Source organism: Panulirus ornatus, chromosome 14 (genome assembly GCF_036320965.1).
Source record: "Panulirus ornatus isolate Po-2019 chromosome 14, ASM3632096v1, whole genome shotgun sequence".
In the NCBI taxonomy this organism is placed as follows: Eukaryota; Metazoa; Arthropoda; class Malacostraca; order Decapoda; family Palinuridae; genus Panulirus; species Panulirus ornatus.
In genome coordinates, this window is record NC_092237.1 from 22,979,514 (window position 1) to 23,051,602 (window position 72,089).

The window sequence follows — 72,089 nt, forward strand, 5'->3', positions numbered from 1 at the left end:
CTAGTGACGTCATAAGCACGGTCCGAACCAGTTTACTTCTGTCATCGATACCTTGTAAACCTCTGGTGGTGTTACGATTGTCTGTAGTTCATTGTTGTCTCTGAATTCCGGTCACGGACGAATATACTCCTCCCGGCTTCGTCCTAAGTAGGATGTATAAAAAAGATAAAGAGCACAGAGGGAAAAGGAAAGATAATTATATAATGTAAGGGCTTGGGAGGTTGGGAGAAAGCAAATTGTTAACAAAAAAAGTGTCGCAGTTGTTAGGAACGACACGAGATGGTAAGATTTCAATGCTTTGGTTTGTAAGACAGAGCCAGATGATACAATGGCTCAATATTGAGTTGCCACACAGTAATCTTGCGTTGCGGGAGCTTGCCGAGTGTTACATGGTGTAGTTAATGGCAGGGGGCGCCCAACCTGCCGGTCTACGAAAGGAAAGAGTAACACTCGTAGTTGAAGCGAAGATACTGTGGCAGAAGGCAAGTAGATCAGGTTCTGAGGTCAGACTGGGAGATGTTGGTAAGTCGGATTGCTTCAGATTCAACTTTGTGAATTCAGTCAGTCTGTATAGCTAGGAACTCGCCAGATGTGAGAGCATTACTCCATACTTGGATGACTTAGTCCTTCGTATAGCTGTAGCAACTGTGTAGAGAAGAATTTGTGGCATATGGACAGTACTCTCTGTTTCATAAAAAAGGATGTTGCAATTGGTATAAGGTGGAGTATCCAAAGCAGGATAGATTTTGCGATGATACTACGTACGTTTATTGTTTATTGATGAATCAACATAAGCATAAGAGGAAACAGGAATGTTGTGTGGTGTTCGAAAGAAGGAAAATATGAACAAACTGTGTTTTAAAGGCGTCAATCATAATCACTGTGGGTTTCGACTGCCCCATTCCGTAATCCTGTCCAAGTCTGCCTTAATAAGAACCGTTGTGACAAGACGTGACGACGGAGGCAGGATGGAACGGAGTTGAAAGAAGGGTTGTCAGGATATGAATGTGTTCTGTTATCTGCTGAAGAAAGTTGTTGATGTAAAAGAGCGAAGGACGAAACCCAGGAAGGCACCGCTGATGAACGGAAACGAGATGTTGATCCATCAACAAGGACGAAGACAGACTAGCCAGATATATATATATATATATATATATATATATATATATATATATATATATATATATATATATATATATATATATATATATATATATATATGGGTAAATAAAGTGCGTAAGACAAGGGAGCAAATGGGAACTTCAGTGAAGGACGCAAATGGGGAGGTGATAACAAGTAGTGGTGATGTGAGAAGGAGATGGAGTGAGTATTTTGAAGGTTTGTTGAATGTGTTTGATGATAGAGTGGCAGATATAGGATGTTTTGGTAGAGGTGGTGTGCAAAGTGAGAGGGTTAGGGAAAATGATTTGGTAAACAGAGAAGAGGTAGTAAAAGCTTTGCGGAAATGAAAGCCGGCAAGGCAGCAGGTTTGGATGGTATTGCAGTGGAATTTATTAAAAAAGGGGGTGACTGTATTATTGACTGGTTGGTAAGGTTATTTAATGTATGTATGACTCATGGTGAGGTGCCTGAGGATTGGCGGAATGCGTGCATAGTGCCATTATACAAAGGCAAAGGGGATAAGAGTGAGTGCTCAAATTTCAGAGGTATAAGTTTGTTGAGTGTTCCTGGTAAATTATATGGGAGGGCATTGATTGAGAGGGTGAAGGCTTGTAGAGAGCATGAGGTTGGGGAAGAGCAGTTTGGTTTCAGAAGTGGTAGAGGATGTGTGGATCAGGTGTTTGCTTTGAAGAATGTATGTGAGAAATACTTAGAAAAGCAAATGGATTTGTATGTAGCATTTATGGATCTGGAGAAGACATATGATAGAGTTGATAGAGATGCTCTGTGGAAGGTATTAAGAATATATGGTGTGGGAGGCAAGTTGTTAGAAGAAGTGAAAAGTTTTTATCGAGGATGTAAGGCATGTGTACGTGTAGGAAGAGAGGAAAGTGATTGGTTCTCAGTGAATGTAGGTTTGCGGCAGGGGTGTGTGATGTCTCCATGGTTGTTTAATTTGTTTATGGATGGGGTTGTTAGGGAGGGGAATGCAAGAGTTTTGGAAAGAGGGGCAAGTATGAAGTCTGTTGGGGATGATAGAGCTTGGGAAGTGAGTCAGTTGTTGTTCGCTGATGATACAGCGCTGGTGGCTGATTCATGTGAGAAACTGCAGAAGCTGGTGACTGAGTTTGGTAAAGTGTGTGAAAGAAGAAAGTTAAGAGTAAATGTGAATAAGAACAAGGTTATTAGGTACAGTAGGGTTGAAGGTCAAGTCAATTGGGAGGTAAGTTTGAATGGAGAAAAACTGGAGGAAGTAAAGTGTTTTAGATATCTGGGAGTGGATCTGGCAGCGGATGGAACCATGGAAGCGGAAGTGAATCATAGGGTGGGGGAGGGGGGCGAAGATCCTGGGAGCCTTGAAGAATGTGTGGAAGTCGAGAACATTATCTCGGAAAGCAAAAATGGGTATGTTTGAAGGAATAGTGGTTCCAACAATGTTGTATGGTTGCGAGGCGTGGGCTATGGATAGAGTTGTGCGCAGGAGGGTGGATGTGCTGGAAATGAGATGTTTGAGGACAATGTGTGGTGTGAGGTGGTTTGATCGAGTAAGTAACGTAAGGGTAAGAGAGATGTGTGAAAATAAAAAGAGTGTGGTTGAGAGAGCAGAAGAGGGTGTTTTGAAATGGTTTGGGCACATGGAGAGAATGAGTGAGGAAAGATTGACCATGAGGATATATGTGTCGTAGGTGGAGGGAACGAGGAGAAGTGGGAGACCAAATTGGAGGTGGAAAGATGGAGTGAAAGAGATTTTGTGTGATCGGGGCCTGAACATGCAGGAGGGTGAAAGGAGGGCAAGGAATAGAGTGAATTGGATTGATGTGGTATACCGGGGTTGACGGCATGTGAAGCGTCTGGGGTAAACCATGGAAAGCTGTGTAGGTATGTATATTTGCGTGTGTGGACGTGTATGTATATACATGTGTATGGGGGTGGGTGGGCCATTTCATTCGTCTGTTTCATTGCGCTACCTCGCAAACGCGGGAGACAGCGACAAAGCAAAAAAAAAAAGAAATATATATATATATATATATATATATATATATATATATATATATATATATATATATATATATATATATATATATATATATATATTTTTTTTTTTTTTTTTTTTTTAAACTATTCGCCAATTCCCGCGTTAGCGAGGTAGCGTTAAGGAAAGAGAACTGGGCCTTTTTTGGAATATCCTCTACTCACCTGGCCCCCTCTATTCCTTCTTTTGGAAAATTAAAAAAAAACGAGAGGGGAGGATTTCCAGCCCCCAGCTTCCTCCCCTTTTAGTCGCCTTCTACTACACGCAGGGAATACGTGGGAAGAATTCTTAATCCTCTATCCCCAGCGATATATATATATATATATATATATATATATATATATATATATATATATATATATATATATATATATATATATATATATATATATATATATACATATATATATATATATATATATATTCTATTTTATTTTGTTTATTGATTTTATTTTGCTTTGACGCTGTCTCCCGCGTTTGCGAGGTAGCGCAAGGAAACAGACGAAAGAAATTGCCCAACCCATCCCATACACAATGTATATACATACATGTCCACATACGCAAATATACATACCTATACATCTCAGTGTACACATATATATACACACACAGACACATACATATATATCCATGCACACAATTCACACTGTCTGCCTTTATTCATTCCCATCGCCACCTCGCCACACATGGAATACCATCCCCCTAACCCCTCATGTGTGCGAGGTAGCACTAGGAAAAGACAACAAAGTCCACATTCGTTCACACTCAGTCTCTAGCTGTCATGCAATAATGCCCGAAACCACAGCTCCCTTACCACATCCAGGCCCCACACAACTTTCTATGGTTTACCCGATACGCTTCATATGCCCTGATTCAATCCACTGACAGCACGTCAACCCAGGTATACCACATCGTTCCAATTCACTCTATTCCTTGCCCTCCTTTCACCCTCCTGCATGTTCAGGCCCCGATCACACAAAATCTTTTTCACTCCATCTTTCCACCTCGAATTTGGTCTCCCACTTCTCCTCGTTCCCTCCACCTCTGACACATATATCCTCTTGGTCAATCTCTCCTCACTCATTCTCTCCATGTGACCAAACCATTTCAAAACACCCTCTTCTACTCTCTCAACCACACTCTTTTTATTTCCACACACCTCTCTTACACTTACATTACTTACTCGATCAAACCACCTCACCAGAAATTGTCCTGAAACATCTTATTTCCAGCACATCCACCCTCATGCGCACAATTCTATCCATAGCCCACGCCTCGGAACCCTACAACATTGTTGGAACCACTATTCCTTCAAACATACCCATTTTTGCTTTCCGAGATAATGTTCTCGACTTCCAAACATTCTTCAAGGCTCCCAGAATTTTCGCCCCCTCCCCCAACCTATGATTTACTTCCGCTTCCATGCTTCCATCCGCTGCCAAATCCACTCCCAGATATCTAAAACACTTTACTTCCTCCAGTTTTTCTCCATTCAAACTTACCTCGCAATTGACTTGACCCTCAACCCTACTGTACCTAATAACCTTGCTCTTATTCACATTTACTCTTAACTTTCTTCTTACACACACTTTACCAAACTCAGTCACCAACTTGTGCAGTTTCTTACATGAATCAGCCACCAGCGATGTATCATCAGCGAACAACAACTGACTCACTTCCCAAGCTCTCTCATCCATAACAGACTGAATACTTGCCCCTCTTTCCAAAACTCTTGCATTCACCTCCCTAACAACCACATCCATAAACAAATTAAACAACCATTTAGATATCACACACCCCTGCCGCAAACCTATATTCACTGAGAACCAATCACTTTCCTCTCTTCCTATACGTACACATGCCTTACAATACTCGATAAAAACTTTTCACTGCTTCTAACAACTTGCCTCCCACACCATATATTCTTAAAGCCTTCCACAGAGCATCTCTATCAACTCTATCATATGCCTTCTCCAGATCCATAAATGCTACATACAAATCCATTTGTTTTTCTAAGTATTTCTCACATACATTCTTCAAAGCAAACACCTGAGCCACACATCCTCTACCACTTCTGAAACCACACTGCTCTTCCTCAATCTGATGCTCTGTACATGCCTTCACCTTCTTAATCAATACCCTCCCATATATTTTACCAGGAATACTCAGCAAACTTATACCTCTGGAATTTGAGCACTCACTCTTATCCCCTTTGCCTTTTTAGAATGGCACTATGCAAGCATTCCGCCAATCCTCAGGCACCGCACCATGAATCATACATACATTAAATAACCTTACCAACCAGTCAACAATACAGTCACCCCTTTTTTTAATAAATTCCACTGCAATACCATCCAAACATGCTGCCTTGCCGGCTTTCATGTTCCGTAAAGCTTTTACTACCTCTTCTCTATTTACCAAATCGATTTCCCTAACCCTCGCACTTTGCACACCATCTCGACCAAAACACCCTATATCTGCCACTCTATCATCAAACATATTGAACAAATCTTCAAAATACTCACTCCATCTCCTTCTCACATCACCACTACTTGTTATCTCCTCACCATTAGCCCCCTTCACCGAAGTTCCCATTTGCTCCCTTGTCTTACGCACTTTATTTACCTCCTTCCAAAGCATCTTTTTATTCTCCTTGAAATTTAATGATACTCTCTCACCCCAACTCTCATTTGCCCTCTTTTTCACCCCTTGGAAGTTTCCCTTGACCTCCTACCTCTTTCTTTTATACCTCTCCCACTCATTTGCATTTTTTCCCTGCAAAAATCGTCCAAATGCCTCTCTCTTCTATTTTACTAATAATCTTACTTCTTCATCCCACCACTCTATACCTTTTCTAATCAACCCACCTCCCACGCTTCTCTTGCCACAAGCATCTGTTCCGGAAGCCATCACTGCTTCCCTAAATACATCCCATTCCTCCCCCACTCAACTTACGTCCTTGTTCTCACCTTTTTCCATTCTGTACTCAGTCTCTCCTGGTACTTCCTCACACAAGTCTCCTTCCCAAGCTCACTTACTCTCACCACTCTCTTCTCACCAACATTCTCTCTTCTATTCTGAAAACCCATACAAATCTTCACCTTCGCCTCCACAAGATAATGATCAGACATCTCTCCACTTGCACCTCTCAGCACATTAACATCCAAAAGCCTCTCTTTTGTGCGACTATCACTTAACACGTAATCTAATTCGCTCTCTGGCCATCTCTCCTACTTACATACGTATACTTATGTATATCTCGCTTTTTAAACCAGGTATTCCCAATCACCAGTCCTTTTTCAGGACATAAATCTACAAGCTCTTCACCATTTCCATTTACAACACTGAACACTCCATGTATACCAATTATTCCCTCAACTGCCACATTACTCACCTTTGCATTCAAATCACCCATCACTATAACCCGGTCTTGTGCATCAAAACCACTAACACGCTCATTCAGCTGCTCCCAAAACACTTGCCTCTCATGATCTTTCTTCTCATGCCTGGATGCATATGCACCAATAATCAACCATCTCTCTCCATCAACTTTCAGTTTTACCCATATCAATCTAGAATTTACTTTCTTACACTCTATCACATACTCCCACAACTCGTGATTCAGGAGTAGTGCTACTCCTTCCCTTGCTCTTGTCCTCTCACCAACCACTGACTTTACTCCCAAGACATTCCCAAACCACTCTTCTCCTTTACCCTTGAGCTTCGTTTCACTCACAGCCAAACATCCAGATTCCTTTCCTCAAAGATACTACGTATCTCTCCTTTTTTTTCATCTTGGTTACATCAACACAGATTTAGACACCCCAATCTGAGCCTTCGAGGAGGATGAGAACTCCTCGCGTGACTCCTTCTTCTGTTTCCCCTTTTAGAAAGTTAAAATACAAGGAGGGGAGGGTTTCTGGCCCCCCGCTCCCGGAACCTTTAGTCGCCTTCTACGACACGTGAGGAATGCGTGGGAAGTATTATTTCTACCCTATCCCCAGGGATATATATATATATATATATATATATATATATATATATATATATATATATATATATATATATATATATATATATATATATATATATATATATATATATATATTTTTTTTTTTTTTTTTTTTTTTTTTTCGCTGTCTCCCGCGTTTGCGAGGTAGCGCAAGGAAACAGACGAAAGAAATGGCACAACCCACCCCCATACACATGTATATACATACGTCCACACACGCAAATATACATACCTACACAACTTTCCATGGTTTACCCCAGACGCTTCACATGCCTTGATTCAATCCACTGACAGCACGTCAACCCGGTATACCACATCGATCCAATTCACTCTATTCCTTGCCCTCATTTCACCCTCCTGCATGTTCAGGCCCCGATCACACAAAATCTTTTTCACTCCATCTTTCCACCTCCAATTTGGTCTCGCTCTTCTCCTCGTTCCCTCCACCTCCGACACATATATTCTCTTGGTCAATCTTTCCTCACTCATTCTCTCCATGTGCCCGAACCATTTCAAAACACCCTCTTCTGCTCTCTCAACCACGCTCTTTTTATTTCCACACATTTCTCTTACCCTTTCGTTACTTACTCGATCAAACCACCTCATACCACACATTGTCCTCAAACATCTCATTTCCAGCACATCCATCCTCCTGCGCACAACTCTATCCATAGCCCACTCCTCGCAACCATACAACATTGTTGGCACCACTATTCCTTCAAACATACCCATTTTTGCTTTCCGAGATAATGTTCTCGACTTCCACACATTCTTCAAGGCTCCCAGAATTTTCGCCACCTCCCCCACCCTATGATCCACTTCCGCTTCCATGGTTCCATCTGCTGCCAGGTCCACTCCCAGATATCTAAAACACTTCACTTCCTCCAGTTTTTCTCCATTCAAACACACCTCCCAATTGACTTGACCCTCAACCCTACTGTACCTAATAACCTTGTTCTTATTCACATTTACTCTTAACTTTCTTCTTTCACTCACTTTACCAAACTCAGTCACCTGCTTCTGCAGTTTCTCACATGAATCAGCCACCAGCGCTGTATCATCAGCGAACAACAACTGACTCACTTCCCAAGCTCTCTCATCCCCAACAGACTTCATACTTGCCCCTCTTTCCAAAACTCTTGCATTCACCTCCCTAACAACCCCATCCATAAACAAATTAAACAACCATGGAGACATCACACACCCCTGCCGCAAACCTACATTCACTGAGAACCAATCACTTTCCTCTCTTCCTACACGTACACATGCCTTACATCCTCGATAAAAACTTTTCACTGCTTCTAACAACTTGCCTCCCACACCATATATTCTTAATACCTTCCACAGAGCATCTCTATCAACTCTATCATATGCCTTCTCCAGATCCATAAATGCTACATACAAATCCATTTGCTTTTCTAAGTATTTCTCACATACATTCTTCAAAGCAAACACCTGATCTACACATCCTCTACCACTTCTGAAACCACACTGCTCTTCCCCAATCTGATGCTCTGTACATGCCTTCACCCTCTCAATCAATATCCTCCCATATAATTTACCAGGAATACTCAACAAACTTATACCTCTGTAATTTGAGCACTCACTCTTATCCCCTTTGCCTTTGTACAATGGCACTATGCACGCATTCCTCCAATCCTCAGGCACCTCACCCTGAGTCATACATACATTAAATAATCTTACCAACCAGTCAACAATACAGTCACCCCCTTTTTTAATAAATTCCACTGCAATACCATCCAAACCTGCTGCCTTGCCGGCTTTCATCTTATGCAAAGGTTTTACTACCTCTTCTCTGTTTACCAAATCAATTTCCCTAACCCTCGCACTTTGCACACCACCTCGACCAAAACACCCTATATCTGCCACTCTATCATCAAACTCATTCAACAAACCTTCAAAATACTCACTCCATCTCCTTCTCACATCACCACTACTTGTTATCACCTCCCCATTTGCGTCCTTCACTGAAGTTCCCATTTGCTCCCTTGTCTTACGCACTTTATTTACCTCCTTCCAGAGCATCTTTTTATTCTCCCTAAAATTTAATGATACTCTCTCACCCCAACTCTCATTTGCCCTTTTTTTCACCTCTTGCACCTTTCTCTTGACCTCCTGTCTCTTTCTTTTATACGTCTCCCACTCAATTGCATTTTTTCCCTGCAAAAATCGTCCAAATGCCTCTCTCTTCTCTTTCACTAATACTCTTACTTCTTCATCCCACCACTCACTACCCTTTCTAATCAACCCACCTCCCACTCTTCTCATGCCACAAGCATCTTTTGCGCAATCCGTCACTGATTCCCTAAATACATCCCATTCCTCCCCCACTCCCCTTACTTCCATTGTTCTCACCTTTTTCCATTCTGTACTCAGTCTCTCCTAGTACTTCCTCACACAAGTCTCCTTCCCAAGCTCACTTACTCTCACCACCCTCTTCACCCCAACAATCAATCTTCTTTTCTGAAAACCCATACAAATCTTCACCTTAGCCTCCACAAGATAATGATCAGACATCCCTCCAGTTGCACCTCTCAGCACATTAACATATATATATATATATATATATATATATATATATATATATATATATATATATATATATATATATGTTAAAACTATATATATATATATGTTTATGTATTTTGATTTGACGCTGTCTCACGCGTTTGCCAGGTAGCGCAAGGAAACAGACGAAATAAATGGCCCAACCCACCCCCATACACAATGTATATACATACACGTCCACACACGCAAATATACCTACCTATACATATCAATGTACACATATATATACACACACAGACACATACATATATACCCATGCACACAATTCACACTGTCTGCCTTTATTCATTCCCATCGCCATCCCCCTCCCCCCTCATGTGTGCGAGGTTGCGCTTGGAAAAGATAACGAAGGCCCCATTCGTTCACACTCAGTCTCTAGCTGTCATGCAATAATGCCCGAAAACACAGCTCCCTTTCCACGTCCAGGCCCCACACAACTTTCCAGACGCTTCACATGCCCTGATTCAATCCACTGACAGCACCTCAACCCCGGTATACCACATCGATCCAATTCACTCTATTCCTTGCCCTCCTTTCACACTCCTGCATGTTCAGGCCCCGATCACACAAAATCTTTTTCACTCCATCTTTCCACCTCAAATTTGGTCTCCCACTTCTCCTCGTTCCCTCCACCTCTGATATATATATCCCCATGGTCAATCTTTCCCCACTTATTCTCTCCATGTGACCAAACCATTTGAAAACACACTCTTCTTCTCTCTCAACCACACTCTTTTTATTTCCACACATCTCTCTCACCCTTACACTACTTACTTGATCAAACCACCTCACACCACATATTGTCCTCAAACATCTCGTTTCCAGCACATCCACCCTCCTGCGCACAACTCTATCCATAGCCCACGCCTCGCAAACATACAACATTGTTGGAACCACTATTCCCTTAAACATACCCATTTTTGCTTTCCTTCAATGCTCCCAGAATTTTCGTCCCCCCCCCCCCCCTTATGATTCACTTCCGCTTCCATGGTTCCATCCGCTGCCAGATCCACTCCCAGTTATCTAAAACACTTTACTTCCTCCAGTTTTACTCCATTCAAACTTACCTCCCAATTGACATGACCCTCAACCCTACTGTACCTAATAACCTTGCTCTTATTCACATTTACTCTTAACTCTCTTCTTTCACACACTTTACCAAACTCAGTCACCAGCTTCTGCAGTTTTTCACATGAATCAGCCACCAGCGCTGTATCATCACAATATATATATATATATATATATATATATATATATATATATATATATATATATATATATATATATATATATATATATATATATATATATATATATATATATATATATATATATATATATATATATATATATATATATATATATACAACTGTGACTTCAAAGAAAAATTCTTGATGCTTACAATAATATCAATAATTGAGGAGGAGAAGTTCCCAGATTCCAGTCCCGCCTATCCTGGACGTCCTGGACGACATACATTGGACACGTGTGTTTACCTACAAAACTCTATACAACACACAGATGGTACAAATGGAAATTGATAAAGCTTTGTGTATATCAAGACTTTTTGGAGGAGATAAGAAGTTCTCGTACTGCAATCGTCACGCAGGAAGTAAATATCTGGAACAAGAGAGAAGGATAAATATAAAAGGTGAACAAGATAGTTGAGTAAAAGAGAAAGTAGACGAAGCGCCTCCCGCGTTACTGAGTATATTTACGAAGTGGTTGATATTATGAACTTTAGCTCCCACAAGTAATGAAGAAAATTTGGAATGAAAAGGTTAATAGTTTCACGGAAAAGTTTTCGTCTTTCTCCTATAAACTTTGAAGGCGAAACAATTTCCTTTTATCTCGACTTCTCCCGTAACGACAAAACAGAGACTTTTAAAAGGAGTGACAGCAAGTGTCAAACTTGTGTGGTAACGTCGGGAATTATCAGCCACTTTTATGGACACCTCATAAGACATTCTTTCTCTAAAGGACGAACTTGGTGAATTTTTCTTTTCCCCATGCTTATAGAGTCAAACTGGAGATGATTAAGGTAAAGGCGATGTTTATGTAATGATGTAGTGAGTAGGCGGTGGAAAGTGTTGGTTGTGGTCAAATGAAATTGACAACAAAGGAAGACCATGGTCATCAGGAAGGTTATGACCAGAGAGAAATGTCAGTACCAGCAAGAAGGACTCTGGTCAGCAAGGGTTGAGGAGATAAAGGCATGGAATGGGGAGTCAAGTGACAGTGGGGGTTGAATCGTCTGTTGCAGACACACGGTATTCAGTGATTTGGTTAAACAACATCAGACAGTATTCCAGAACGGTTCAAGCCATGTTCTATAGCCCATCAAGATAAGCGGATTTAACAAGTTTTTTTTTAAGGTACGAACCTTGACCCTGAGTGGATAGTGTCCGTCCATTTCCAGCGATGATTGCTGAAGTTGATCGGCTATCTAGCTCCCCCCTAGGTCAGTAATGTTTTCTCATTGAAGAGCATTGTGGCGTTAACTTTTTGAGCATCTCTTCATATATTCTCTGATCTTATCTTTATTACTATCACATTCCTTCCACCTGACATATAGATATCCTCACTAGAGCTCACCGTCAACCTTTTTAACTTAGCTTTTTGTTGTCCACGTCAACATCCCGTTTCTTAATCATTTCAGTCGTTAGGTAGACTTTCCTATTTTGTCTGCCAAGCTTTGCAGCTCCTTTCTTGGGGAACCATTTGACCTGGTTACTGTGAACTTGGTATTCAGGGAACATCCACTTACGTCTTACATTCCTGGCTCTGCATAGCCCCATTATAAACCATTCCACTCTTGTTTCCTTACAGTCTTCTCCCCGGCAGGAACTCTCGTGAATACGTAATTCGCCTTCCTCTCACCAACAACATTACGCTTGTCTGACTCTTGTTATTTCTCTTGTTAGTCAAATCTTGTTGCTTTACAGCTTATGTCTACAGGGCAGAGCACCAGAGGAGTCAGTAATAAATGATAATGTGCTAAAGACAGGAAGAGGAAAAAGATCAGATGCCAGAAGTTTTTCTAAAGAACACAGGTCAGTCAACAAACCTGGATACATAACCATCTCATGAAAGAAACATAAACACAGATCTTACCATAGCTCAACACAGACGTGTACACAATTACCAGTGCTGTATCAGACGTACTCACACGCAGAAAGATAGGCACAAATAACCTGTGTGAAAAATGCCTGTGACCATGTCAGCGAGGAAACACTATAATAAGAATTGGGTTGTTACTGAGGACATGAATGAAAAGATTAATATGATAAGTATCATGCATGTTACTTGATCATCACTAACTTGTTTGTGTAGCATAAGATTGGAGTAAACATTCTAAACACATCCAAGTTAAGTATATGAAATAAATCTGGCTATATGTATTTGGCTTTGGTAGAATTAACTAACAAAAAAAGTCTGCATAACTGTTGGGATGAAACCTTTTGTGGAACAGATAACATCCTGTAGATTGTGTAGAGGATGCTGCGGGAGATAGCTTAGCCTTTTAAAGGGAAAGGGTCAATTGCAATGTACCTAAAGCCTGAAATATATGCCAGCAGAACTGAATGGCCGTCGGGTCTCTCCCTAAGTTCAGGGAGAGGGTACACATACTGATGGAATGGAAAAGGTATCGAGGGATTATTGTGGGGAATATTGCAGGATAAAATATCTGGGGCATGTAGCTGGGAGGAAGAGGTAATCAAGCTATGAACGAGATTTTTGTACCGTCAGAGTTTATACTTATAGACACAATATATGTCCCGCAAAGAGACAGAAAAAGTGGGGCACTGTTGTGAATTTTATAAAAGAATAGAGAAGCATCATCATATTGATCCCTTATAACTTCCAACTTAAAGTATAGATATCCACTTCAAGGAATGAGAATATGAATCAAATGAAAACTATTTTCGAGTATGATATTGACCAGTGATTCAGGCTAGAAGCGAGTACAACAAAGACATAGAACATCAAAGTACACAAAAAAATAAGGCTTTTTTTAAATTGAATTAAACAGAATAGATAACGAAAAAAGAAATGTATTTTCACTGAAGATTAGCGGCCTCGACATTAAAAAAAAAATTTCAGTGATAGTTAGGACAAAAGCCAGATGGGAAGGTTTGTGCAGGAAACCCAAGTCAGAAACGTAACCATGTTGAAGACTATATAATGATGGTCACTGAAAGTTTTGTATAATTATGATAATCTTGAAAACTTGTATCTCGATGAAAATTTCGTGTCTGCAAAATATGGTTGATATACATATATATATATATATATATATATATATATATATATATATATATATATATATATATATATATATATATATATATATATTTTTTTTTTATACTTTGGCGCTGTCTCCCGCGTTAGCGAGGTAGCGCAAGGAAACAGACGAAAGAAATGGCCCAACTCCCCCCCCCCCATACACATGTATATACATACGTCCACACACGCAAATATACATACCTACGCAGCTTTCCATGGTTTACCCCAGACGCTTCACATGCCCTGATTCAATCCACCGACAGCACGTCAACCCCGGTATACCACATCGATCCAATTCACTCTATTCCTTGCCCTCCTTTCACCCTCCTGCATGTTCAGGCCCCGATCACACAAAACCTCTTTCACTCCATCCCTCCACCTCCAATTTGGTCTCCCTCTTCTCCTTGCTCCCTCCACCTCCGACACATATATCCTCTTGGTCAATCTTTCCTCACTCATCCTCTCTATGTGCCCAAACCACTTCAAAACACCCTCTTCTGCTCTCTCAACCACGCTCTTTTTATTTCCACATATCTCTCTTACCCTTACGTTACTCACTCGATCAAACCACCTCACACCACACATTGTCCTCAAACATCTCATTTCCAGCACATCCATCCTCCTGCGCACAACTCTATCCATAGCCCACGCCTCGCAACCATACAACATTGTTGGAACCACTATTCCTTCAAACATACCCATTTTTGCTTTCCGAGATAATGTTCTCGACTTCCACACATTCTTCAAGGCCCCCAGAATTTTCGCCCCCTCCCCCACCCTATGATCCACTTCCGCTTCCATGGTTCCATCCGCTGCCAGATCCACTCCCAGATATCTAAAACACTTCACTTCCTCCAGTTTTTCTCCGTTCAAACTCACCTCCCAATTGACTTGACCCTCAACCCTACTGTACCTAATAACCTTGCTCTTATTCACATTTACTCTTAACTTTCTTCTTCCACACACTTTACCAAACTCAGTCACCAGCTTCTGCAGTTTCTCACATGAATCAGCCACCAGCGCTGTATCATCAGCGAACAACAACTGACTCACTTCCCAAGCTCTCTCATCCCCAACAGACTTCATACTTGCCCCTCTTTCCAAAACTCTTGCATTTACCTCCCTAACAACCCCATCCATAAACAAATTAAACAACCAAGGAGACATCACACACCCCTGCCGCAAACCTACATTCACTGAGAAGCAATCACTTTCCTCTCTTCCTACACGTACACATGCCTTACATCTTCGATAAAAACTTTTCACTGCTTCTAACAACTTTCCTCCCACCCCATATATTCTTAATACCTTCCACAGAGCATCTCTATCAACTCTATCGTATGCCTTCTCCAGATCCATAAATGCTACATACAAATCCATTTGCTTTTCTAAGTATTTCTCACATACATTCTTCAAAGCAAACACCTGATCCACACATCCTCTACCACTTCTGAAACCACACTGCTCTTCCCCAATCTGATGCTCTGTACATGCCTTCACCCTCTCAATCAATACCCTCCCATATAATTTACCAGGAATACTCAACAAACTTATACCTCTGTAATTTGAGCACTCACTCTTATCCCCTTTGCCTTTGTACAATGGCACTATTCACGCATTCCGCCAATCCTCAGGCACCTCACCATGAGTCATACATACATTAAATAACCTTACCAACCAGTCAACAATACAGTCACCCCCTTTTTTAATAAATTCCACTGCAATTCCATCCAAACCTGCTGCCTTGCCGGCTTTCATCTTCCGCAAAGCTTTCACTACCTCTTCTCTGTTTACCAAATCATTTTCCCTAACCCTCTCACTTTGCACACCACCTCGACCAAAATACCCTATATCTGCCACTCTATCATCAAACACATTCAACAAACCTTCAAAATACTCACTCCATCTCCTTCTCACATCACCACTACTTGTTATCACCTCCCCATTTGCGCCCTTCACTGAAGTTCCCATTTGCTCCCTTGTCTTACGCACTTTATTTACCTCCTTCCAGAACATCTTTTTATTCTCCCTAAAATTTAATGATACTCTCTCACCCCATATATATATATATATATATATATATATATATATATATATATATATATATATATATATATATATATATATATATATATATATATATATATATATATATATTGAGGAAGTAAAGTGTTTTAGATATCTGGGAGTGGATCTGGCAGCGGATGGAACCATGGAAGCGGAAGTGGATCATAGGGTGGGGGAGGGGGCGAAAATTCTGGGAGCCTTGAAGAATGTGTGGAAGTCGAGAACATTATCTCGGAAAGCAAAAATGGGTATGTTTGAAGGAATAGTGGTTCCAACAATGTTGTATGGTTGCGAGGCGTGGGCTATGGATAGAGTTGTGCGCAGGAGGATGGATGTGCTGGAAATGAGATGTTTGAGGACAATGTGTGGTGTGAGGTGGTTTGATCGAGTAAGTAACGTAAGGGTGAGAGAGATGTGTGGAAATAAAAAGAGCGTGGTTAAGAGAGCAGAAGAGGGTGTTTTGAAGTGGTTTGGGCACATGAAGAGAATGAGTGAGGAAAGATTGACCAAGAGGATATATGTGTCGGAGGTGGAGGGAATGAGAAGTGGGAGACCAAATTGGAGGTGGAAAGATGGAGTGAAAAAGATTTTCTGTGATTGGAACCTGAACATGCAGGAGGGTGAAAGGAGGGCAAGGAATAGAGTGAATTGGATCGATGTGGTATACCGGGGTTGACGTGCTGTCAGTGGATTGAATCAGGGCATGTGAAGAGTCTGGGGTAAACCATGGAAAGCTGTGTAGGTATGTATATTTGCGTGTGTGGACGTATGTATATACATGTGTATGGGGGTGGGTTGGGCCATTTCTTTCGTCTGTTTCCTTGCGCTACCTCGCAAACGCGGGAGACAGCGACAAAGCAAAAAAACAAATATATATATATATATATATATATATATATATATATATATATATATATATATATATATATATATATATATATATATATTTATTTATTTTTCAATTTCTTTTGATCATACTTTGACGCTGTCCTTCGCGTTAGCGAGGTAGCGCAAGGAAGCAGAAGAAAGAATGGCCCTACCCACCCACATGCACATATATATACATAAATGACCACACACTCACACATACATGCCTATACATTTCAACGTATACATACATATACATACACAGACATATACATATATACACAAGTACATATTCATACATGCTGCTTTCATCCATTTCTGCCGCTACCCCACCACACATGAAATGATACCATCCTCCCCCCTTGTGCGCGAGGTAGCGCTAGGAAACGACTCAGTCTCTAGCTATCATGTGTAATGCACCGAAACCACAGCTCCCTTTCCATATCCAGGCCCCAAAAAACTTTCCATGGTTTACCCCAAACGCTTCACATGCCCTGTTTCAATCCAATGACAGCACGTCAACCCCGGTATACCACATCATTCCAATTCACTCTATTCCTTGAACGCCTTTCACGCTCCTGTATGTTCAAGCCCCGATCGCTCAAAATCTTTTCCACTCCATCCTTCCACCTCCAATTTGGTCTCCCACTTCTCCTCGTTCCCTCCACCTCTGACACTCACTCATTCTCTCCATGTGACCAAACCATTTCAATATAGCCTCTTCTGCTCTCTCAACCACACCCCTTTTATTACCACACATCTCTCTTACACTTTTATTACTTACTCGATCAAACCACCTCACAGCACATATTGTCCTCAAACATCTCATTTCCAACACATTCACCCTCCTCCGCACAACCCTATCTATATCCCATGCCGCACAACCATATAACATTGTTAGAACCATTATTTATTCAAACATACTCATTTCTGCTCTCCGAGATAACGTTGTCGCCTTCCACACATTCTTCAACGCTCTCAGAACCTTTGCTCCCTCCCCCACCCTGTGACTCCCTTTCGCTTCCATGGTTCCATCCGCTACCAAATCTACTCCCAGATATCTAAAACACTTTACTTCCTCCAGTTTTCCTCCATTCAAACTTTCCTTCCAATTTACTTGACCCTCAACCCTACTGTACCTAACAACCTTGCTCTTATTCACATCTACTCTCACCTTTCTTCTTTCACAAACTTTACTAAACTCAGCCACCAACTTCTGCAGTTTCTCACCCGAATCAGCCACCAGCGCTGTCTCATCGGCGAACAACAACTGACTCACTTCCAAAACCCTCTCATCCACAAAAGACTGCATAATTGCCCCTCTCTCCTAAACTCTTGCACTCATCTCCCTAACAGTCCCATCCATAAACAAATTAAACAACCATGGAGGCATCACATACCCCTGCCGTAAACAGACATTCACTCAGAACCAATCACTTTCCTCTCTTCCTACTCGTACACATGCATTACATCCTCGATAAAAACTTTTCACTGCTTCTAGCAACTTACCTCCCACACCATATACTTTTAGTACCTTCCACAGAGCATCTCTATCAACTCTGTGATATGCCTTCTCCAGATCCATAAATGCTTCTTACAAATCCATCTGCTTTTCTAGGTATTTCTCACATACATTCCTCAGAACAAACACCTGATCCACACATCCTCTAACACTTCTGAAACCACATAGCTCCTCCCCAATCTGGCGCTCTATACATGCCTTCACCCTCTCGATCAATACCAACCCATATAATTTCCCAAGAATACTCAACAAACTTGTACCCCTGTAATTTGAACCCTCACCTTTATCCCCTTTGTCTTTGTATAAAGGCACTATACATGCATTCCGCCAATCCTCAGGCACTTCATCATGAACCATACATACATGGAATATCCTCACCAACCAGTCAACAACATAGTCACCCACATTTTCAAAAAAATTCACAGCAATACCATCTTAACCCTACGCCTTGCCGGCTTTCATCTTTCGCAAAGTTTTCACTACCTCTCCTCTGTTTTCCAAATCATTCTCCCCTACCCCTCTCACTTCGCACACCTCCTCGAACAAAACACCCTATATCTGCCACTCTATCATCACACACATTCAACAAACCTTTATAATACTCTCTCCATCTCCCTCTTACTTCATTACATATATATATATATGTATATATATATATATATATATATATATATATATAATATATATATATATATATATATATATATATATATATATATATATATATATATATATATATATATATATATATATATATTTGGAGGAAGTAAAGTGTCTTAGATATCTGGGAGTGGATCTGGCAGCGGATGGAACCATGGAAGCGGAAGTGGATCATAGGGTGGGGGAGGGGGCGAAAATTTTGGGAGCCTTGAAGAATGTGTGGAAGTCGAGAACATTATCTCGGAAAGCAAAAATGGGTATGTTTGAAGGAATAGTGGTTCCAACAATGTTGTATGGTTGCGAGGCGTGGGCTATGGATAGAGTTGTTCGCAGGAGGATGGATGTGCTGGAAATGAGATGTTTGAGGACAATGTGTGGTGTGAGGTGGTTTGATCGAGTAAGTAACGTAAGGGTGAGAGAGATGTGTGGAAATAAAAAGAGCGTGGTTGAGAGAGCAGAAGAGGGTGTTTTGAAATGGTTTGGGCACATGGAGAGAATGAGTGAGGAAAGATTGACCAAGAGGATATATGTGTCGGAGGTGGAGGGAACGAGGAGAAGTGGGAGACCAAATTGGAGGTGGAAAGATGTAGTGAAAAAGATTTTGTGTGATCGGGGCCTGAACATTCAGGAGGGTGAAAGGAGGGCAAGGAATAGAGTGAATTGGATCGATGTGGTATACCGGGGTTGACGTGCTGTCAGTGGATTAAATCAGGGCATGTGAAGAGTCTGGGGTAAACCATGGAAAGCTGTGTAGGTATGTATATTTGCGTGTGTGGACGTATGTATATACATGTGTATGGGGGTGGGTTGGGCCATTTCTTTCGTCTGTTTCCTTGCGCTACCTCGCAAACGCGGGAGACAGCGACAAAGCAATATATATTTAAATATATATATAAATAATATATATATATATAATATATATATATATATATATATATATATATATATATATATATATATATATATATATATATATATATTTATTTATTTATTTATTTTTCAATTTCTTTTAATCATACTTTGACGCTGTCCTTCGCGTTAGCGATGTAGCGCAAGGAATCAGAAGAAAGAATGGCCCTACCCACCCACATGCACATATATATACATAAACGCGCACACACTCACACATACATACCTATACATTTCAACGTATACATACATATACATACACAGACATATACATATATACACATGTACATATTCATACATGCTGCTTTCATCCATTTCTGCCGCTACCCCACCACACATGAAATGATACCATCCTCCCCCCTTGTGCGCGCGAGGTAGCGCCAGGAAACGACTCAGTCTCTAGCTATCATGTGTAATGCACCGAAACCACAGCTCCCTTTCCATATCCAGGCCCCAAAAAACTTTCCATGGTTTACCCCAAACGCTTCACATGCCCTGCTTCAATCCAATGACAGCACGTCAACCCCGGTATACCACATCATTCCAATTCACTCTAGTCCTTGAACGCCTTTCACCCTCCTGTATGTTCAAGCCCCGATCGCTCAAAATCTTTTCCACTCCATCCTTCCACCTCCAATTTGGTCTTCCACTTCTCCTCGTTCCCTCCACCTCTGACACTCACTCATTCTCTCCATGTGACCAAACCATTTCAATATATCCTCTTCTGCTCTCTCAACCACACCCCTTTTATTACCACACATCTCTCTTTCACTTTTATTACTTACTCGATCAAACCACCTCACAGCACATATTGTCCTCAAACATCTCATTTCCAACACATTCACCCTCCTCCGCACAACCCTATCTATATCCCATGCCGCACAACCATATAACATTGTTAGAACCATTATTTATTCAAACATACTCATTTCTGCTCTCCGAGATAACGTTGTCGCCTTCCACACATTCTTCAACGCTCTCAGAACCTTTGCTCCCTCCCCCACCCTGTGACTCTCTTCCGCTTCCATGGTTCCATCCGCTACCAAATCTACTCCCTGATATCTAAAACACTTTACTTCCTCCAGTTTTCCTCCATTCAAACTTTCCTTCCAATTTACTTGACCCTCAACCCTACTGTACCTAACAACCTTGCTCTTATTCACATCTACTCTCACCTTTCTTCTTTCACAAACTTTACTAAACTCAGCCACCAACTTCTGCAGTTTCTCACCAGAATCAGCCACCAGCGCTGTCTCATCGGCGAACAACAACTGACTCACTTCCAAAACCCTCTCATCCACAAAAGACTGCATAATTGCCCCTCTCTCCTAAACTCTTGCACTCACCTTCCTAACAGCCCCATCCATAAACAAATTAAACAACCATGGAGGCATCACACACCCCTGCCGTAAACCGACATTCACTCAGAACCAATCACTTTCCTTTCTTCCTACTCGTACACATGCCTTACATCCTCGATAAAAACTTTTCACTGTTTCTAGCAACTTACCTCCCACACCATATACTCTTAGTACCTTCCACAGAGCATCTCTATCAACTCTGTGATATGCCTTCTCCAGATCCATAAATGCTTCTTACAAATCCATCTGCTTTTCTAGGTATTTCTCACATACATTCCTCAGAACAAACACCTGATCCACACAACCTCTACCACTTATGAAACCACACTGCTCCTCCCCAATCTGGCGCTCTATACATGCCTTCACCCTCTCGATCAATACCAACCCATATAATTTCCCAAGAATACTCAACAAACTTGTACCTCTGTAATTTGAACCCTCACCTTTATCCCCTTTGCCTTTGTATAATGGCACTATACATGCATTCCGCCAATCCTCAGGCACTTCATCATGAACCATACATACATGGAATATCCTCACCAACCAGTCAACAGCATAGTCACCCACATTTTCAATAAATTTCACAGCAATACCATCTTAACCCTACGCCTTGCCGGCTTTCATCTTTCGCAAAGTTTTCACTACCTCTCCTCTGTTTTCCAAATCATTCTCCCCTACCCCTCTCACTTCGCACACCTCCTCGAACAAAACACCCTATATCTGCCACTCTATCATCACACACATTCAACAAACCTTTATAATACTCTCTCCATCTCCCTCTTACTTCATTACTACCTGTAATTACCTCCCCATTGGCCCCCTTCATCGATGTTCTCATTTGTTCTCTTGTCTTACGCACTTTATTTACCTACTTCCAAAACATCTTTTTACTCTCTCACCTCAACTCTCATATGCCCTCTTTTTCACCTCTTGCATCTTTCTCTTGCCCTCTTGCCTCTTTCTTTTATACATCTCCCAGTCATTTGCACTATTTCCCTGCAAAAATCGTCGAAAAGCCTCTCTTCTCTTTCACTAACAATCTTACCTCTTCATCTCACCACTCACTACCCTTTTCAATCTGCCCACCTCCCACCTTTAACATGCCACGGGCATCGTTTGCTCAAGCCATCACTGCTTCCCTAAATGCGTCCCATTCCTCCGCCCAGTCCTCTTACGTCATTTGCTCTTAACTTTTTTCAATTTGCACTCTATCTCCCCTAGTACTTCCTCACACAAGTCTCCTTTCCAAGTTTACTTACTCTCACTACTCTCTTCACCCCAAAATTTTCTCTTCTTTTCTGAAAACCTCTACATATCTTCACCTTCGCCTTCACAAGATAATGGCCAGACATTCCCCCATTTGCCCCTCTCAGCAGATTAATATCCAAAAGTCTCTCTTTCGCGCACCTATCAATTAACACGTAATCCAATAACGCTCTCTGGCCATCTCTCCTACTTACATACGTATACTTATGTATATCTCGCTTTTTAAACCAGGTATTCCCAATCATCAGTCCTTTTTCAGCACATAAATCTACAAGCTCTTCACCGTTTCCATTTACAACAATGAACAAACCATGTACATCAATTAAACCCTCAACTGCCACATTACTCACCTTTGCATTCAAATCACCCGTCACTATAACCCGATCTCGTGCATCAAAGCTACTAACACACTCACTGAGCTGCTCCCAAATCACTTGCCTCTCATGATCTTTCTTCTCATGCCCAGGTGCATAGGCACCAATGATCATTCATCTCTCTCCATCCACTGTCAGTTTAACCCATATCAATTTAGAGTTTACTTTCTTGCACTCTATCACATACTCTCACAATTCCTGCTTCAGGAGTAGTGCTAATCCTTCCTTTGCTCTTGTCCTCTCACCAACTCCTGACTTTACTCCCAGAACATTTCCAAACGACTCTTCCCCTTTACCCTTGAGCTTCGTTTCACTCAGAGCCAAATACATCTAGGTTCCTTTTCTCAAACATACTACCTATGTCTCCTTTTTCCTAATCTTGGTTACATCCACACACATTTAGACACCCCAATCTGATTCTTCGAGTAGGATGAGCACTCCCCGCATTCTTCTGTTTCCCATTTTAAAATGTTAGAATACAGAGAAGGGAGGGTTACTACCCCCCGCTCCCGTCCCCTTTAGTCGCCTTCTACGACACGCGGGAATGCGTGGGAAGTATTCTTTCTCCCCTGTCCCCAGGGGAGAAACACTATAGCTAAAACACTACAGCGATATGTGTAGCCGCAGCCTGATGCTATGAAAACTTCACCTAACTCTGTGGGAGTTGAGGACCCTGAAGATTGTCTGATATGGTCACTGCTGCTCCCAGGGAGACACTTCTGAATGTGACAAGATTTGGCTGGGGCTGCCTTATATGTGGGAATGTGGCACTGTTGTTGGTTAAGGGAAGAAAGAGGCTAGAAAAGTGACAGAGTGAGATTGTGGGATAAGGGCACAAAGAGAAAAGGGCATAATGAGAGAGAAAGAATGGGATTGATTCATGTACAGAATGCTAGAATTATGCAAATAACTTGTTGAACGCATTTGCAGTCCCTCGACACTGCTTCCATTACTTTTCTATTTCATATGCCTGGCTCGAGATATGTCTAAATTCATCAGAGCGACACATGAGGGGTGGCAAACAAGCATCTGTAGTACCGAATACAAGGAATGTAACATTTTCTTTCCCCTTGGGTGGCCTATTTTCCAACAATATCATATCTAGGATGAATAACATTTCCTGGGCGCCATGTTTAACCAATGTAACGGCTGCACACCTCCTCCTTTGGAGTGTTATCAAGAAGGTATAATGCAACAGATCTGGATATGTATACCACCTAAAAATCAACATAGCTCAGTGTATTCGTCAGATCCTAAGTGGAGAACACACGTTGGTCTTCAATGAACCATGTTACTTCTGTGCTCTGACTGCATGAAAAAAGAAGAAAAAAAAAAAAATAGAAGACATTTGAAAGCAGTAATTTTCCTTAGATGAACTTGCATGAACTGATAAAGGAGTATTCAATATCATGCTGTTATAGCAATCATTTTTCTTGCAAACTGATGTCCACGTGGCCTGAAGACAATTGTAGAACACCGTGCTGGGAATAAAAAATCACTTCATGTATCACATGTTCAAAAGCAAAGGTACAAGATCAGTCCCACCGACGATACGAATCCCAGGTAGATCTAGCGCCCGCAGAGAACAGTTTAATATAGCATAACTTGGATGGACGCAGAGAAGGGGTCGACTTACATCAAGCAGTGACAACAGAGAACGCGACGGTGACCAGCTCCACCCTCACGTACACGACATGGTCGACTAACTGGTGAGTTGTACCTTGGGTTAGACCCGTACCCGTGAGAAATAGATATTTAGTGACTGTGACTGATACACACAACAACAACAACAACAACACTACTACTACTTCTACTACTACTACTACTACTACTACTACTACTACTACTATTACTACTACTACTGTTACTACTACTACTAATACTACTATTACTACTACTACTACTACTACTACTAATAATAATAATAATAATAATGATAATGATAGCAATGATAATGCATTAGTCACGTAAATTACATGAAATATGTATTGTGCATTTTCACAGACAGTAACAATGCCTTCATCCATATAGCCATCACAAGCATTTATCATATACCCTAAACATACAAAATATAAGGAACACAAGGGATGTAACTATCTAAGTCTTCAAGCCTTCAGGAGCCAGGATTATGTTAAATTTACTCCTAAGTTCTGAATAAGGCGTAGACTAGCTGTTTCGAAAGATCTTGTTTACCATGTTGTTTGTAGAGAGTTGTAGATGATGCAGTCTGCTGTGTGGCAGGGAATGCTCAAAGGGATTAACCACGATAGAGAGAAATGAAAGTAGATATTTATGTAAAACTGAGTAAGTATATTTTCTTCTAAGTTGTGAGTTTTTGTAGATGTGTGTGTGTGTGTGTGTGTGTGTGTGTGTGCGCGCGCGCGTCTATAGGTATGTATGATACATAAAGAGGATATCAGACACGACCACAAGTTTGAAATCGTAATCACACATGAATGTAAAAGGTCGTCACTGTACAGACGACAGGCCTTTTGTGTCCAGCTCAGGAGACTGAAAAAGACTTTTACACCTTGGGAATGAAAGTCGTCTATGTAAGTGGCTTACTATAGACAACTTGACGAAGAAATAACTCGAAAAAAATGAAAGTGGAAAACGGGTAAAGAAAATACTTAAAGAGATGGGAGAGGATAAGAGAAATATAGAACAAAGGCTTGGAAATTATATTATCGTATGACGGTAGAGAAAGGAGGTAATATAACGTCATAAAAACGAAGAAATAGAAAAAAAATTGTTACAACAGAGAGAATAGTGAAAAAATGAGAAAAAGATAGATGGAGAAAATGGGAGAATACTGCGAAGAAACAGAGAAGATAAGCGTAGAACAGTGATGTACAGGGAACACTAGTAGGTGAATGCTGGTGATGACGGAACATTAGACACTCGATGGGCCGGAATATATTGTTTATATCCCGAGAGTCTAAAGGACATGACATTAGTGAGAGAAGTTAACCCATACCTGAGTCCTTCTTGTCTAAGGCATGTTATATTCATCACCCAACGATATGTTACCTCATTCACGAGTGCCTGTGAGGCCTATCATACTCACCATTTAACAATATGTCGCAGGATGTAAACTCTTTGGTCCTGTTTTCTCCCACTGTAAAGTAACGGTATGTTATGTAATGTAATGGTCGTGTGTTCCTCTGCTTCAGCCTAGGCACACTCCTGTGTTGCCAAGTGAAGGATGTATACAATGTTGGGTGGGTGAGGGTGGTAGAAGTTGTGAGGACAGTAAGAATATGAACCGAGAGTTGTAGATATAGAACACAAGGGGACTCCGAGCTAAGACAGATTTCATACAATAAAATTATTAGTTTATTGCAGATTAAAAGGGTAGAGGTAAGGATAGATAAGATAGATAGATAGATAGATATAGATATATATATATATATATATATATATATATATATATATAGAGAGAGAGAGAGAGAGAGAGAGAGAGAGAGAGAGAGAGAGAGAGTGTTCAACCAGAGTGAATGAAATGTTGCGGCCTTCATGATGTGGACCTTGTGAGAAAAGACTGAAAGGAGAAGTAGGATTACGATGAGTGCGTGGAGTGTGGGATAGGTGCGCCGTAATGAGGACGCACTGTGTGAGAGGATGGGCGTGGGTGGAGACAGGAGGGCAGCCGGCCGAGACGCCCGAGGCCCTCTGGCTCGTCTGCCTCCTACCATCTCCCACCCACTCTCACCAGCGTCTCCCTCCCCCTACCTGCACGCTCTCATTAGGTTTTCCCTCATTCTCCCACATAGACACATATACACTCCCAGAAGCATCTGTACGAGGGCTAAGACTACTAGAATGTCTCAGGATTAGTTTAGTGCCTTGTGATAAAATAAAACAACATAGCAGACATATGACACAACTTTCTAACGGTAATTCGAGGTTGGTGTAGTACAAACAGTGCAGGTCAAGGACCGGGAAATGGCTTGGTAGCAGCCCAACCGCATTTTGTCATTAGGGTATTGCTGGGATGTGGCATATGTAAGACGATAGACACTCAGTATAATGGGCAGGCAAAGTGATAGACATGCATGATGTTAAACGCTTAGGATGTATTATGATGATGTTGGAATTCTTAGGTATGATGGGTATGAAAGTAGTTGGGCATCCAGAATATCACACTCTGACTTTACTGTGAAGGATACTGGATATATAACATATTGGACACGAAGGAAGTTCCACCTTCCCTCAGCGAAGGATGTCAAGGTTCGTACGGTATCGGGCAGAAAATCTTTTGAATCAAAGGACACCGAGTGTTTGACTGGTAGGAGGCTGCTCTCATAGTGATAGACAGTCAGGATCTTAGTTATACACACGAGGGAAGAAAATGCTGCTCCTCCAGCCAAGTCCCGAGTGACATTTCAAAGAGCATCTAGCGGGACGAGGTAATGTGATTATGTGAGGAGTCGGAGTTGTGCCTTTGTTCCTCATATCTCTCTCTCTCTCTCTCTCTCTCTCTCTCTCTCTCTCTCTCTCTCTCTCTCTCTCTCTCTCTCTCTCTCTCTCTCTCTCTCTCTCTCTCTCTCTCTCTCTCTCTCATCAGTACAGTTTTTTACCATATTTTTCCTGCACCTTACCTTTAGTTCTTTGGTCTTCAGATGTGTTTATCTTCATGTGCCATATATCATCCGTGTCTCTTCAGGTGCCGTGTATAATGAAACCGGTTCACCTTTCATCTTCTTTTCTTTGGATCTATTTCAAGAATACTTATCTATTTCATCCTAATCTTCACTTTCCACTTTCTCAAAGACCGTACAGTATCTGATGATAATTAGATATATCTGTTCTTTGTTACTGATATTTTCTCTCCTTCCTTTGATTTATCAGGAAACTTTCGTTCTACCCTCTGTTATCTTTCTTCATCTTCTGTCATCGTCGGATCTTATTGTCGTTGGCTGTCTAGCGTTACGTGTCGTTTCCCCTCCTGTATATCATCTTCTTTGTTCTCAGAGATATCAGGAGAAGTTGTTTATCAGTTTTATGCATCTCGTTATTTCAACATTCTCTACCCTCTCGCCCTTCTCTCATCTTTCTTTCTTACCTTCATCTTCGCTCATGGGTCTTCGTTCTTCAGCGTCTCATGTGTCGTCGTCATTCCCTTCATGACTCAGGCCTGTGCGTTCCCCTCTTCACTTCCACCATCGTGGACGTGCAACATTTTCTCCCACAGTATAGTCCATTGCTGCTCAGTCGCTGGATCTTTGTGTGTTTCCGACGGCGTATCTACATCAAATTTCTGTTTTCTCGTTCTATCCTTAATTCCCACACGTGTTTTCAGATATTCTTTCACCTGCGAGTGTTTTCATTCATATTCTCGCTCTTGTTCCTTCCCTTCTTTCTTTTCTTTATTTTTTTTTGTCTGTTTCATTCTCTTTTGTATTATCATCCATTGCATACCCTCCTTACTTATTGTTTCATTTTTGTTTCATTACCGTTTTTACTTCGGCTTCGTCTTTCTCTCTTTTTGCTCTCTGCGCTTGTTAACAAAATCTCACTTTTCATTCATTTTCTCTTTCACTTTCGTATATCATAATTCCTTCTTACATTTTCACTTGCAACATCTTCCTTTTTTCTTCCTTACTCTATGTATTTTGTCGTCTGTGTTATTTCCTGGCTTGTTCTGCTCGTTCAGCAGTCTTCCTTCACTTTCTTTCATTCTTTCTTTCTCTTTTTCATCGTTTCTTTCTCTTTTTCATTCTTTTCTCCTTCATTTCTTGCGTTTCTCCAGGTCACTAAATGATCATTTTAGTATTCCGTCTCATCCGTACCATTGCTCTAATTCTTACGTCCTCTTATTTCTTACTCTACCTCGCTCTATCGTTATCTTTCCCATTCCATCATAGTTTTATGTCTTCTTTACTGACCTCTTACCCTCATACCTGTATTATTCTGCTTCTTCTCCTTCTGTGTTGTCCAGCTTACCTCGGCTTCTCTGCCTCACATATCATTTCTCTTTCTTGGTTTTCTTTCTTTACTGTGTCACTGTTATTGCTGCCTTCCTGTATGGCCTCTATAATACCCCTGCTGTGTCGGCTTCTTCCTGGCTCCAACTCGGTTAGTTTCCTGTCTCGCAAATCTCCACATTCTGTATTATCTTTTCGGCTTTACTTCTCTTCTCGTCTATATTTTGTTTCATAATATTTCTTGGGCAGTTTTTCTATTATTCTTTGCCTTTATTTATGATTTAACATGCTGAGTTCGAATACATGGCCCTATGATGGTGTGACCTATGGCAAAGGTCAGGACGTTCATGTCCGAGGGTCGAACCGACGAGTTCACTTGGTTAACCCAATATAACCATCTGTTGCTTGTTTCATCCTGACAAAGTGCCGTCACTCAATGTTTCACCAGACAATGTACAGTCGGCTCCAGATGTGTCATTACCTCATATCATGCCTCACTAGGTCATGTGGAATGTGGCAAACTCATGTACCTAGGGAGCTAATTGTTACGATGGTTTCCCTATACTTCATTCGGTCCATAGCAACATAGGAAGGAATAATCCTCAATAGAAATGATACGTGTGTTGGTGTATCTATAATAGTCAAACATTTCACAACAGAATAATCCTCTGAGGACAGATTGTATGATGAGCGGAGAGAGGGAGATAGGGAGAGGCTGTTCTCCTCTTCAACCATGCTGTTATTTGAATTACTAGACAGAGAAAAAGATAGACAGACTTATAAACATAGAGCATAGGATATGACATGATTTAACGTTATTATGATATAGTTAACGTTGCTTCATTGATAATTTCTTTCATACATAAATCGAAATTACAAGAATAAGGCTGTCATGATTGTGTTACTGAGCATCACGGTGAGTTACCAGTCTTGTTCAGCAGCTCAGGCAACAGGTGGAGGGAGTGTTGTGTGAATACTCGGACTGAAGAGCCACTTGCCAGGATGATAATTGGTCCAACCAGCATTATGTTCGATTACCTCTTGCAACCTGTCTGGAAGGGAGGCTATAGTGTTATACAGAATTTGCTGCCGGTTAGTGGGGAAAACGCTACTTCTCTTCCCTAGTGTGTTGGAGTGGCTGTGATTATGGGCCCTCGTCAGCCTCACACGAACTAAAGATGGTTTTCCCCATACGTTCTTGAGTGTCACGCCTCTTACTCAGCCACTCCAGAAGTTGTACGTTGGGCTGTTCGTTAAGCCACCGTCTGAAGACTCTGATCCTGGGAACTATCGAGCAATTATCCTGTAATGACAGAGTAAAACATAAGAAAACTATCATTGTCTGAAGTAACTGTTTTAATTTTACTCAATTATGATTAACTTTATTTGATTTTTATTAATCTTAATTCACTCTATTCAATTTTGATTAATTACATTCTCAATGAATGGTATTTCAGAGGATTATGTTAGTCCCGATCAGGTACTGATAGAGAGATAACAACGCACTACACATTCCTTCGAGAAATCATCGGTCATACATATAGATTATACCTATGTTATATATACATGTATTGATATATTGCACTTGGGATATGAGAGAGTAGAGGCTCGCGCATAAGGGTCGTCACTACTTCTAAAAGATCCAGAAGTTTTTCGTCCGTATATTTCCCTTAAGTATCTGCCACTACACCCACACGTGGCATGCCCGCTTCATACACTTCTCGCGGGCACACTTGGTGGTGTTGGGCCACCAGCAGTGGCGAGGACCGTGGGCGGTGGATGCAGATGTCGTCTCGTCTGAAAAGATTACCTCGCTCCAATAAGAGAGGACTTCATGTGTTCATTGATGGGTAAACTGGAGCAAGGCATACCCAGTTTCATGATATAACCTCTTGAGTATCTTGTTTAAATTTAGAAGGTTCCTTTGTAGAGGAGGAACACGAAATCATTTATTTTCATCTCGACAAGTCCGGTGTATATCCCCTAATCCATCTAGTTTTATAGATTTTTAGCCTCAGCTTCGTGAGTTACTGATTACAGAGACTTTTGTGGATTCTCTTTGAAGAGCTTGAGAATAATCTCATCAGCCTAACCCGCCCCAGTTGCTGAAGACTCAGAAGGTATTACTGCTAATCTGCCGACCTAATCATCCCATCTTGGGCTCTCGCTCCACTTGAAGGTTTACCAGGAGGTTCTGGAGATGGTTGTTGGCGATCCTGGGAGACCAACACTAATATCAAGACAGTTTATCTGGAGATTAAGAGACGAGGCAACGCCTGGGGAAAACTCTCTCCCCAGTAATATAGTTATCACAAACCCACACCCACACATAGAGACAGACAGACAGACAGACAGACAGACAGACAGACACACACACACACACACACACACACACACACACACACACACACACACACACACACACACATATGCACTCACACACACACACACACACACACACACACACACACACACACACACACACACACACACACACATATGCACTCACACACACACACACACACACACACACACACACACACACACACACACACACACACACACACACACACACACACATATGCACTCACACACACACACACACACACACACACACACACACACACACACACACACACACACACACACACATATGCACACACACACACACACACACACACACACACACACACACACACACACACACATATGCACTCACACACACACACACACACACACACACACACACACACACACACACACACACACACACACACACACACACACAAACGGGTTTCAAGAAGGGAGTCATTCTTTTGTTATTTTTTTTGTACTTTGTAATAAAGATTTTTATTTTGGACTTCATGGAAATACTTGGGCAATATTCTATATATGGACGTTACTCATAGGGAAAGAGTGAGAATGAGTCGGAGATGTACGAGAGAAAGCGGCAGCAGGTAAAGAGGGAGAGGAAAGTTCTTGAGCTGAAAAAAAGAGGGCAAATGAGAATTAGGTTGAGCGAGTGTCAATATGCTTCAGAAAGAGGAAAATTTTCAGAAGGTTAATAGTGTGAGAAAAACAAAAGAACAACTGGGAACATTGGTGAAGGGGTCCAATGTGTAAGTTGCAACGGGCAGAGACGAAGTGAGGAGATGGAAGTGAGTACTCTGAGGGATTGTTGAATGTGTTTGGTGATAGGGTGGCAGATGTAGGGGGCTTGTGTTGGGATGTAAAGAGAAGTGTGGCGAAAAGAAATGAGGTGATGAAAGTCTTTATTAATATGAAATGTGGCAAAGCGGCTGTAGTGGATGGTATTACAGTTGTATTTTTCTATAGAGGGAATGACTGTATTGTTCATGGTTAGTTAGGATTTTCAGTGGGTGTATGGATCACAATAATCATGGTGGGTTGCTTGAGGGGTGGCAAAATGCTTTCATAGTGCCATTGTATAAAGGCAAGGGGTACAAGAGTAAATATTCGAATTACAGACGTATAAGTTTTCTAAGTGAACCTCGTAGCTTGCATGGAAGAGTGTGACTGAAAGGGTGGTGGCATGTACAGAACATCAGAAAGAGAAGCAACAATGTGGCTTCAGGAGAGGCAGAGGATTGCTTCCATACACACTCAGACACCCAAGCCTAAGCTTTTGGGGAAGATGAGCGCTCCTCGCTTGGTTCCTTCTTGTGTTCCATCATTGAGAAACTGCTCGGTGTGAAGAGAAGGGTTTCCTTCCCCCTTCCTCCTTCCCCTGGCCATTTTAATCGCCTTGTGCTATACGCAGTGAATATGATAACTATTCTTTCTTTTGTAGTCCTGTACTTCTGCACAAGCGAGAAAACAAAGGAAATGATTGGAAATCTTTATCAGTGAGTCGTCATTATCTATCAGGAGTGTGACATGATGTGGTTATCATGGCCGACGTCATATATCAATCTTTACCTAAATGAATTCCAGCTTGAGTTTGAACTCCTTGTTGTAGAGGAATTTGTATCAAGTGTTGTAGTTAGTGGTCTGACTGGGTTATAACTATAATTTCACTGTATCAGAAACATTAGATGTCCAGGTACGATTTTGCTGCAGCGTAATTGTGTTTTCAGCCATATAAATCATCAATCGGCTGTGATTAGGTTCAGTTTTTGGTGTTCAGAATAGAAAAAAAGTAATTATTTGAGCCAAAAATTGCTGTGGATCATTAGTAGGAATGATTTTTGATTTACTGGCATTCCAAAATTTTCGATGGTGTTTGTAAGTTTATGTAGGATATGTGCAAATAGTTTTCGAAGTTTGAAGCCAGGTACGATGGAGCAGACGATGGTGAGGTAGTCGCTCAAAGTTAGCATTAAAGGCATGCAAATTGCCGTAGTCAACGTCCAGGATTGCTTAGTGAGCCGTAAAGTTGTGCCAGTCATCACGTCAGCTGGTGATGGGTCAGGAACGCCAGGATCTTGGCCACCAAGATCCTTCCCTTCTTTTGTGTCACGATGATGGCCAAGACTAACGATGAATAGAGGATTATAAGGTATTGATGATTATCACATGATGGTATATAGTCATAACATATGTAGCTTATACAAGGCATGACTCACATCAGTGGTGCGCTGTGTCGGTCTGTACAGCGTCACACACTGCCCAACACAACAGACCCTCCAGCTTTTCTCGTTGTCCACAAAACCAGTGTCCAGTCAGTCTTCCCTTCACGGATTAAAAGTAGTTTTCATTTTCACCATAATGGCTGAATGCTTTAGCAGTAGCTAACTGCATTTAAGGTTAAGATTCTGCATAACTTTATGCCACAATCTTCCTTAGTGTATGTTTTCATTAATTAGAATTATTAACCTTGTGTTATCAGGTGCCGGGTTCGTGTTGTTCAGGAACTTCCGTCCCTCAGTTACACATAAGATTAACCTGAGCGTGATAATATCTGGAGCAATAAAGTCGCGAGCGAGAAGTGGCACTAAATGACATTTGCGCTTATTACCCAGGAAAGCATCCCTTCATTTTTTGTCAGTTCCTCAGTAACTAAGTGCTGGAGCTTAACATACCATTGCTCATGATATGTTTCTAGTTGTATGTTGGCTACTGGCTGGCTGGCTGACTGACTGGTTGGCTGACTGGTTAGCTGAATGACTGGATGGCTGCCTGGCAGCTTAGGACAGGTGGGTCAGGAATTATATCATGATACGTTGGCTGGGCAGTGTAGAAGTGACGCATCTCAACACAGGTGCAGCAGCCATACGTTACCGCTCGTACTAACCATCAGGGACGGGGTCGAGGACCAGCGACTGTTGTTTCTATATATCAATCTTGTGTTATGGATCTAGTCTGCATTCAGGTAAGATAAAAGCAAATGCCTCACTTGATAAAAAATCTACCAAAAAAACATTCAGTGTAATATGAATTAATACCAAAACTACGTGAGCGTTTAGTATGTAGAGATTCGATTACACTTTGGATGTAAAATATATTTACAACATTTGAGCGAGTTGTTTTATGTACAAGAGTTAGCAGCTGGTCTGTAGGCTCTGTCGTTATGGTTACGGTAGATAACCACTCGCGCTGGTCCAATCCCTAATATGGTTGATAGTTACTGGTAATACGTTTACTTATCTCTTGTGTGCGATAGCTGTCATCGGCTAGACGACTCTGTTTTCATACCTGTAACACCATACCTTGCTGTCCATCATCCTGACCACCATACCTTGCTGTCCATCATCCTGACCACCATACCTTGCTGTCCATCATCCTGACCACCATACCTTGCTGTCCATCATCCTGACCACCATACCTTGCTGTCCATCATCCTGACCACCATACCTTGCTGTCCATCATCCTGACCACTATACCTTGCTGTCCATCATCCTGACCACCATACCTTGCTGTCCATCATCCTGACCACCATACCTTGCTGTCCATCATCCTGACCACTATACCTTGCTGTCCATCATCCTGACCACCATACCTTGCTGTTCATCATCCTGACCACCATACCTTGTTGTCCATCATCCTGACCACCATACCTTGCTGTCCATCATCCTGACCACCATACCTTGCTGTTCATCATCCTGACCACCATACCTTGCTGTCCATCATCCTGACCACCATACCTTGCTGTCCATCATCCTGACCACCATACCTTGCTGTCCATCATCCTGACCACCATACCTTGCTGTCCATCATCCTGACCACCATACCTTGCTGTCCATCATCCTGACCACCATACCTTGCTGTCCATCATCCTGACCACCATACCTTGCTGTCCATCATCCTGACCACCATACCTTGTTGTCCATCATCCTGACCACCATACCTTGCTGTCCATCATCCTGACCACCATACCTTGCTGTCCATCATCCTGACCACCATACCTTGCTGTCCATCATCCTGACCACCATACCTTGTTGTCCATCATCCTGACCACCATACCTTGCTGTCCATCATCCTGACCACCATACCTTGCTGTCCATCATCCTGACCACCATACCTTGCTGTCCATCATCCTGACCACCATACCTGGCTGTCCATCATCCTGACCACCATACCTTGCTGTCCATCATCCTGACCACCATACCTTGCTGTCCATCATCCTGACCACCATACCTTGCTGTCCATCATCCTGACCACCATACCTTGCTGTCCATCATCCTGACCACCATACCTTGCTGTCCATCATCCTGACCACCATACCTTGCTGTCCATCATCCTGACCACCATACCTTGCTGTCCATCATTGAGTATTGCATAATCATAGCCATTACACGATCATAAATGATCAGTAACCAGTTATACGAGGTATTCAATGCCAGATATAAACTGTTCTCTATAAAACCTGTTTACACGTATCGTTAGCGAGGATAACTGTCCTTCATCCTAGTGGTCGCTCTTATAATGCAGTGCTGACATTACCGTGTACACTTCCCGGCAGGACGGACCAAGCAACCATCAGTGTGTTAAAAAGTTGAGGGTGTTGTAAAGGTTACGATGCAGTAATGATGGCCTTTGATCTGACCCTTAGAATAACCGCAGCTTTATATATGCCAGTTATTACTGAGCCCAAATTTCTCAGGACCAGGTTTCCTTAGAGTTGAATCTCACATGGACTGCAAATGTTCTTTAAGAACGACACGTACCACACACATCCTTCTAGCCTCCCATTACACTATCATCAGCTTCATCTGATTCATGATATTTTCTAATTTTTTCCCATAGCTACATTTCCCTTTTAACTGGCAGCCAGATGCCTTTTTCAATGCTTCAGAATATTCTTTGTCTTCCTTGTGGTCATCAAAACACGAAAAGAGAAGAGAAAAAATTGTGAGGCTATTTTTCACATAATGATGCATAAGCATCCCTGATAATATCATACTTAATATCAGCCCCTTGTGAGAAGATGGAGAGATTGAGTGCATAATGGCAAAGGTGAAAGTAAATGAAGCAAGGTGACTGGGTAAAGAACCTAGGTTGAACATTTAGGGAGTCAGGTATGGCATGTGCGAGAGGTGCATGTGGCATAAGTAAAGTGGGAGGCGTGTAGATTAGAAAGCGTAGTGAGTGGTGTGATGAAGAATTAAGTTGCTAGTGAAAGAGGAAAGAGAGGCGTTTGTACGGTAATTAAAGGAAAGGAGTGTAAATGATTCGGGAACGTGTAAGACAAAGCAGTAGGAGGTCACGCGAAAGGTTCAGGGCAAATGAGAACTGGGATGAGCGAATATCAGAAACTTTAAGGAAAATATGATGTTTGGACGGAGGTTGATAATGTGCTAAACACAAGAGAACAAATGGGAACATCGGTGAAGGTGGCAAAAGGTGAAGCGGTAACAGGTAGTGATGAAGTGAGAGGGAGATGGATGTGTTTGATGATAGGGTAGTAGATGTAGGGTGTTTGGAATGGGGTGGTATGCGAAGTGAGAGGGTCATGGTAAGTGAGTGGTTTGGTGAATATAGAATAAATGGTGAAAATCTTAGATAAGATGAAATGTGGCAGGCCTGTTGGAGTGGACAACATTGCAGTTGAATTGATAAAAGGGTGGCTGTGTTGTTGATTGGTTGGTAAGTATTTTCGGTGCATCTATGGATCATGAAGAGGTGTCTGAGGATTGGCGGAATGCATATATAGTGCCACTGTATAAAGGCAAGAGGAATAAAGGTAAGTGTTCCAGATACAGAGGTATAAGTTTGCTGAGTATACCTGGTAAGATGCATGAGAGGGTTAAGGCATGTACAGAGCAACAGACTGAGGAAAAGCAGTGTGGTTTCAGGTGTGGTAAAAGATGTTTGAATCTGGTTTTTGCTTCAAAGAATGTGTGTGAAACATTGCTAGAGAAAAAATGGATTTATATGTGGCATTCATGGATCTCGAGAAAGCATATGATAAGGTTCATAGAGATGCCGTGTGGAAGGTCTGAAGATATATGGTGGGGGAGGACAGCTGCTAGAAGCAGAGGAGTTTTTATGAAGGGCGTAAGTATGTATACTATTCGGAAGATGGGAGAGTGAATTGTTCCATGTGAAAATTGGTCTACGGTAGGGGTGTGTAATGTCATCATGGTTGTTCAGTCAATATGTAGATGGGATAGTGAGCAAAGTAAAAACAATAGGCTAGGGAAGAGGGGCGAATGTTCAGTCTATGGCGATGGGAAGTGTCATTTCTTGTTTGCTGATGATAAAGCTCTGGCGGCAAACCTATGTGTGAAACTGCAGAAGTTAGTGACTGACTTTGGAAGGGTGTGTGAAAGGAGGAGGTTGAGAGTAAGTGTGAATTAAAGCAAGGTTTTTAAGTTTAACAGGGTCGAAGGACAGCCTAGTTTGGTGTGAATGTGAATGAAGCACACTTGAAGGAATTGAAGTGTTTTAGATGCCTGGGAGTGGACACGGTAACAAATGGAATCATAGAAGTGGAAGTAAGTCATAGGCTGGGGGAGGGGGCGAAGGATCTGGGAGTGCTGAAGAATGTGTGTAGAGAACGTTATCTGAGAGGGCAAAATGGGTATGCTTGAAGGTATAGTAGTATCAACAATATTGTATGGATGCGAGGCATGGGCTATAGATGAGACTGTGCTGAGGAGGGTGGATGTGTTAGAAATGAAATGGTTGGAACAATATGGATGGAGTGTGAGTGGATTTAAAGAGTAAGAAATGAAAGGGTAAGAGAGAATTGTGGTTAATAGAAAGAAAGTGGTTGAGAAAGCTGAAATGGGTGTGCTGAATTGCTTTGGACATTTGAAGAGAAGGTACGAGGAAAGGTTTGCAAAGAGGATGTGTATGTTAGAAGTGGAGGGAACAAGGAGTACTGGAAACCAAATTGGAGATAGAAGGATGGAGTGAAAAATATTTTGAGCGACCGGGGCCTGAACATATAGAAGGTTGAAAGACTTGCACGGGATAGAGTGAATCAGAATTATATTGTATATTGGGGTCGACGTAGTGTCAGTGGACTGAACCAGGGTATGTGGTGAGCCTGAAGTAAACCATGGAAAGGTTTATAGGTCCTGGTTGTGAATAAGGGAGCTGTGGTTTTAGCACATTACACATGATAGCCAAAGAGTTGATGTGAGCGGATGTGGCCTTTCTTCTTCGTCTTTTCCTAGCGGGAAACGGAGGTCAAGTAGGGGTAAAAAATTGTAGATTTTGAACATTGTTCATGCAGTTCAAATAAGACACACTAATGTTCATCCTTTTTGATTTTATGTGCCAGAATTTGTCACGACAAAGGCTTCAGATACGAAGTCTCCGTATTTGTCATATGATGTTATAACAGTAGATGGCGTAAAGTGAAAAGAGTTTGAAATATTGATGAGTTGTAAATTCACTTTGTTTTGCATCAAGTATAAAAGCTGAGAATATCGAAGAGTCAGAAGAGACCCTGACTCTTGCCTCCTCGAGCGTCCTAAGATCGTCTTCCGAAGACGGTGAGAGCCAGACATTAGTTCGATGAGCCGTTCCGGAGCCATCCACGTAGGTCAGCCATTGATTCTATCTGGAACTGAAGTGAAAATGACTGAGTCTCAGGTATTGATATCTGCTCAATAACGCCGTCACCTTCCGTGCGTAAGTTTACTCAGAGACAATACGAACCAGATTGGAACAAAGAATTTCTATCAAAAGCTTCAAACCTGCAATTATATTTAAGCAGAAGGGAGAGTGGAATATTGTGTCCAAAGAGGGAAGTAAGAGAGAGAGAGAGGAGAGGATGCCAGAATTAGAGTTTTATGTATTATGATAAACGCTTTCTTCAGCTTGAACAGCTTATATAACTCATGGGAATATCGAAGCATTTGCATTTCCAAAATAAAAGGAAAACATATTGTATTCTGTACATATTGGCTCATAACTTTATCAACATTTTCCTTAAAGGCAGAGTAAGTCCAGGAAGCTGACGAGTAATTGGTTAGTAAAGGAGTTGGTTATTTAACAAAATACAAGGGTGTATGTAAATTCCAATATCTCTTTAAGCTAAATCAAACACAAGAGTTTCACTTGGTAATCTGAGGTTCGAGGTGATGACAGTGGTTGGTGATTCACTAAAGAGTACTATGGGGTTCTTGTTCTTGGTACAGAAGGCACAATTGAACTCTTCCAGTCAGCGGGATATATTGACCGCTGGAGACAAGCATTGATGGGTTTGGTTAGTTCAGGAAAGAACTCCTTACAGAGTTTTAAAGGCAAGTCAGCGGATGCAGTGGAAGGCTTTACCTTAAAGCTGTGTACCGCTTTGGTGACTTTAGATTCATGCAATGACTCAAGGATGTTCGGATGGTTGATAGGCTGGTCGGCGGGGTAGTCTATGCCTAGAGAGAGGTAAAGTGATTGTAAATATGTTCAACTGCTCCTTCATTGGAGAAGTGATTAACGCGGGGGAAGGAGGGACTCTGTTTGTTCAACCTGCTTAGCCCTCTCACTTTTCCAATCCACTGGCTGGTGAGTGTCTCAGATATAGTTTGAAAGGGCGATGAAATTAGACCTATTTCTATAAAATGCCTATGAAAACATACAAGCTAATAATATATACACACATATGCATTCAAACATACAAATGTATGAATATATAATATAATTACCATTGGTATTCACAACAAAAATTAATAACGGCCTGCTAAGATGCTGCAAAATTTTAATCAGGTCTCAGTCAAATTTATTGTGATTTTTCCCTTCGAAAAGGTATCTTCATACTTAGAATATAGATAAAGGTTGATTGTATAAGACGTACACATTTGTTATAATCAAGACATCTAAATACCACATCTAAGCTTTGATATGATACATCAAGTGTAAGTTATTTCTGGTTACAGGACATCATGATCTTTGTTCAGTAGATATTCCTTTCTTCAAACACCATTTCTCTTCATTTTCCTTAGATAAAAAACTGTTATCTTTCTTGGTCACAATGTATGTACAGTAACGTGGTGCGTACTTTAACTGTACCGTTTGGGAATGTTTCCTACATTGTCAGCATAACAGTTCTGTAGCAGAATCTTGCTTCTTCCCACACGAAAAGAAAAATTCATGTAATTCTTTATCTAGTAATATACGATGATCTTGTTCCTGAATTCTTCGTTTCGAGCCTTTATAACCTTCGCCTTCCATTGCTATTACTTCGTATCAGAACTCCCCTGACCAGCACGCACTTTTCCGTGTAGAATGTAAATATGTGTGAAACTAATAAAGAATAATTTGTCTGTCTGGTACAATACATGTTTTCATATTACAGGGCGGGGGAGGAGACGGCATTGAGGGATATTAACCAAAAGGAATTGGTAAGACAATATTTCTTGGAGAGATTTGTGTCCCCAAAGTCCTATCACTTGATAACTCTATAAGAAATCTAAACATGAGCATTTGAAATTGGACAAATGTCCCCATATTCACTCGGTCACATTCTTTCTGCTGGTCGGTAAAATTGTGCCTGGCTAACGGCTAGTATCTGTGTATACACATAAGAGTAAAGTCATGGCACATATTCAGGGTTATGAGACGGGGGTAACTGAGTATAAATCTCTCCCCTTGTAACACACTGAGAGTAACCACACATGGCTTCGGTATGATGACAAGTAACAGGCGATGTTCAGGTCTTCTCTCTTGATGTGCAGGCTGGTTGGTTGGCTGTTTGGGCTTTAGGCCTATTAACAGACAGGGTCATTAACGCTGTCTGAGTTAAGCTACATCGGAGCAAGTGGCCAATGTGCTGGCAAATAACTTGTGGCAAGATGTAATCATCACCCAAGCCAACAAGAAGTTGGATGGTGGTTGTGGAATGAGCGAAAATCATATCTTCTTTGACAGAAAAAACCAATCTGTTCCGGAGATGGTACAGTGTTTCATATTATTTCATATTCTTTTTCTCGTTTTTGTTCAGGAGTATCATAGTGTGATCTTAATTACCTAACATATTTTAAGTGTTGCAGAAATCTATGAAACATAAGAAACGTATCAGATATTTTCATACTAATTTAGCGTTTCTTTTATTGAAATTCATTCTGGTTTGTTTCATAGTTTTACGATAAAAAACTAAACAGCAGACCCTTATGTTATAAAAGTAATGTTTTAGATGACTGAATATATTAGGATAGGTACGTAAAGTGACCACGTGAGAGTCCTAAGCTACGTACGTACCTGTTGATATCAGTCCAATATCCATTGCTTTCGTTGTGTTCATTGTAAATATTGAAAGTTACAGTACAGAAAGTAGACATTTTGGAGAGTATCGAGTATATATAGAGACGCAGATAAATTGAGCTTATTTTGATAAAGTTCCTCGGTAGATGATGGGTGGACAAAAGTGTTTGCTTTTCTTCTTTTCAAAAGATTTTGATATATCGTGTTAGATATCTATCTACCTTTGTTTTTATGAAAAAACTAGACTTTCTGTTGGTTCGGCTGATATGCAAAATCTGCTTTACTCCCAGTCACACATGTCGGTCACTCCTATAGTTACTAAACATTTCATTATATTTATACATTTCTTCTCTTTCTGGCCTCAAGCAAAAGGAACCTAGACGATGTCTTCAGAAGAGCCAAGTTCTTTCTTGCCGTCTGCGGCCAACGGGACGTATAGTAAATACCAGTAGTATTCATAGTCTTTTGCGACAACCCTAAGACGTGCATGTAATGATCTTATGTCCGCGACAATATTGCGCTGTAACTCCTCGCCTCCAGCAACCAGACATCACTACAGCATGCAACACCAGTAGAGCTCACTATCACAACACACTCCAAGTGTAGCCAATCTTGGCAGTACGACGCTATTGACTAAAGCGTGATAATAAGGTTATCATGACCAGAATACAAGCGAGTTGTCTTGAACCAAGTCACCTTTTCCATACTTAATGTACTAATAAATTGCAAATAACTCTCTTATTTGTAACACAACTATAGAACTCATCAGGGTTTCTTTCGTTATTTTCTTACAGACGTTATTATATGAGTCTTAGTTTCTTTATGCAAATTCATGTAATCTACTCAATCATGTGTATTATTTGTCTCTCTGAGTTTCGTATATGTTGCCTTCTTGGGCAACTAACACGTCTTTCTGTGAACGTTCAACTGCGGCCTCGTTTTGGTACACATGTTCCTTCCATGACTTTGAAAGATTTACTGAATCTTAGCTAAGCTACGTTCATATTTTCATTGACCCCATCATCCTAGATTAAAATTTACAAGTCTAAAGCCTGGTATTTTTTTCTTTACTTTCATGTTGACCAGCATTACAGGCAATGTTGAAAGTTACCTCAAAAGTGACTTGCCGGCGATTATCTTTGCCAACCTTTTCTCCAACTTCAACTTTGATAACGAGATCTTCGTTTGAAGCGGAAACTAGATCTAATATGTTCTCGTTGCGATTAGGCTTCTCAACTAATCATGTTAAGGATCTCTCAGGGTAAAAGAGCCCACACCCGGGACTACTGGTGACGGATTCTTCCACTTAAATACCAATATGTTGAAATATCTTAGTATGATCGAATCTCGTTCATTACGAATTTCTTTTAACTGATCATAAAGTGTTTTGTTTACCTCTGGTGTATGTGCCGAGGAACGATCAGATAATCATACTGTAATCTTCGTGCGAATCTTTCCTTTAGATATACAAAATTGGATTCGACCTATCATTGACTACAACATATCTCAGTACGGGATGCCAGTATGCCCATTTATCCTGGCAAAACGTTGAGTCATATCTTTCTTTAGGGGTATATAGTGGATAATGTGGTCCTTGTCAAGCTCTCCTCTCTACCTTTTCTCTTTAGTTATCACTTATCCCTTGTTCCACAGGTCTTTGTTATCCACTGTGTAGCACCTAAGTAAGAAAAGTCTGAGATCATACTGTACACCTCAGGACGAAGGCAGGTCAGCGAGGCTGCTCAATAGGTTGTGGTAAAACTTGACTGCCAGGTGTGTTGATTGCGTTTTATTGGTTTACCAACGTAAGATCTGGTGTCAGGACGACCGCTTTACATCTAATTAGTGTTATTTGTAGTATTTGTAGTTTGAAGTAGTTTTGGAGTACCTAACCGATGTTTGATGTACCACTGTTGATGATGGTGAGAGGTTCAGCATTGGTTTAGTGTTATGTTTATATGACTGCCTGGGCCCTTGTCAAAGTCGATAAAGTTAAATCAAAGGCAGTACATAACAGAGACCTATTAGCATAGCTCAATCATCCCAACTTTTCACAAATTGCTTCAATCATAGGTACAATAAACCTATGATCTCTTTGCCTAAACTATACGTTAGGTTGCTGGCATCCAGTCTACAATCTCGCACTCTCTGCATCTCTAGCACAAGATCTGACAACACATAACTTACACCACCCTTTGTTGTGCATTTTTTTTTAAACAATCTTGACAGCACATTTGTACTTAGATTTTCCTTGGCTGAGTCGGGACCGCGCCACCGCTGAGTTGGGCTGGAGGGTGTTCCAGGGTCTCCTTGACCGAGGACAACAAGCGACTGGAACCACTCCACTCTCCCGGACACCGCGCGCAGACCCTGGCTGTTTCTCTGTTCATTTCTGCAACATTTGTTGTCTCAGATCTAGTATGTCCTGCATACAACACCATCCCTCAACTTTCTCCTCTGATCATCTCTCTGAAACCCAGGTGTCCAAGGCTGCTTCTCGTGTACCCTATCAGATCTCTAACTATAATATCTACATCTTTTTCTGGTCCAAAGGTGTCGTTTGGGCCCATTATTATACAAAAAATTCCCATTGTTTATCCCGTGCATCTTAAGTCTCGTATCTTTGGTGCCACCTGGTTCAAACTTTACTCTCTCTAACTTTGCTTCTATGTCTTCCAAACCCAATTCTTCCACCTATGCACAGTCCTCGATTATATGACTTCCCGCCAGGAAGCATTGCTCTCCTCACACCCACGCGCTGAAATCCTCTATGAAGGATTTCACTGTACACCACAAGGATTAGTCAGGCTCTGTGAGGGATGATCCTCGATCGCGGGGCAGAAGGATCTTTTTCTCTGCTAAACGATCGGGATCACCCAGCACACTCTCCCAACACTCCTGAATGTTATCTTTTTTTTCAGATTTCTGAACCCTCTCATTATGAATACATTATTTTGTCCCCCTACACTATCTCATTTCTGTTTCTTACAGACAGTTACGCCCGCCCTCTATCCATCCATTGAACCTACACTCTACCTATCCCTTGAACTTAACCTCTTACATGTCTTGAACCCGCCCTCTATCAATCCCTTGAGTCCACCCTCTATCCATCCCTTGAGCCCACCCTCTATCCATCCCTTCATTTAACCGACTCTCCATCCCTTGACCCCGCTCTTTATTCATCCCATGAACATACTCTCTATACATTCCTTGGGCCCACCGTCTATCCATCCCTTGAACCTCCCCTGTATCCATCTTACGAGCCCGTCCCCTATCCATCACTTGCGCCCACTACCTTGAGGCCGCCCTCTATCCATCCCTTCACCACACCTTCTATACATCCCATGAACCTCCCTTGTACCATCCTACGAGCCCGTTCTCTATCTGTCACTTAAGCTCATCCTCTATCCATCCATTGAGTCCACCATCTATCCATTCCTGGGATAGCTCAGCAGTCAATCCCTGAGCGGCTTTTCTATTGACTTTCCCTGGACTAGTGTTGCCTCGCTGGCCGGGATGACCTTGGTTGAGCTGAACGTATTGTGCAGGATATCTTGGCGGGATGAAGTTCCACTTCCCGTCCCTCACTAAATCTTTCTTGCCCAGATCGTGGTTTGATCTCTGCCGCTCTGATGCCTGTTGCATGAGGGACATGGCTTACCGGGCCATGTAAACTCCTCCCTTCTCTTGAATCTCACTCCGCTTTCATTTACTCCCAGAATCACTGCATAATTGTACTTCGTAAAGTCAAGCACACTGTCATGAGAAAACTGCGAGTTGATGGGACTTCTTTGTGTGTTGACAAATATATTTGGTTCTTAAATGTAAACAACTTAAGTGACGTGGGTAATTCAACCTTTCCTCCTCTCTTCCAATTTGATCAACCAACAGTTAACTCTCGTCTCTATTACACTGCCCTTTGTTTTTGGTACCTTAATTTCCATTATTTCAACTTTAGATGATTCTACTTCTAATCCTCCAACACCCCCTCCCAAATATAAGGAAAAAATATAATTTCCTCTCGCTGAACTTACGCCGTTGGCCATGACTTCCGAGCACAGGACCATCCGAATGCCCTCCCAGCTTCAGTGTCCAGAGCGTATCGTCCAGATGCATCCTTGAGCCCTCAGGAAATGTTCCTCTGAGCAAGCCCACTTATTTAAGCATTTCTCTAAAAATTCAGACTTTTCCTTCCGCATGGAAGCATAGCTTGGTGCAGCCCATCCCTAAAAAGGGAGACAGCTCTTACGCCTCAAGCGATCGTCCCATTCCTCTCACTTCTGCTGTCTTCACAGTCTTTGAAACTCTAATTAGCTCTCCCATTTTCTTCAAGTGATAGAATCCCATTCCCTTCTCTATGATCACAAGTAGAAATTTGAAGTGCTAATTCTACTGGTGATCTTGTCTCACATGCTACTCACCTCTGATCCTCATCCCTCAGAGATTTTGGTAAAACTTTTGTTGTAGCCATCGATATCTCGTGAGCATTTGGCAGTGACATAAAACTTTGTTTTCTAAACTCCTTTCCTTTGGTATTTCTGCATCTCGCTGTTTCCTTATATCAGTGGCAGTAACTGATGAGGGAGCAGCCAGCCCCTCCTTTCTTATCAGACTTAGTTTGAGTTCTGTCATATTGCTTACATTCTTTCTTCTTTCAGTAAATGATCTCGCTTTTGCCTTTAACCCTGTTGACTCTTATGCTGATGATAACACTTTCCACATTTTAATTCGTTTCCATTTCATCCTCCTCGTAATACTCGTTCTCTTTCGCGTACTAATTAGCTTTCCTCTTTTCCCAGGCCCTGTACAGCATATCAGAGTGGGGAAGCAGTAACAAAGTTAATTTTACTTGTACTAAACGTGATTTCTACTGATATCTCTATCTAAATACCATTCCCTCCTACTGTTCTATGTCAGAACACAATATTTCAACCTTGTAATAACAGAACCATGTTGGACTTAGCCATATGCCCCACTCTATCCAGGGACCGCCACACAATCAACATTAAAACGGTCTGCTTCCCAAAACCTAGGAACACATGGGAAGGACAGATAACTTGAGACTTAAGGGTTCATAACAAGATTATCTGTTAAAACAGATAATGATAATAAATGAATATAGAGGTAGAAATGAGTTCCGTTATTATATATCACATGAGCAGCCATTTCTTACCTACAGAACAGAGGTTTTATCTGGCCTGGTATGGAGCACTGTCCACACATCTAGGGTGGTTCATCCTCCCCTTCTACATTAACCAGAGTGGATTTGAAAACCTATCTTATTAATTCTCCTGGCATCCCCTGTCTACAACTATCCCTCACTGTACACTGCGCTGTTGCTGCTCTCTCATTGTTCTGCGGGTTGTATGTTGTGTGCTGTTCTTATGAGCTCTCTGCATATCCCCCCTTCTCCAAGGCTTGTTGAGCCCAAGGCACGCACCTGATTGTTGTCTCTGTGGACATCGGCCGCTTGAGAATTAGCTGTTACGATACCTCCTTCTTCTCTCTAGAGACAAAGCTGTAGAACTCTTTATCTTCGTTCGGTTCTCCCCCGCCAGGTAACATTACCTTTAACAGTTAGGTCTACAAAGACCTGCAGATCCCTGAGTAATTTCTACATTCCTTTTCTCATACTCTGTCATTTCATCCGAGATGGCCTTTGATTGGGGAGTGCTTTCCCCGTGCATTATCGGTTACTATAAAAGGATATAAAAAAAAATTTCATTGGAAAATGCTTGAGGGTAGCAAATATCACTCAAGTGATTAGGAGAAAGTATATGTAATGTGCACTTGATTAACGTGCAATTAGCTTCACCTTATGAAAATATGGAAACAGTTACTCTGGTTAAGCATACAGTGTCATCTGCGAACGAATTTGATGATAGAAAAATGATATAGTTACCGTAGCAATAAATTCTCTTACCGATTTACCGAAACCTTTGATGAAACAAGCAAATACTGAGACACGATGATATCATTCATCATGTTTAACCCACCTAATAGCCTTTGATAAAATGTCTCTTAAAAGACTGCAGTATGAGATGAGGGGCCAAGTTGTAAACAGGAAAAATTCAATTGGATAAATGACTGGCTGAGGTTTAGAAAACAGCGATTAAGTGTTTACTGGAAAACCTGTGGTTCTGATGTGTGAGTAGTGGTGTACCACGAGACTCGAACCTGCCCCAGATACACTTCTCAACGCATGTTGATGATCTAGAAGCAGGTCTCATTATTATAGTTTCTGAATGCATTGACGATATGAAGATACGAAAGTAACCATGATAGACTGTCAACCTGGTCCTAGAGGTGATAACAATTCATCATAGATAAATATAAGATAATGCATCTGAGAAATAGAAGATACAAACACAGATAGCTTGGAGAAGCTCTTGTAGGAGTGCAAGGAGAAAAAAAATCTTCGCATATTATCAGTAAGGATGTAACATGTACTAAAATGATATAGTTACAGGTTAGCAAAAAGAGGAATGGGACTTATTGTAACGAGCTTTCAGTACAAAACATCCGTCACAATTTTGATCTTCTGTATCTTGTTAGTAAGACCATATGCTTTTGAGTGCGTGGAAGAGAGTTGGTTTCCAAATTACAGGCAAAAGAAAATATTCTTGAGAGCGTCAAGAGAAGACCAACATAGTATTACCAGGACAAATAAGCAAGTCATATGAGAGAAGCAAAAAGAAATGAATTCATTCCAACTACGTAGACGTAAGCTCCGTCGTAACTTCATTAAAGATCTAAAGATACTAAATAAACAAGTTCATGATAATGCATCTGAGAAAAGTAAGATAAAAACAAAAGTTTGGAGAAGCTCTAACAGGGGAGCAAGCTCCCACCTCTCTTACTCGATCTGCATCTCATCTCGACGCAACTTCCTCAATGAAATCAGACTTGGAAAAGGATATCTCAGTGGAGTTGACGAAATCTGGAAAAATTCAGTGCTTCGAAGACCCAGTTTCTAACCATCTTTCTATCGAAAATTCCTCCCAAATTTCCTCTCTCCTTTGACGGTTCTGTAATTCCACCTCTTGAATAAGTGAACATACTTGGTATTCCCGTAATACCCGCTCTTTCTTGAAAACAGTACGTTACAGACATATCTAAGTCTGCCTTTAAAAAACTGAGAGTTCTACCTACATGTCGAAACTTCTATTCTTCTGAACAGCTGCTCCGTGTATACAAAGGACTAATTTGTCCTTGTGTGGAGCACTGCTCTCACATTTGTGGTGGTTCTAGCTCTGAATTCCTACTTGAAGGAGTTGAGTCGAAAGCGGTCTGACTTATAAATTCTTTCAGGCTAACTCCCAAATTTAACCCACTTGCCCTACACCGCAAAGTTGGTTCACTTTCCCTCTTCTTTAGATATCATTTGGTTTTTTGCTCCTGAGAGCTGGCTGCTAGTTCACCCAGTACTCGGCAGGCTGCTGCGTCACATGATTATTATGTGGCTGTTGGCAACTCAAGGGTGAACTATTTTGATGATTATTTCTTTCCCTACACCTCGAAGCTTTGGAACTCACTACCCTGTCATATCTTTTCCAGTAACTATGACCTGGCACACTTTCAAAGACAGCTTTTTCACGTCTCCAAAATTCATGAATACTTTCCCTTGTCTCTTCTTTTTCCCTTTCAAAACTCTCTCTATATTTCAATTAAGGCCAGGCCTTGATGTGGACATCTGTCCGTGATTGGAACCTACAACGTAAGAAAAAAAATATATATATATATATATATATATATATATATATATATATATATATATATATATATATATATATATATATATATATATATATATATATATATATAGTCATCGGTATATGTAAATATTCCGTTCGCGCCACAAAGGATCCGACAACCAGAAACAATGGACAAAATCTCTGGGGAAAAGGTTTCACATCGATATAAAGAAATCTATCTCGGTAAAATGCCTGCTGATCTAACACATCCATAACAATAGGATCATTTAAGGAGGAACTAAACGATTAATTCCAGCCAGTAAGTTATCATGAACTAGGTAGAAATTAACATGAAAATCCCGGGTTGCCTAACCTCATGACAAGCCAATGGTTCTTCTGTTTCCTCTCTCTCTCTCTCTCTCTCTCTCTCTCTCTCTCTCTCTCTCTCTCTCTCTCTCTCTCTCTCTCTCTCTCTCTCTCTCTCTCTCTCTCTCTCTGATGTCAGCACCAGTGTAGCGGAGGGGATCCATCACCCCAGCCCTGCACGGGCCGTCAAGTCAGGTGTGGAGTAAGGAACACCAGGATCCCACTTACTGTAACCTCAGATAAGGTTGTTTCCTGCTTCACGCTGCTGACGCCACCTCACTGCCTCTTAATTAAAAGCTTCGGGTGATACTCCTCCTCCTCCTACTGCGAGGGAAATGAAACATGGAAATCAGTTTCCAGCGACGGGAAAGCGATAGGCTTCAGGATCGAAGTCATCGTCCACCTCGCTTCATTCGTTTCTTTTCCTTCTTGTAGTGTTCTTATCATTTTGCTTCACTATATACAAGTATGATAGGATCAAGAGCAGGATATTTGACCAAGAGCTACACAGATGCATCATTTGGGTCAAGTATCAGGTCACGTCTACTCTTGGGAACATAGGTCACATATCATAGCATCCTCTTCGTCTGGTTGTCTTGTTCCTTCTCATTTATTTAATCTGTCATTCCCAGCCCGAGTTCATGTCATTCCCGGTCACTGTTTATGTCATTTCCTGTTCCTGTTCACGTCAGACCTGATCCATCATGACGTTACAGCTGACTTCTCAGCTGCGTATATCTCCATGACTGATACATTACCTTGTAACATTTGACCTCATGTCCATATGCTCAGTTGACCCATTATCATACCATCTGGTCACATCTCTACAGTTAATTCATTTATCAACAACAGCCCAAGATTATGCCTATTATCCACCTAAACTCATTTTTGTCGTTACTTCTTACTCGTCATAAAGCTACGTCTTTCTCCAATGGGAGTCTATACTGAAGTGTATAATGTTCGTATGTAGATGACACTGAGATTAGGACTGTCAGATGGATGGTGTAGTGTTTAGTTATAAGGCAATTATATTGATAGAATGTAGACTGTATTGGTCCTAAGATACTAGTTACAGTCAGAACAAGGTTTGTTGTCCCTCCACAGCTGTACAACTAGTGACAGACTATGGGTCACCTGCAGACCACCAGGTCGTACATATCAGTTCAATATTAGTCCCGGTACTTCTGAGGTCATCCAGAAAAATTCGAAAAAAATTGTTTATAACTAGAAGGTAAATAAAGTTAGGTTGTAGCACGGCTCACCAAGCACTGGTGGCGACGGTCACGCTAAAATCCACTAGCTAATGGCAAAGACTTGATTATTTCAGTCAGTTTATACCAAACATCACCAGGTAGTCATTAGACACACCAGTTAGTGGTGTTAACTGTGAGGTCAACAAGGCGTGATGATCACAAATATCCATCGATTAGCAGTACCTGATACCTGGTGAAGTAGGTCAGGTCACCGCATATCACCATTTAGTAGCAGGTTAGCACGATCATTTCATTAAAATGTCCCCATATATTGCCATGGATTTACAGGCCACCAAATCCAAATCACAACACGCCTTATATTGGTGACGTTGCAGGTCTTCAGGACGAGTTCATAGCAATATTAACCAATTAATGGTTGATACTGGCAAATGACCAGTGTTAGATCACACGATATACCAACCTCAATCCTATTGATTGGCAAGACACAGGTGTCTTGCGCTATACAATTGTAACTCTTGATTAACCCCATTGACGACAGATACTGGTAGCGACAAGTACATCATTATGGTCATATCACAACAGTATTCACTACTATATGACAACTTTCACCTTGGTATATATATATATATATATATATATATATATATATATATATATATATATATATATATATATATATATATATATATATATATATATATATATATATATATATATATATATATATATATATATATATATATATATATATATATATATATATATATATATATATATATATATATATATATATATATATATATATATATATATATATATATATTTATATATATATATATATATATATATATATATATATATATATATATATATATATATATATATATATATATATATATATATATATATATATATATATATATATATATATATATATACATTTATATATATATATATATATATATATATATATATATATATATATATATATATATATATATATATATATATATATATTTATTTATTTATTCATTTATATTATTTATTTTGCTTTGTCGCTGTCTCCCGCGTTTGCGAGGTAGCGCAAGGAAACAGACGAAAGAAATCGCCCAACCCACCCCCATACACATGTATATACACACACGTCCACACACGCAAATATACATGCCTATACATCTCAATGTACACATATATATTACACACAGACACATACATATATACCCATGCACACAATTCACACTATCTGCCTTTATTCATTACCATCGCCACCTCGCCACACATGGAATACCATCCCCCTCCCACCTCATGTGTGCGAGGTAGCGCTAGGAAAAGACAACAAAGGCCTCATTCGTTCACACTCAGTCCCTAGCTGTCATGCAATAATGCCCGAAACCACAGCTCCCTTTCAACATTCAGGCCCCACACAGCTTTCCATGGTTTACCCCAGACGTTTCACATGCCCTGATTCAATCCACTAACAGCACGTCAACCCCGGTATACCAAATCGATCCAATTCACTCTATTCCTTGCACGCCTTTCACCCTCCTGCATGTTCAGGCCCCGATCACTCAAAATCTTTTTCACTCCATCTTTCCACCTCCAGTTTGGTCTCCCACTTCTCCTCGTTCCCTCCACCTCCGATACATATATGTCCTCTTGGTCAATCTTTCCTCACTCATTCTCTCCATGTGCCCTAACCATTTCAAAACACCCTCTTCTGCTCTCTCAACCACGCTCTTTTTATTTCCACACATCTCTCTTACTCTTACATTACTTACTCGATCAAATCACCTCACACCACACATTGTCATCAAACATCTCATTTCCAGCACATCCACCCTCCTGCGCACAACTCTATCCATAGCCCACGCCTCGCAACCATACAACATTGTTGGAACCACTATTCCTTCAAACATGCCCATTTTTGCTTTCCGAGATAATGTTCTCGACTTCCACACATTCTTCAAGGCTCCCAGGATTTTCGCCCCCTCCCCCACCCTATGATTCACTTCCGCTTCCATGGTTCCATCCGCTGCCAGATCCACTCCCAGATATCTAAAACACTTTACTTCCTCCAGTTTTTCTCCATTCAAACTTACCTCCCAATTGACTTTACTCTCAACCCTACTGTACCTAATAACCTTGCTCTTATTCATGTTTACTCTTAACTTTCATCTTTCACACACTTTACCAAACTCAGTCACCAGCTTCTGCAGTTTCTCACATGAATCAGCCACCAGCGCTGTATCATCAGCGAACAACAACTGACTCACTTCCCAAGCTATCTCATCCACAACAGACTTCATTTTTGCCCCTCTTTCCAAAACTCTTGCATTCACCTCCCTAACAACCCCATCCATAAACAAATCAAACAACCATGGAGACATCACACACCCCTGCCGCAAACCTACATTCACTGAGAACCAATCAATTTCCTCTCTTCCTACACGTACACATGCCTTACATCATCGATAAAAACTTTTCACTGCTTCTAACAACTTGCCACGCACACCATATATTCTTAATACCTTCCACAGAGCATCTCTGTCAACTCTATCATATGCCATCTACAGATCCATAAATGCTACATACAAATCCATTTGCTTTTCTAAGTATTTCTCACATACATTCTTCAAAGCAAACACCTGATCCACACATCCTCTACCACTTCTGAAACCTCACTGCTCTTCCCCAATCTGATGCTCTGTACATGCCTTCACCCTCTCAATCAATACCCTCCAATATAATTTACAAGAATACTCAACAAACTTATACCTCTGTAATTTGAGCACTCACTCTTATCCCCTTTGCCTTTGTACAATGGCACTATGCACGCATTCCTCCAATCCTCAGGCACCTCACCATGAGTCATAAATACATTAAATAACCTTACCAACCAGTCAACAATACAGTCTCCCCTTTTTTAATAAATTCTACTGCAATACCATCCAAACCTGCTGCCTTGCCGGCTTTCATCTTCCGCAAAGCTTTTACTACCTCTTCTCTGTTTATCAAATCATTTACCCCAACCCTCTCACTTCGCACACCACCTCGACCAAAACACCCTATATCTGCCACTCTATCATCAAACACATTCAACTAACCTTCAAAATACTCACTCCATCTCCTTCTCACATCACCACTATATAAATATATATATATACATATATATATATATATATATATATATATATATATATATATATATATATATATATATATATATATATATATATATATATATATATATATATTTTTTTTTTTTTTTTTCTTTTTTTTTGCTTTGTCGCTGTCTCCCGCGTTTGCGAGGTAGCGCAAGGAAACAGACGAAAGAAATGGCACAAAACACCCCCATACACATGTATATACATACGTCCACACACGCAAATATACATACCTACAAAGCTTTCCAGGGTTCACCCCAGACGCCCCATATGCCCTGATTCAATCCACTGACAGCACGTCAACCCCGGTATACCACATCGCTCCAATTCACTCTATTCCTTGCCCTCCTTTCACCCTCCTGCATGTTCAGGCCCCGATCACACAAAATCTTTTTCACTCCATCTTTCCACCTCCAATTTGGTCTCCCACTTCTCCTCGTTCCCTCCACCTCCGACACATATATCCTCTTGGTCAATCTTTCCTCACTCATTCTCTCCATGTGCCCTAACCATTTCAAAACACCCTCTTCTGCTCTCTCAACCACGCTCTTTTTATTTTCACACATCTCTCTTACCCTTACGTTACTTACTCGATCAAACCACCTCACACCACACATTGTCCTCAAACATCTCATTTCCAGCACATCCATCCTCCTGCGCACAACTCTATCCATAGCCCACGCCTCGCAACCATACAACATTGTTGGAACCACTATTCCTTCAAACATACCCATTTTTGCTTTCCGAGATAATGTTCTCGACTTCCACACATTCTTCAAGGCTCCCAGGATTTTCGCCCCCTCCCCCACCCTATGATCCACTTCCGCTTCCATGGTTCCATCCGCTGCCAGATCCACTCCTAGATATCTAAAACACTTTACTTCCTCCAGTTTTTCTCCATTCAAACTTACCTCCCAATTGACTTGACCCTCAACCCTACTGTACCTAATTACCTTGCTCTTATTCACATTTACTCTTAACTTTCATCTTTCACACACTTTACCAAACTCAGTCACCAGCTTTTGCAGTTTTTCACATGAATCAGCCACCAGCGCTGTATCATCAGCGAACAACAACTGACTCACTTCCCAAGCTCTCTCATCCCCAACAGACTTCATACTTGCACCTCTTTCCAAAACTCTTGCATTCACCTCCCTAACAACCTCATCCATAAACAAATTAAAGAACCATGGAGACATCACACACCCCTGCCGCAAACCTACATTCACTGAGAACCAATCACTTTCCTCTTTTCCTACACGTACACATGCCTTACATCCTCGATAAAAACTTTTCACTGCTTCTGACAACTTGCCTCCCACACCATATATATATACATATATATGTATTCATATGAATCCACGGGAAAAGTGAATTACGATAAGTTCCCAGGTTTATTTTCGTGTAATAATCACATCATCAAGGAAGAGACAAGAGAGAAATATAAGTCAGTTTATATACATCGAAGAGACAAAGCTAGGACTCCATTTGGTACACAATTGATTGTCCAAAAAATATATTTCGGCAAATTACATGTATAATTCACCGAAACCACAGCTCCCTCTCTACATTCAGGCCTTACAAATCTTTCAATGGTTTACCCCAGACGGTCCACATGCCCTGGTTCTATCCATTGACAGCACATCGACCACGGCATACCACATCGTTCCAATTCACACTACTCCTTGCACACCTTTCACTCTGCTGCATGTTCAGGCCCCGATCACTCAAAATCTTTTTCACTCCATCTTTCCACCTCCAATTTGGTCTCCCACTTCTCATCGTTCCCTCCACCTCTGACATATATATCCTCTTTGTCAATCTTTCCTCACCCATTCTGTTCACGTGACCAAAACATTTCAAAACACTCTCTTCTGCTCTCTCAACCACACTCTTTTCATCACCACACATCTCTCTTACCCATTCATTACTCACTCGATCAAACCACCTCACACTATATATTGTCCTCTGACAACTCATTTCCAGCTCATCCACCCTCCTCCGCACACCTATATCTATAGCCCACACCTCGCAAACATATAACATTGTTGGAACCACTATTCCTTAAAGCAAAACCCATTTTGCTTTCGAAGATAACGTAATCGACTTCCAAACGTTTTTCAAGGCTCCCAGACCTTTCGCCCCCTCCCCCACCCTATGATTCACTTCCGCTTCGATGGTTTCATCCACTGCCAAGTCCACTCCAAGATATCTAAAACACTTCACTTCCTCAAGTTTTCTCCATTCAAACTTACTTCCCAATGGACTTGTCCCTCAACCCTACTGTGCCTAATAACCTTGCTCTTACTCACATTTACTCTCAGGTTTCTTCTTTCACACCCCACTAAACTCAGTCACCATCTTCTGCAGTTTCTCACCCGAATCAGCCACCAGCGCTGTGTCATCAGCAAACAACTGACTCACTTCCCAAGCTCTCTCATCCACAACAGACTGCATACTTGCCCCTCTTTCTAAAAGTCTTGCATTCACCTCCCTAACAACCCCATCCATAAACAAATTAAACAACCATGAAGACATCACGCACCCTTGCCGCAAACCAACGTTTACTGAGAACCAATCACTTTCCTCTCTTCCTACACGTACACATGCCGTACATCCTCGATAAAAATTTTCACTGCCTCTAACAACTTTCCTCCCACACCATATATTCTTAATACCTTCCACAGAGCATCTCTATCAACTTTATGATATGCCTTCTCCAGATCCATAAATGCTTCACACAAATCCATTTGCTTTTCTAAGTATTTCTCACATACATTCTTCAAAGCAAACACCTGATCCACACATCCTCTACGACTTTTGAAACTACACTACTCTTCCTCAATTTGATGCTCTGTACATGCCTTCACTCTCTCAATCAAAACCCTCCCATATAATTTACCATGAATACTCAAGAAACGTATCCCTCTGTAATTTTATCTCAATTTTATCCCCTTCGCCTTTGAACAATGGCACTGTGCAAGCATTCCGTCAATCCTCAGGCACCTCACTACGAGTCATACATACATTAAATAACCTTACCAACCAGTCAAGAATACAGTCACCCCCGTTTTTTTCAAATTCCACTGCAATACCATTCAAACCCGCTGCCTTGCGTGCTCTCATCTTCCGCAAAGCTTTTACTACCTCTTCTCTGTTTACCAAATCATTCTGCCTAACCCTTTCACTTTGCACACCACCTCGACCAAAAAACTCTATATCTGCCACTCTATTGTGAAACATATTCAACAGACCTTCAAAATACTCACTCAATCACCACTACTTGTTATCGACTCCCATTAACCCCCTTCACTGATATTCCCAGTTATTCCCTTGTCTTACGCACTTGATTTACCTCCTTCCAAAACATATCTTTATTTTCCATAAAATTTAATGATACTCTCTCACCCCAACTCTCATTTGCCCTCTTTTTCACTTCTTGCACCTTTTCTCTTGACCTCCTGCCTCTTTCTTTTATACATCTCCCACTCATTTGCATTATTTCCCTGCAAAAATCGTCCAAATGCCTCTCTCTTCACTTACACTAACAATAATATTTCTTCATTCCACCACTCACTACCCTTTCAAATCTGCTCACCTCCCACGCTTCTCATGCCACAAGCATCTTTTGCGGAAGCCACCACTGCTTCTCTAAATACATCCCATTTCTCTCCCACTCCCGTTACGTCCTTTGTTCTCACCTTTTTCTTTTCTGTACTCAGTTTCTCCTGGTACTTCCTCACACAAGTCTCCTTCCCAAGCTTATTTACTCTCACTACTCGTTTCACGCCAACATTCTCTCTTCTTTTCAGAAAACCTCTACAAATCTTTACCTTCGCCTCCACAAGATAATGATCAGACATCCCTCCAGTTGCACCTCTCAGCATATTAACTTCCAAAAGTCCCTCTTTTCGCGCACCTATCAATTAACACGTAATCCAGTAAGGCTCTCTGGCCGTCTGTCCTACGTACATACGTATACTTATGTATATCTCAATTTTTAAAACAAGGTATTCCCAATCACGAATCCTTTTACAGCGAAAATTCATAAGCTCCTCACCATTTCCATGTACAACACTGAACACCCCATGTACACCAATTATTCCCTCAACTGTCACATTACTAACCTTTGCATTCAAATCACCCATCACTATAACCCGGTGTGCATCAAAACTACTAACACACTCACTCAGCTGCTCCCAAAACACTTGCCTCTCATGATCTTTGTTCTCAGGCCAGGTGCATCCACTTTCAGTTTTACCCATATCAATCTAGAGACTACTTTCTTACACTCTATCACATACTCCCACCAATCCTGTTTCACGAATAGTGCTACTCCTTCCCTTGCTCTTGTCTTCTCAGTAACCCTTGACTTTACTCCCAAGACATTCCCAAACAAATCTTCCCCTTTACCCTTGAGCTTCGTTTCATTCAGAGCCAAAACATCGAGGTTCCTTTTCTCAAACATACTACCTATCTCTCCTTTTTTCTCAGCTTGGTTACAGCCACACACATTCAGACACCCCAATCCGTGCCATCAAGGAGGATGAGCACTCTCCGCGTGACTTCTCATTTCCAGCACATCCACCCTCCTCCGCACAACTGTATATATAGCTCACGCATTGCAACCATATAACATTGTTGGGACCACTATTCCTTCAGACAAAACCCATTTTTGCTTTCCAAGATAACGTTCTCGACTTCCACACATTCTTCAACGTGCCCAGAACTTTCGCCCCCTCCCCCACCGTATGATTCATTTCCGCTTCCATGGTTCCATCCGCTGCTAGATCCACTCCTAGATATCTAAAACACTTCACTTCCTTCAGTTTCTGTCCATTCAAACTTACCTCCCAGTTGACTTGTCCATCAACCGTACTGTATCTAATTATCTCTTATTCACATTTACTCTCAGCTTTCTTCTTTCACACACTTTACCAAACTCAGTCACCGGCTTCTGCAGTTTCTCATCAGAATCAGCCACCAGCGCTGTATCATCAGTGATCAACAACTGACTCACTTCCCAAGCTCTCTCATCCCCAACAGACTGCATACTTGTCCATCTTTCCAAAAGTCTTGCATTCACCTCCATAACAACCTCATCCATAAACAAATCAAACAACAATGGAGACATCACGCATCCCTGCCGCAAACCAACTTTTCACTGCTTCTAACAAATTGCCTCCTACACCATATATTCTTAATACCTTCCAGAGAGCATCTCTATCAACTCTATCAAATGCCTTTACCAGATCCATAAATGCTACATACAAATCCATTTGTTTTTCTAATTATTTCTCACTTACATTCTTCCAGGCAACGCATCCTCTACCACTTCTGAAGAAACACTACTCTTCCCCAATCTGATGCTCTGTACATGCCTTCACCCTCTGAATCAATACCCTCCCATATAATTGCTCAGGAATACTCAACAAATTTATACCACTGTAATTTGAACACTCACTCTTATCCTCTTTGCCTGTGTACAATGGCACTATGGAAACATTCAGCCAATCCTCAGGCACCTCACGATTAGTCATACATACATTAGATAACCTTACCAACCAGTCAACAATACACTCACCCCCTTTTTTAATAAATTCCACTGCAGTACCATCGAACCCGCTGCCTTACCGGCTTTCATCTTCCGCAAAGCTTTTACTACCTCTTCTCTGTTTACAAAATGATTCTCACTAACCCTCACAGTTTGCACACCACTTCGACCAAAACACCCTATATCTGCCACTCTATCAACAAACCCATTCAACAAAACTTCAAAATACTTACTTCATCTCCTTCTCACACCACCACTAATTGTTATCACCTCCCCATTTGCCCCTTTCACCGATGTTCCCATTTGTTCCCTTGTCTTACGCACTTTATTTACCTCCTTCCAACTCATCCTTTTATTCTCTCTTAATTTTAATGATACTCTCTCACCCCAACTCTCATTTGTCCAAATGCCTCTCTGTTCTCTTTCACTAATAATCTTACTTCTTCATCCCACCACTCACTACCCTTTCTAATCTGCTCACCTCCCACGCTTCTCATGCCACAAGCATCTTTTGCGCAAGCCTTCACTGCTTCCCTTAAAACATCCCATTCCTCCCCCACTCCCCTTACGCAGTCTGTTCTCACCTTTTTCCATTCTGTACTCAGTCTCTCCTGGTACTTCCTCAACCAAGTCTGTTTCCCAAGCTCACTTACTCTCATCACTCTCTTCACCCCAACATTCTCTCTTGTTTTATGAAAACCTCTACAAATCTTCACTTTCACCTCCACACGATAATGATCAGACCCCCCTCCAGTTGCACCTCTCAGCACATTAACATCCAAAAGTCTCTCTTTCGCTCGCCTATCAATTAACACGTATTCCAATAACGGTCTCTGGCCATCTCTCCTACTTACGTACGTATACTTATGTATATCTCTCTTTTCAAACCAGGTCTTTTTCAGCACATAACTCTACAAGCTCCTCACCATTTCCATTTACAACACTCAACTGCCACATTACTCACCTTTGCATTCAAAAGCATCCATCACTATAACCTGGTCTCGTGCATGAAAACTACTAACACACTCACTCAGCTGCTCCCAAAACACTTGCCTCTCATGAACTTTCTCCTCATGCCCAGGTGCATATGCACTAATAATCACCCATCTTTCTCAATCCACTTTCACTTTTACCCATAACAATCTACAGTTTACTTTCTTACACTCTATCACATACTCCCACCAATCCTGTTTCAGGAGTAGTGCTAGTCATTCCCTTGCTCTTGTCCGTTCACTAACCCCTGACTTTCCTCCCGAAACATTTCCAAACCACTGTTTCCTTTTACCCTTGAGCTCCGTTTCACTCAGAGCCAAAACATCCAGGTTCCCCTCCTCAAATATACTAACTATCTCTCCTTTTTTCTCATGTTGGCCGCATCCACACACATTTAGACACCTTAATCTGAGGCTTCGAGAATGATGAGCATTCCCCGCGTGACTTCTTCTGTTTCCTTTTTTAGAATGTTAGAATAAAAGGAAGGGAGGGTTTGTAGCCCTTCGCTACCGTCCCCTTTAGTCGCCTTCTAAGACACGTGAGGAATGCGTTAGAAGTATTCTTTCTCCCCTATCCCCAGGGATATATATATATATATATATATATATATATATATATATATATATATATATATATATATATATATATATATATATATATATATATATATATATATATATATATATATATATATATATATATATATATATATATATATATATATATATATGACTCAACTGACTCACTTCCCAAGCTCTCTCATCCACAACAGACTTCATATTTGCCACTCGCTCCAAAACTCTTGCATTCACCTCCCTAACAACCCCATCCATAAACAAATTAAACAACCATGGAAACATCACACACCTCTGCCGTAAACCTACATTCACTGAGAACCAATCACTTTCCTCTCTTCCTACACGTACACATGCCTTACATCCTCGATAAAAACTTAACTGCTTCTAACAACTTGCCTCCCACACCATATATTCTTAATACCTTCCACAGAGCATCTCTATCAACTCTATCATATGCTTTCTCCAGATCCATAAATGCTACATACAAATCAATTTGCTTTTCTAAGTATTTCTCACATACATTCTTCATAGCAAACACCTGATCCACACATCCTCTACCACTTCTGAAACCACACTGCTCTTCCCCAATCTGATGCTCTGTACATGCCTTCACCCTCTCAATCAATACCCTTCCATATAATTTACCAGGAATACTCAACAAACTTATACCTCTGAAATTTGAGCACTCACTCTTATCCCCTTTGCCTTTGTACAATGGCACTATGCACGCATTCCGCCAATCCTCAGGCACCTCACCATGAGTCATACATACATCAAATAACCTTACCAACCAGTCAGTAATACAGTCACCCCCTTTTTTAATAAATTCCACTGCAATACCATCCAAACCTGCTGCCTTGCCGGCTTTCATCTTCCGCAAAGCTTTTACTACCTCTTCTCTGTTTACCAAATCATTTTCCCTAACCCTCTCACTTTGCACACCACCTCGACCAAAACACCCTATATCTGCCACTCTATCATCAAACACATTCAACAAACCTTCAAAATACTCACTCCATCTCCTTCTCACATCACCACTACTTGTTATCACCTCCCCATTTGCTCCCTTCACTGAAGTTCCCATTTGCTCCCTTGTCTTGCGCACTTTATTTACCTCCAGAACATCTTTTTATTCTCCCTGAAAGTTAATGATACTCTCTCACCCCAACTCTCATTTGCCCTCTTTTTCACCTCTTGCACCTTTCTCTTGACCTCCTGTCTCTTTCTTTTATACATCTCCCACTCAATTGCATTTTTTCCCTGCAAAAATCGTCCAAATGCCTCTCTCTTCTCTTTCACTAATACTCTTACTTCTTCATCCCACCACTCACTACCCTTTCTAATCAACCCACCTCCCACTCTTCTCATGCCACAAGCATCTTTTGCGCAATCCATTACTGATTCCCTAAATACATCCCATTCCTCCTCCACTCCCCTTACTTCCATTGTTCTCACCTTTTTCTATTCTGTACTCAATTTCTCCTGGTACTTCCTGACACAAGTCTCCTTCCCAAGCTCACTTACTCTCACCATCCTCTTCACCCCAACATTCACTCTTCTTTTCTGAAAACCCATACAAATCTTCACCTTAGCCTCCACATGATAATGATCAGACATCCCTCCAGTTGGTACCTCTCAGCACATTAACATCCAAAAGTCTCTCTTTCGCGCGCCTGTCAATCAACACGTAATCCAATAACGCTCTCTGGCCATCTCTCCTCCTTACATACGTATACTTATGTATATCTCGCTTTTTAAACCAGATATTTCCAATCACCCGTCGTTTTTCAGCACATAAATCTACAAGCTCTTCACCATTTCCATTTACAACACTGAACACCCCATGTATACCAATTATTCCCTCAACTGCCACATTACTCACCTTTGCATTCAAATCACCCATCACTATAACCCGGTCTCGTGCATCAAAACCACTAACACACTCATTCAGCTGCTCCCAAAACACTTGTCTCTCATGATCTTTCTTCTCATGCCCAGGTGCATATGCACCAATAATCACCCATCTCTCTCCTTCAACTTTCAGTTTTACCCATATTAATCGAGAATTTACTTTCTTACATTCTATCACATACTCCCACAACTCCTGTTTCAGGAGTACTGCTACTCCTTCCCTTGCTCTTGTCCTCTCACTAACCCCTGACTTTACTCCCAAGACATTCCCAAACCACTCTTCCCCTTTACCCTTGAGCTTCGTTTCACTCAGAGCTAAAACATCCAGGTTCCTTTCCTCAAACATACTACCTATCTCTCCTTTTTTCACATCTTGGTTACATCCACACACATTTAGACACCTCAGTCTGAGCCTTCGAGGAGGATGAGCACTCCCCGCGTGACTCCTTCTTCTGTTTCCCATTTTAGAAAGTTAAAAAAAAAAGAAATACTAGGAGGGGAGGATTTCAGGCCCTCCGCTCCCGTCCCCTCTAGTCGCCTCTTCGATGTATATCAACTGACTTATATTTCTCTCTTGTGTCTCCCCTGATGATGTAATTATTACACGAAACTGCACTTGGGAACTTTCTCGTGTTTCATTTTCCCTGTGGACTCATAGGAATATCTTGATTACGCGCAGTATATATATATACATATATATATACATTTATATATATATATATATATATATATATATATATATATATATATATATATATATACATATATATATATATATATATATAGGGAAGGATCACAATTTTGCGCGTGATCAAGATATTCCTGAGTCCATAGGGAAAATGAAACACGAGAAAGTTCCCAAGTGCAGTTTCGTGTAATAATTACATCATCAGGGGAGACACAAGAGAGAAATATAAGTTAGTTGATATACATCGAAGAGACGAATGTAGGACGCCATTTGGTAACCATATGATTGTGCAAAACAAACAATGAGCGTTCATAAATCAATCATTTTACAAATATGATCAACAATAAAATTATCTAATTTGTATAGACCATCACTAATATCAAGATTATAATTCTTTTTATATTCAATAGTAGAATATTTAATGATATTTCTCTTGGTAATAGAGTTAGAGTTAATAATGATCGTCCAAAACATACAACGAGCGTTCATAAACTTATCATTTTAAAGATTTTATCAACAATACAGTTATCTAATTTGTGTAGACCATCACTAGTATTAAGATTATAATTCTTTGTGTATGTAATAATAGAACATTCAATGATATTTCAATAGTGATTTCAATAATAATTTCAATAATAATTTCAATAATAATTCAATAGTAATAATAATAATAATGATAATAATAATAATAATTTCAATAATTATTTCAATAATAATTTCATTAATAATTTATATGTGATGGAGCCTACTGAACTCACTATAGGTCTTGCTGGAAAATTCTGTTTATGTGTTTCGATAAGTCCATACATATATGGCAACGAATTGTCAAAATGGTTAGTTTCTTTATTAAGCCCTTTAGTGGGTAAGGTATCAAATTCTATTATCATGAACAATGTAGATTTAGTCAACAAGCTAAACAATATCAATGTTATTCATGATTTTAAACTAGTTAGTTTTGATCTTTCCTCTCTTTTCACTAAAGTTCCAGTTGATGACCTTTTAGAATATTTATTTGATGTCTTGGATGATATTCATTTACCTGTTTCAAAGTATAATTTCATTGAACTAATAAAATTGTGTATAAAATACTGTGTATTTCAATTTAATGGAGATTGTTATGCTCAAAAATTTGGTATGGCAATGGGTAACCCTTTTTCACCTGTACTGTAATCTTTTTATGGAATTTTTTGGAACAAAATTACTAAAGGATATTTTACCTTGTAATGCAATTTGGCTTAGGTATGTAGATGATGTTCTTTGTGTTTGGCCAACAAATGAAGATATAAAGATTTTTCTCCCCTTACTTAACAATTTAGTATCTTCCATCAAATTTACTGTAGAAAATGAAAATAATGGTATGTTACCATTCTTAGATTGCATGATCCATAGACAAGGAAACAAGTTTAGATTTAGCATATACAGAAAACCCACCAATGTATGTTAACATATTCATTATTACTCATCTCAACATGACAGAGTTAAATTATAATCATTTCAATCTATGTTCCTTAGGGCATTACGTATTTGCCTTTGCAGTCCAGAGTTTATTGATGATGAGTTTGAGAAGATATATTCTATTGGATCCAAGTTAAAGTACCCTAGATCTTTCATTGATAAATCCCTTAAGTTAGCAAAGAAATCATTTTATAGAGTTGATCCCAAACCTCCCATTTTCACCAAGAATCTTTTAGTTCTCCCTTTTAATAATAATATCACTTTGCTTCCCATATTGCTTAAACCCTTTAATGTAAATGTTGCCTTTAGCAACAATAATACTATAAAGAATATCTTAATCAGGAATTCACTGAAAATTCACTTGGATGCATCTTTAAAGTGCCTTGAGGAAAATGTGATAAATTTTATGTTGGTCAGACTGGTAAGGATCTTTCTGTTAGACTTAAGCAACATAAATATAGTATAAGAACGGAACAAGAATCAAATACCTTGTTTAATCACGTTAAAAACTATGATCATTATATTGACTGGAGTAACGCCATCTAAGTTATTAACTCTAACTCTATTACCAAGAGAAATATCATTGAATCTTCTATTATCAAATACACAAAGAATTATAATCCTAATATTAGTAATGGTCTATAGAAATAAGATATCTTTATTGTTGATAAAATTTGTAAAATGAAAAGTTTATGAACGATCGTTGTATGTTTTGGACAATCATTAATGACTCTAACTCTATTACCAAGAGAAATGTCATTGAATCTTCTATCATTAAATACAAAAAGAACTATAATCTTATTATTAGTGATGGTCTATACAAATTAGATGACTTTATTGTTGATCAAATTTGTAAAATGATTAGTTTATGAACGCTCGTTGTTTCTTTTCAACGATCATATGTTTACCAAATGGCGTCCTAGCTTCGTCTCTTCGATGTATATCAACTGACTTATATTTCTCTCTTGTGTCTCCCCTGATGATGTAATTATTACACGAACGTGCATTTGGGAACCTTATCGTGTTTCATTTTCCCGTGGACTCATAGGAATATATATATATATATATATATATATATATATATATATATATATATATATATAACGCTACCTCGCTAACGCGGGAAATGGCGAATAGTTTAAAGGAAAAGAAAAGACATATATTTTTTTTTTTTTTATTTCACTATACTTTGTCGCTGTCTCCCGCGTTAGCGAGGTAGCGCAAGGAAACTGACGAAAGAATGGCCCAACCCACCCACATACACATGTATAGATATATACATGCCCACACATGCACGTACCTATACATCTCAACGTATACATATTATACACACACAGACATATACATATATACACATGTACATAATTCATACTGTATGCCCTTACTCATTTCCGTCGCCACCCTCGCCACATAACGAAATACCAGCCCCCTCCCCCCGCATGTGCGCGAGGTAGCGCTAGGAAAAGACAACAAAGGCCACATTCCTTCACACTCAGTCTCTAGCTGTCATGTATAATGAACCGTAACCACAGCTCCCTTTCTACATCCAGGCCCCATAGAACTTTCCATGGTTCACCCCAGACACTTCACATGCCCTGGTTCAATGCATTGACAGCACGTCGACCCGGTATACCACATCGTTCCAATTAACTCTATTCATTGCCCGCCTTTCACCCTCCTGCGTGTTCAGCCCCCGATCAATCAAAATCTTTTTCACTCCATCTTTCCACCTCTCCTCGTTCCCTCCACCTCTGACACATACATCCTCTTTGTCAATCTTTCCTCACTCATTCTCTCCATGTGACCAAACCATTTCAAAACACCCTCTTTTGCTCTCTCAATCACACTCTTTATATCACCACACATCTGTCTTACTTGATCAAACCACCTCACACCACATATTGTCTTCAAACATCTCATTTCCAGCACATCCACCCTCCTGCGCACAACTCTATCTATAGCCCACGCCTCGCAGCCATATATCATGGTTGGAACCACTATTCCTTCAAACATACCCATTTTTGCTTTTCAATATAACATTCTTGACTTCTACATATTCTTCAACGCTCCCAGAACTTTCGCCCCCTCTCCCACCCTATGATGCACTTCCGCTTCCATGGTTCCATCCGCTGCCAAATCCACTCCCAGATATCTAAAACACTTCACTTCCTCAAGTTTTTCTCCATTCAAACTTACCCCCGAATTGACTTGTCCCTCAGCCCTACTGTGCCTAATAACCTTGCTCTTATTCACATTTACTCTCAGCTCTCTCCTTTCACACACTTTCCCAAACTCATTCACTAGCTTTTGCAGTTTCTCACCCGAATCAGCCACCAACGTTCTATCATCAGCTAACAACAACTGACTCACTTCCCTAGCTCTCTCATCCACAACAGACTGCATACTTGCCCCTCTTTCCAAATCTCTTGCATTCACCTCCCTAACAACCCCATCCATAAACAAATTAAACAACCATGGAGACATCACGCATCCCTGCCGTAAACCAACATTCACTGAGATCCAATCACTTTCCTCTCTTCCTTCACGTACACATGCCCTACATCCTCGATAAAAACTTTTCACTGCCTCTAACAATTTGCCTCCCACACCACATATTCTTAATACCTTCCACAGAGCATCTCTATCAACTCTATCATATGCTTTCTCCCGATCCATAAATGCTACATACAAATCCATTTGCTTTTCTAAGTATTTCTCATATACATTCTTCAAAGCAAACATCTGATCTACACATCCTGTACCATTCTAAAACCACACTGCTCTTCCCGAATCTGATGCTCTGTGCATGCCTTCACCCTCTCAATCAATACCCTCCCATTTAATTTCCCAGGAATGCTTAACAATCTTATACCTCTGGAATTTGAGCACTTACTTGTATCCCCTTTGCCTTTGTACAATGGCACTGTGCAAGCATTCCGCCAATCCTCAGGCACCTTACCACGAGTCATACATACATTGAATAATCTTATGAAACAATCAACAATACCGTCACCCCTTTTTCAATAAATTCCACTGCACTACGATCCAGAGCAGCTCTTGCTGGCTTTCACCTTCTGTAAAGCTTGTACTACCTCTTCTCTGTTTACCATATCATTCTCCCTAACCCTCTCACTTTGCACACCGCCTCGACAAAACACCCTATATCTGCCACTCTATCATCAAACTCATTCAACAAACCTTCAAAATATTTACTTCATCTCCTTCTGGCATCACCACTACTTGTTATCTCATCCCCATTTGCCCCCTTCACTGAAGTTCCTATTTGTTCCCTTGTCTTACGAACTGGACATTTTGGCTCTTAGTGAAACGGAGGTGAAGGGTAAAGGGGAAGAGTGTTTTGGGAATGTCTTGGGAGTAAAGTCAGGGGTTAGTGAGATAATGAGAGCAAGGGAAGGAGTAGCATTACTCCTGAAACAGGAGTGGTGGGAGTATGTTATATAGTGTAAGAAAGTAAACTCTAGAGTGATATGGGTAAAACTGAAAGTGGATGGAGAGAGATGGGTGATTATTGGTGCATATGCACCTGGGTATGAGAAGAAAGATCATGAGAGGCAAGGGTTTTGGGAGCAGCTGAGTGAGTGTGTTTGTAATTTTGATCAACGTAACCGGGTTATAGTGATGGGTGATTTGAATGCAAAGGTGTGTAATGTGGCAGTTGAGAGAATAATTGGTGTATATCGGGTGTTCAGTGTTGTAAATGGAAACGGTGAAGAGTTTGTAGATTTATATGCTGAAAATGGACTGGTGATTGGGAATACCTAGTTTAAAAAGAAAGATATACATAAGTATAAGTATTTAAGTAGGAGAGATGGTCAGAAAGCGTTACGGGATTACGTGTTAATTGATAGACGCGTGAAAGAGAGACTTTTGGATATTAATGTGCTGAAAGGTGCAACTGGAGGGATGTCTGATCATTATCTTGTGGAGGCAAAAGTGAAGATTTGTAGAGGTTTTCAGATAAGAAGAGGGAACGTTGGGGTGAAGAGAGTGGTGAGAGGAAGTGACCTTGGGCACGAGACTTGTGTGAGGAAGTGACCTTGGGAAGGAGACTTGTGTGAGGAAGTACCAGGAGAGACTGAGTACAGAATGGAAAAAGGTGAGAACAAAGGAGGTAAGGGAAGTGTGGGAGGAATGTGATGAATTTAGGGAAGCAGTGATGGCTTGTGCAAAAGATGCATATAGAAGATATATATATATATATATATATATATATATATATATATATATATATATATATATATATATATATATATATATATATATATATATATATATATATATATATATATATATATATGGAAATGGTGAAGAGTTTGTAGATTTATATGCTGAAAATGGACTGGTGATTGGGAATACTTAGTTTAAAAAGAAAGATATACATAAGTATAAGTATTCAAGTAGGAGAGATGGTCAGAAAGCGTTACGGGATTACGTGTTAATTGATAGACGCGTGAAAGAGAGACTTTTGGATATCAATGTGCTGAAAGGTGCAACTGGAGGGATGTCTGATCATTATCTTGTGCGTGCATAGTGCCATTGTACAAAGGAAAAGGGGATAAGAGTGAGTGCTCAAATTACAGAGGTATAAGTTTGTTGAGTATTCCTGGTAAATTGTATGGGAGGGTATTGATTGAGAGGGTGAAGGCATGTACAGAGCATCAGATTGGGGAAGAGCAGTGTGGTTTCAGAAGTGGTAGAGGATGTGTGGATCAGGTGTTTGCTTTGAAGAATGTATGTGAGAAATACTTAGAAAAGCAAATGGATTTGTATGTAGCATTTATGGATCTGGAGAAGGCATATGATAGAGTTGATAGAGATGCTCTGTGGAAGGTATTAAGAATATATGGTGTGGGAGGCAAGTTGTTAGAAGCAGTGAAAAGTTTTTATCGAGGATGTAAGGCATGTGTACGTGTAGGAAGAGAGGAAAGTGATTGGTTCTCAGTGAATGTAGGTTTGCGGCAGGGGTGTGTGATGTCTCCATGGTTGTTTAATTTGTTTATGGATGGGGTTGTTAGGGAGGTAAAGGCAAGAGTTTTGGAAAGAGGGGCAAGTATGAAGTCTGTTGGGGATGAGAGAGCTTGGGAAGTGAGTCAGTTGTTGTTCGCTGATGATACAGCGCTGGTGGCTGATTCATGTGAGAAACTGCAGAAGCTGGTGACGGAGTTTGATAAAGTGTGTGGAAGAAGAAAGTTAAGAGTAAATGTGAATAAGAGCAAGGTTATTAGGTACAGTAGGGTTGAGGGTCAAGTAAAGTGGGAGGTGAGTTTGAATGGAGAAAAACTGGAGGAAGTGAAGTGTTTTAGATATCTGGGAGTGGATCTGGCAGCGGATGGAACCATGGAAGCAGAAGTGGACCATAGGGTGGGGGAGGGGGCGAAAATTCTGGGAGCCTTGAAGAATGTGTGGAAGTCGAGAACATTATCTCGGAAAGCAAAAATGGGTATGTTTGAAGGAATAGTGGTTCCAACAATGTTGTATGGTTGCGAGGCGTGGGCTATGGATAGAGTTGTGCGCAGGAGGATGGATGTGCTGGAAATGAGATGTCTGAGGACAATGTGTGGTGTGAGGTGGTTTGATCGAGTAAGTAACGTAAGGGTGAGAGAGATGTGTGGAAATAAAAAGAGCGTGGTTGAGAGAGCAGAAGAGGGTGTTTTGAAATGGTTTGGGCACATGGAGAGAATGAGTGAGGAAAGGTTGACCAAGAGGATATATGTGTCGGAGGTGGAGGGAACGAGGAGAAGAGGGAGACCAAATTGGAGGTGGAAAGATGGAGTGAAAATGATTTTGTGTGATCGGGGCCTGAACTTGCAGGAGGGTGAAAGGAGGGCAAGGAATAGAGTGAATTGGAGCAATGTGGTATACCGGGGTTGACGTGCTGTCAGTGGATTGAATCAAGACATGTGAAGCGTCTGGGGTAAACCATGGAAAGCTGTGTAGGTATGTATATTTGCGTGTGTGGACGTATGTATATACATGTGTATGGGGGGGGTTGGGCCATTTCTTTCGTCTGTTTCCTTGCGCTACCTCGCAAACGCGGGAGACAGCGACAAAGTATAAAAAAAAAAAAAAAAAAAAATATATATATATATATATATATATATATATATATATATATGTATATATATATATATTATATATATATATATATATATATATATATATATATATATATATATATATATATATATATATATATATATATATATATATATATATATATATATATATATATATATATATATATATATATATATATATATATATATATATATATATATATATATATATATATATATATATATATATATATATATATATGGGAAAGGATCACACTTTAGCGCGTGATCAAATATTGATGTACACTTGTTTACTACTAATGGCATCTTAGCTACGTCTCTTCCTTGTATATGAACTGAATATTCTACGTCTCATATTTCATTCTTGTGTCTTTACTGACGATGTGATCATTACCAGGGTTAAAGTAAATTGTTATTGTAATTCAATTGAAATGTAATCAATTACAGAAATAGTGTAACTCTAATTGAAGTAATTGATCAAAATTGTAATTAAGTGTAATCAAGTAACTGTAATATAGTTGCAATTGTGAAAGGAGAGGAAAATGGTGCTGGTAGCTTTGCAGATGCAAAGGTGGGCAAACAGTACTTCTAAATTACCGGAGGTAGTGGCCGCGGTACTGGGCCAAGAAAATAATGGCGGTGGCGGTAACGGTATAATTTATGAAAAGTATAGCTGGTAGCGGTAGCAGTACTCGTTAGTCGTACTTGTTTTTTATTATCAACCTGTTGATCCTTTGGCCCTACCCAAACAAAAATATCGGTCCAATAAT